Source organism: Numenius arquata, chromosome 1 (assembly GCF_964106895.1).
Source record: "Numenius arquata chromosome 1, bNumArq3.hap1.1, whole genome shotgun sequence".
Taxonomy (NCBI): Eukaryota; Metazoa; Chordata; class Aves; order Charadriiformes; family Scolopacidae; genus Numenius; species Numenius arquata.
In genome coordinates, this window is record NC_133576.1 from 25,423,150 (window position 1) to 25,493,899 (window position 70,750).

General features: G+C 46.3%; 2 protein-coding genes across 2 annotated transcripts; one reads left to right on the forward strand and one right to left on the reverse strand.

Annotated features, from left to right (window-relative positions):
* The first annotated feature begins 9,568 nt into the window (after positions 1-9,568).
* On the forward strand, positions 9,569-46,289 carry ILDR2 (immunoglobulin like domain containing receptor 2). The gene is made up of 10 exons (XM_074146746.1): positions 9,569-9,614; positions 18,831-19,163; positions 20,268-20,387; positions 29,724-29,780; positions 34,251-34,397; positions 35,148-35,324; positions 40,510-40,626; positions 42,410-42,620; positions 43,534-44,224; positions 45,052-46,289. The coding sequence occupies exons 1-10, from the start codon at positions 9,569-9,571 to the stop codon at positions 45,085-45,087; spliced, it is 1,935 nt and encodes a 644-aa protein (XP_074002847.1). The 3' UTR covers positions 45,088-46,289.
* Positions 46,290-59,719: 13,430 nt separating this feature from the next.
* LOC141462568 (uncharacterized) lies at positions 59,720-65,179 on the reverse strand. The gene is made up of 4 exons (XM_074144514.1): positions 65,138-65,179; positions 64,077-64,296; positions 61,979-62,065; positions 59,720-61,525 (listed from the first exon to the last, which is right to left on the reverse strand). The coding sequence occupies exons 3-4, from the start codon at positions 62,025-62,027 to the stop codon at positions 60,624-60,626; spliced, it is 951 nt and encodes a 316-aa protein (XP_074000615.1). The 5' UTR covers positions 62,028-62,065; positions 64,077-64,296; positions 65,138-65,179; the 3' UTR covers positions 59,720-60,623.
* Between the last annotated feature and the right edge of the window lie 5,571 nt (positions 65,180-70,750).

A 70,750-nucleotide genomic window follows, 5' to 3' on the forward strand; every position in this document is an offset into this window, starting at 1 on the left:
CTTCCTCTCCCTCTCCCCCTCCCCCTCCCCTGGAGCTGCCTGGCTCCTGCTGCTGCTCCCTGACAGCCAGATCAGGAGGAGCTGGATCTCCACAACACAAAATGTACACGATGGTGATGTGCCTACTCTGACGCTTCCAGCAGCGCTCAAAGCGCTACCAGGACCTGGTGTCCTGGGTGACAATAGGGGGTGATAGATAACAGGAGTAGGGGACCAGGAGGTGCAGGAGGGAGTGGGGGAAGAAGTGAAGACCAAATTCAGTTAAGAGGCCTGTGTTTGGTTTTGAGACACATGGTAGAAAAGTGGAGGAGGTGAGAGAGCATGCGTGTGCTTGGAAAGGCAAACTTACTCATTAAAAATAATTTGGGAGATCATGTTAAGCAAAACCAAGGCTGCTGTCCAGACTCTCATTTTGTGGTTTTGGGTTGATTTTTGTTGTTGGATTTTTTCCTTTCATCTATCTCATTGACATAATTAACACTTCCTTCACTGACAGTTTGCATGGTGAGTCACAGTTCAGATAAGATAAACGCTGGAAATAATCTAATCTGCATCATCTTGATGAGCAGCATGGGTTGCTTCCCCCCTTAAGCTTTCTATTGATCTCTCTCTCAAAACTCAAATGATCTTTGCTGGCCATAGTAATAAAAAAAAAGGAAGTTAGCAGGGCAATAACCACAACTGGCTTTAAAACAAAGTTTAATCAATTTACAGACGGGATTGTGACATCTGGTTGCCTGCAACGGAGGACCCTAGGTTTGACCTGAGACTGAGATAAGGTCACTGAAGTCGCAGTGTTGGCATGGGCCCTGGTTAAACTCTGGGCAGGTTTTGCTTGTCCCAGGCCTGTGATGTCTCCCACATTCCTCACTGTTCCCCTTGTCTTTTAGGGGATATCCTTCAGCATGCAGTGGCAGTTCCTGCAGAAGCTGCATAGTGCAGCAGAACGAGAGCTAGCACGCTGCTTCTCACACAGCTATCATCAGTGGAGTTAGCCAGACAATCTTAATAAAAACAAATGTGTATCCCTGACTTGGAAGATTCTTTCCAATCCTCTATCTCAGAGTCCTCTTGAATTTACTGTAAACCTAGACATGAGGATAAAAATGGTGATCAAACACCTCCATGCATTTCCAAATCACTGCAAAACCCTGCCTCTATAGTCCCCTCAGTCTAGCTGCTTTTTTTTCATCTTCTGATTAAGTAATTTAAGTCTGGTTAGCTCCAAAGGAAGTAGCTGTTTTTTAGTCTCAAATCTTTGGCTTAGCTGGAACTGTTGGTAGGTAAGATCACATCACATTGCTTTTGCATCTCACTGGTGCCTGGTTTATCTGAGGGTTAGAAAATGCTGGGGCAGCTTAGTCTTCTGGAAGCTATTCTCTCTTGCTCAAATCCAGTCAAACAGTTTTGTTTTCTGTTTGTGAACCACTTACTGAATTTGCTGTTAAACATACAGGAGGAGTCAATGACATTGTTAAAAAGATATAAAATAGTGATGTAGATTAAAGGAGAATAGGTGAGCATTTTTAAAGTCACTTTCACTGTTGTAGAAAATCATTTATATTCTGGTCTAGTTCCTGATACATTAATGCTAAATCTCTGAGGAGAGACTGCAAGAAATATCTTGTATCTTGTAAATACAAACTTCTGCACAGAGTCTAGTTTTTCATGCAGAAAGGCGAGTATTTACTGTTATGTTACGGTAAGAGTTGTTGCTAGGAGTGCATCTATGCACATTTGTTTTACTTGCTTCACACCATGTTCTTTTCTCTCTTGTGCAGCTTTGGGACCCACCCTTTAGCAGCCCTTCCTTTTACAGAAATTCAGATAATGTGTGCATCAACTGCTTGAAAAACACAAGGCTCCAGTAATAGCTCTCCTAGGGCTAGAGGTGTGGTTGGAAAATAAAATTCGTAAGCAGCGGAGAGAGAAAGGATTTTCCTATGTGGGGTGGGGGCCAGAGAAAAAAGCAGGGAAGGGATCATCTTCAGAGCACCATATCATCAGTATTCTTCCCCAGGGCCCTGAGGAGAGCCCAGTGCCTCTGAAAGAACTCGTCTTTTAACTCTTCAATTGTCTGCTGTTTAATGTAGCTGGCAAAGGAGTTCTCTGGACCATTTATACTGATTTGTAAATAACTTTTGTAACACTGGGGCCATTCCAGCAGATAAAAGCAAGTGTTGTGCCAGTATTTATATATGACTCTTTTTTTTTTTAAAGCACTTTATTCAATTGAATGACTTAATATGCCAACACTTAACTCCTAGGTACCTGGCCTTGGAAACCCAGATCCAGAATTAGGGGCCTGTGCTTTCCCATCAATGCATGGAGTTTGTCAGATGTCTTGAAATAGGGTCTCTGTACCCTAGTACTATGTAGAGAGAAAAACTATCTGGAACTTTTCTGCCAGTAATGTATTTTCATTTGTTCAGGATTCATGGTTATAATCTCTCCAAGGTATGTCTTACAGTTGTTCGTCGGAAAGAATGAGCCAAGTTATCCTAAAAAACACAGCAGTGACTACATCTGCTGTTACCCTCCTATCTGCTGGTCTGGGGCTAGAGCACTTTCCCACAAAGTGAAATATTTGGTCTTTACGTTAGGGGAATCAGGCCAGATCCATCAGTCCAAGAGGTGAGGCTGACGCAGCTCCACACTCCCAAATCCAACTGAAGCAAGGTTGAGCGTGTATTCCCAGTCTAACATGCCAGCTCCTCCTGTGGTTTTGCCATTAGAGATGCACCATCCACTCCCCCCCTCCCTGGCTCTAAGGGCACATCACCTTCTCACCAGCTGGTCCAGCTTGATCGTTACTGCCGCTGACACACTCACTCGCATCTTCACTCCCCCTGGCACCACTGATGTAAGGGCTTCTGACCCCTGGTCCACTCTAGTGGACAGCACTTCTTGTCACTCACTTGGGTCCCTCCAGCCGCTGGCACCGCTGGTCCCTGCAGTCCCAGCCCAGTTTCTGGCACCCAGACCCTCACTCCCTCCAGTTGCTGGCCTCATGGACATACTGGGGCCCCTACGACCTGCAGTCCCATTACAGTTGCTGGCGCTTCAGTCAAATCACTTCTATCAGTAAGCTAGAGCTGTCAGCTTTCTCTTGGTCTCACTCCTTTTGACCTAATGAATCTTGGGTTTCTTTCTAAACAGTGCCCCAACTGCAAAAGGAGTGGAGAGTGCCTTTCATCACAGCTGTATGATTAAGGATGTAACTTTGAACACCTAGGAGTCAGGAGGCCTTTTTACAACAGGTAAGTCATATCCCCCCTCCTCGTTTCTTTGCCTGCTTTTGCAGGGCTTTGGGGAGTGTTAGACTTTTTCTGAATGTCCTGGATCAGGCTTCACAGGTGATACCAGCATCTTCCAGATTTCTGGGGGAACTCAAATGAGAGCTGCTATGCTGCTTTCTGCTCTTCAGAAATATTAGTGTTTGTGGTGGGAGTTGCAGTGCAGCAGGTCATGGGGTTGTGGGGTGCATGGGACTTGCTGGGCAAGTGCCATAACCATACTGACCAGCACCTCCCAGAAACACTCAACCTGTTACAAGGTACATGGCGACCAGCTGCCCATGTGTGGTACAGCTGCATCCCCTCTATGCCATAAATTTCAAATATCTTTAATGCTGCGGCTCTAGTGAAGACACCACATTGTTCCAGTATCCTGTATAAATATCAGAAATCCTTAATACCTGATAAGACTATGTTTCCAGGTGGAAAACAGGGACCTGACTGCAACAACCCAAACGTATATAAGCCTTAGCTTGGGTGCTTGTTAGACATCTATGTGGTCAGGACTGTCTGGGCATGCAGAGAAGGATAAGTGTGTAGTCAGCTTTGACAGTACGTGTGTACTTTCAGTCTCAAGTTGCTGCTGAATGAGGGGTTCTTAGACTGCAGTTCTAAATGTCAGGTACCAGAAATTTTCCTTGTTCTGGATCAGGCCCCAGCTAGGATGACCTGGGTAATTATAGACCCGTCAGTCTGACAGGGATCCCAGGGAAAAGAATAGAATCACTGATACAGGAGTTGCCTCAATAATGAATTAAAGAAAAGTAATGTAATTAATGCCAATCATCATGGGTTTGCAGAAAATAGATTCTGTCACATTGGTTTGTAATTGCATCAAAAAGATATTAAGTGTGGTTACTAAAGGTAATGCATTTAGACACGTGAGGCATGTGACTTAACCACACAACACTAAATCAAGGAAATGCAGAGACTATCCAGTACCCAGTTAAAACATTAGCTTAGGATGTCCCAGAATGTAATTTTAACTGAGGAATTGCAATTGCACATTTTCAGCAGGATTTTTCTTAGTTCACTTCTTGGCTGCATGCTACCACATATTTGTTGGTACCTTTGAAGGAAACATAGTCATCACAGATACTTGCAACTGATACAAAGGTTGAGGAAATAGTTAATAACATAGGTGATAAAATGGGATATCCACCAAAGAGGAGTTCCCCATGTGATGCTACGTCAAAAGGACTAATGGCATGATCCCAGGAAGGATAGACAAAGAAATATTAAGCAGGAGTGATGATGCTGTAGTACTTCTGCTTTCATGCTTTTAGCAACTGTGCTTGGGATGCTCTCTCCAGATCCGGTGTTAGCTCAAGAATATAGCAAAATAACAGCCTGTTGAACTTCTAAAAGGAATGTTAAAGGGTGCTTTGACCATAATCTGTTGTTATCTCTGTTCAGAAATGCCTTAAGAAGGTACTTCCATCTAGCTTAGCAGTACTAGAAGTTGAAGTTAGATGAAATTAGGGGCAGAGTGAGGTCCCTTCGAATGCAAAGCATTCTGTGATTCTTTTTCTAGCAGATACGCTGTAGTTCAAACAGGATGTAGTGTGGCAAAGTGATGTGGACTATTTTATTAAGAAAGCCAGATTAGACAATCACAGAAGTCCAGTTTGTGAATGCCATCTCCCTGAAAGTATTTGTGCTGCCCGAAGTTTCTCTACAGCCAAAACCGCAGAGGGTTTAACACCTCATTATCTTCTTGGTTATCTGTAGATATGCAAGCAGAGTTTGTCTCATTCCTGTTCTGTGTGTTTTTGCATATAGTGACATACAAAAGATTATAAGCTGGGATGATTCATTTAGGATTGTGCACCTGTATAATAACTTCACAAAACATTATTGCTGCTACGCGCTTAGTGTTTTATTTAAATGAAAATTTCAGGTTCCCTCTGAAAGTGTAGCAAAGGTATACTATGATTTTTGGTGTCTAAAAAGAATAAGTATTAGCATGGGAAATTTATACAGAAGAGTGAATGCTGTAGAAAGATGCTGTTCTCTTTGGTTTTTTTCTGATGCTGAATTTATATACAGAACTCAAGGTTCATTGAAATGAGAAAGTCGAATGTCTGCATTAAATATTCTAAACATTTGTTGGTACAAACCTTGTGGTTAAAAACAAAAGTATTTTGTATATGCATATCACCCGCTCCTGATGTAAAAGCTCTGTGTTACTGTACTATCAAATGTAGCCAGGCAGCTCAGAAAAAACAACATACACAGAGAGTGCATATATTTCAGCAATATCTTGCTGTGAAGCTATCAATGATTATTAAGAGATTCCAGTGTAACAAAGCAAACAAGGAAAAGTTTTAGTTAGTAGCTATTCTAAAGGGACTCACTAAACACTTTGAATTGACAATGTGTCACCTAATAGCTTCTGTAATGTGCTGGTCTCAGTACTAAATCAAGAGAGCAGTGTCTAATGGCTGAATCTAGTATGACATCCCAGAAAGCTGTTGAAATCACTGTTTCTATGGAAATTTCTACAAGGGAAATCCAAGGGGCTGAATGGATGTGCAAAAGTATGCATGAAGAGAAGTATTTTCACGCAGCATGGCGGGGTTTTAGGGATGTTGCTGAGATGGGTGATTCTGAGTGAGGTGCTGGTGTAAATCATTCCAGATGCTGGTGACTTAAAAAGCTGACTCTGCTTATCAACAGAGGAAATGACCACAAAAGACTGGTACTGGAAGATGAAAGGAGGCGGGGAGGAATGAAGTAGTTGGCAAGAAAAAAAAAGAGCCAGCAGCTGCTACAGCATGAGTAAAAAGTGAGTTTGTTTGTTTCCCTATTGTTCAACTGAATCTGTTCATGATCTCATTGCTTAGAGGAGAACTGCTCCAGACAGAGTCGTGGAATGATTATATCAAATAGTGTTGTCGCATGGGTCTCTTCCGATTCAGTCTGGGGGTAAATTCTGCAGGACAGGTACAGGGAATTTGGTCATCAGGTATCAAGGTTGTCAAGTGACTGATGGAGGTGAAGGTTGAAGCCTATTGATATTGATGTTTTACAGGGGACAGAGAATCCCTGCTGGGCTGTGGCTGGAAGCATCTGGCTAATTGCATAGGAATTTACCCACTGTTTGAAGGTGAAACGGGGATAACTGCAGTCATGCAGCTTTCTGTCTCCAAGTACTGGCTAAAAGGAAAGACAACATCCGAACATTAACTATTAAGCCAGCTCAGATGTTGCAATACTCAGATCAAAGGTCTACAGAGATCTGGAACATCTATTCAGGGCTCAAGCATCCATCATACGTGCATATATACAAACGACAGCTCACATTAAGTGAAAAAGAACCATACAGTAAGTCCGAGTGTATGAACATTTCAAAGCAGCTATAAATCCAACGTTACATGCAAAACAATGGTGCTTCCTCGTATTGAAAATCTTTCCTTCCTTTGTTGTGAGTCAAAAGTTTAGCAAATCTGATGTATGCCAAATTTATTTGCAAAAGCTGGAGTAGATTAAAAAAAAAAAAGCAAGCTAGGAGTAGCTAACAATAGTGACGCATAGGGGATTGTGCTGCTCCCAATGTTAAACATATGAGATAATATCAACATCAACATTGTCGCAGGAAACTCCAGATCAGGCTCCTGGCCAATTAAGTTACAGAAAGGCAAGGCACCAGGATTGCACCTGAAAATTTGAAGGTTATCAGGAAAAATGGTTAACGGAGGGAGGGAGAAGGAAAAATAGCTTTGTGTTCACTTTGTAGGAGTCTTAATTCAGCCCATACAAACCTTCATGGATTATATCCTACAGATACGTAACAATAATGAGGCAGGCCCTCAGCCGATGCGAAGTCTTATAGCTCCATCTGAGTTTTCTGGAACTACATGTATTTCTTGAGGCTGAAGTTGTAGAGGTGTCTACTTTGCCGTCCATCTGCAAGTATGCACAAAGACAGTGGGGTGTCAGATCACCGTGTGCTGAAGCCGAACAGCACTGTGCTGTGTTGTGTATGTACATTATTTAAGCATAACAGGGTCTTAGTTCTTAATAGTGGCTTTTAGCTAGTACTGCAAAACAGTTATATTTGTAATGTATCAGGTGAGAGGAACATCAGGACACTGATTGGGGTGTGTGTGGTTTTTTTTTTTTATAAAGCAATGTTGAATAAAAATAAACTTCTATGTGAAAAGTAATATATAAGGAAGATATAAGTATCTAAAGGGTGGGTTGAAGGAGGAGGGAGCCAGACTCTTTTCAGTGGTTGCCAGGGAGAGGACGAGGGGCAACGGGCACAAGCTGGAACATAGGAGGTTCCACTCAAATATGAGAAGAAACTTCTTTACGGTGAGGGTGACAGAGCCCTGGAAGAGGCTGCCCAGGGAGGTTGTGGAGTCCCCGTCTCTGGAGATTTTCAAGACCCGCCTGGATGCAGTCCTGAGTAACATGCTCTGACATGCTCTGGGCAATCCTGCTTCGGCAGGGGAGTTGGACTATATGATCTTTATGGTCCCTTCCAACTCTAAAAATTCAGTGAAATTCAGTGAAAGTATTTTTAAATAACATTGAACAGCTCCGAATAAAACGCTTAAAAACAGATTGGCTGCCTAGGGATTGTCTCCTTGCTTAATTCCACTTTAACTATATTAAAAGAGGGACTACAACCGTTCAAAAACAACCTAAATGTTTCAACACATCTTTTATCGCAGCAAACATGCTGTTTTCCTTTTTCACCCAGAAATTATTGATCTATTTTTATTCACGCTTTTGAAAAAAAGCTTATCTTGCCTGTAGAGAAGTTTAGTCTGAAAGGCAAAATTATGAGGAATCTACGGGCAATTGGAAAACACCCACTAGAATGCAAATGGCTTGTCCAGTTTTACGGCAGGCATCCCTGCGCACCCTGCCTTTCGCAGCGGGACGCAACCTAGCACCGCTCCCTTCTGGGGCCCAACTTGGCGTTAGAAAATCTGAACCGCTTATGTTCTTTGGCAGATTCCAGAGGAGAAGAGGTTGCAGGCTACTCCCATCTCCCATGTGGATCACTAACATCTGCAGAATCTAAACTTTGCTTACGAACACCAGCCAAGCCCCTGAAAGAAAAACGCACGAAGATGAGCAACGCTCAAAGAGAAGCTGTGCTGGGCGCTGCGAATGGTGAGTGTTGTGTTGGAAGGTGCTTCTTGTTGGTGCTGAGCCACCGAAGAACGCGTGCGGCTATTTAGCCAGCCCTAGGCCCCTAAAATAATCCCACTGATTTATTGCGCTCTCACAGAAAGTTCAGAAGTTTTAAGTACAGTATGTGTGTATACATGTGGTCCGCTGTGGCCAGGACTGCTTCATTTCAGAACATCCATCTCTTAAAGAGAGATCTCTTTTAGCAGTATTTCTAGTTGGCTGTCCCTTCTCCCCCCCAAAAAAAACTTACACCCACTTCCATTATCGTGTTGGCACGAAAACTTAAAACACCCCACAATTCAGATGTCCATCGTTAACAGCCAGAACACCTCCTCCTTGTGTAAAATTTATATCCCCTCTTCATCTAAAATCACAGTAATTGGTCGCAGTGCCTATGCTGGAAGTGGAAACCCCAGGGAAATTCAGAACTGGAACAGCCTACCTTCATTTCCCAAGGCATACATTTGGTTAATTGGGGGAGGGTAGATGCTCGGGGTGGACGTTTTTAAGTGCTTTCGAGAGAAGTTGTAAGCCGGGACGGGACCAGGGCAGCTGCCGCTGGACGCCCGGCGGGGGGAGGTGGGAGCTGCGCATCGCTCCGGCCTCGGCGGCTGAAGAAGTCGCAGAGAAACGTGCCGGGGTGCCCGCGGGCCGGGAAAAGCTCCGGCAAACCCACCCTCCCTACCCCCACCTTCGGCGGCACCTGGCAACCGAAACGCGCCTTTACCCGCAGGGGGGAAGAAGCAGTTTCGGGAAGCCTCCTCTCCCCACGCCGACCCCCGGCTCGGCGGCCCCCGGCGCCGCGCTGTCCCCGCCTGCCGCCGCGCCCGGACCAGCGGCGGAGGCGGCCCTGCGAGGCTTCCCCCCCCCCCCCCCCCCAGCCCCAGCCGCCGCGGGAACCGGCAGCCGGCGGCGGGGGAGGAGCGGAGGGAAGAGGAGCCACACGGCGCGGCCCCTCGCCGCCAGCCCGGCCGGCTCTGTGGGGAGGCGGCTGCCCGAGCGGGCTGCGGGCACGCCGGGCGGGGCCGCCCCCGGGCCTCTCCCGCCGCCCCGCGGCATGGTCGCGCCCCCCGCCCCGCCACTGCCGCCCGCCCGCCCGCGCTGCCGGGGCCAGCGGGAAGATGGATGGGCACGTCCTGGGCTGGATCGTCCTCTTGTGGCTCGCAGGTAGGGCCGCCGGTTGCCGGGGAGGGGGGCACGGGCGTCCCGGCGGCCCCGACGTGCCCGCGCCGTGCCCGGCGGGCTCTACGTCTTTCTTTGGGGCAAAACCGGGAGGTTTGGGGAAATGCTCCGGCAGGTTGCGGGAGGGCAGCTGCGGAGGGAGTCAGCCTAGGGTGGTGGTGCTGGGTGTCTTTTCGGGGGCGTCCCGCGGTGCAGTTTGCGGAGACTTGGCGGAGAGGGCTTGGTGCCGCTGGGGACGAGGGGAGGGAGCCGGCGCCTCCTGCCTGCCCCGGCCCAGGCGGGGGGGGACAGGTCCGAGGGGCTCCCCGGCCCTTCTGTCCGCGGGGTGCGCTTGGGCCCCCGGGGGCCGGGGCGGGGGGAGAGGAGCGCGCTTGTGGCGAGGAGGGTGGGAACCGGCCCGGGGAGGCAGCAAGGAGCGCGGCGGGGCCGGAGTGTCCTTGGCCGCGATGCAGGGGGGGATGGCGACAACACTCTGCTCCCCCCGCCCGCCCACGCCGGGCCGGGAACAATTGCAGGAACTTCTCTTTTCCCGGTGTCGTGGCCGCACACGCCGTCTAACGGAGGTGTAAGAGGAGGGGGCTGCCCTGCCTCTGCCCCGGCTTCCAGGGGGGCAGGATCCGGCCTTCCCGGTGGTGGTGCAGCTGTGCCCGGGCCTTTGTAAGCGCAGGACGGGACTGCCTTCCCCAGCGCAGCTCGTCAACCACCTCCTGCCCGGCCGGCTCCCAAAGAGGTCGGTCGGGCAAGCCCTCCCAAAGCGAGGGGGAGGGGAGAGCGGAGAGGGCTCTGCGATGGGGAGAAGGCAGGGGGAACTAGCTGAAAAGGGGCTGGGTCTGAGAGCCGGACAGCGGGGAAAGGAGTGGGTAGGGATTTACAACGAAATGAGAGCGGCAGAGCGGGCGGGAATCGGGGAGAAAGAGGGAGCCCTGTCAGGTCAGCAGCAGGATCTGCCTCTTCTCTGAGCCGGTGCAGCAGCTAGGCACAGGCACAGGCAGGAGCAGGAGGCTTTAGGAAAAGCTGCAGCAGGCTGACTTAGCCAGGCAGGCTGGTTACAGGCTGAAAGAAGAAACAGACACTCTTAGATTAAGTGACACGTATTTCCCACCAGCACCAATGTATGCCACAAGAAAGACCTCAGGCTCTTCCCTCTTCCTATTCAGATTTAGGATTCGCAAGCAGTAAATTCGGCTTTTAGTCATAACACCTCTCTCCCACCACCCACCCACCCCTTTCCTTGCTTTTTCAGTCTGAGTCATCTTCAACACCGGTGTCTGCCTACTGCTGCCTTCCAGGGTTTCACGGCCTCATCTGGGGCTTCGGCAGCTTCCAGCTCATCCTCCCTTCTTGCCTCTCTCCCTGCCATTTGGCTGCTTCCGAATGTATCCTGCTTCACTGAGTTGGTCTGGAGTGCCAGCATACCCACAACTACCACTCCTTTCCTACTAGCCATAAGTAGTATGCTGATAAATAGCATTCAGAGACTGGTGAAGGAGTACAGGGTGTAGATAAACATGACATTACATTCCTCCCTCTTTTTAACGAGCTTCATTATCTGGAAGTGTCTGGCTAGATCAGGACTTTTCTGTCAAGCTAAAAGGCTGGGCTGTTGACACCTTTCTCCCTCCATTAAAGGTAGTTCATGATTACTGGCAGCGACTGCCGTTTGGAGCATGCAAGGTTTGTGCGGAGAGAGATGTACCGCTGCAGTAGAAGACCTTCCAGTCTCCTCTAGTCCTGGGCTTTTGAGGCAGGACTGCGCCGCTGGTGCTGTCAGGCAAAGGCTTCCGGCAGGCAACAGGTTAGCCATAGCTGTGTGCGGAGAGATGGAGGCAGCCGGTGTCAGCTTGCTCCCCTCCAGCCTCTCAGCGACAAAGCAGGCGCTGCTGTCCTTTTTCATGGCTGAGAGAAAGCAAAGAAGCAAAGGGGGGGGTGTGTGAGCGTGAGCACCGTACGTGTGTGCATAGAAAGGGGAGAGAGGCTAGCAAACATGGATTCAAAATTTTCCTCTCCCCAGTGGCTGTGCAAAGGAATGAAAGGTCTGCATCAAGGTAAGGAGCCCTAATCCAGCCAGAATGGTACACTCCACTCTGGGAAAGAGAAGTGGGGGTTGGGAGGTGGAGGGGCCAGGGTAAGAGACAGAGTGCAAGGTGGGAGGAAGCAGGGAGACAAAAGGGAACAAGAAAGAGAGGGAGGCTCTCGCCCCCTTCTCTCCCCTCCTCCTTCCTCGAGGTGGGCTGAGAAATTTCTAATCAGCGCTTGCAGTTCCTTTCCTCCAGCAATAATTCCTTTCTGTCATTTGTTTGTCTTTAATTTTTGGCTCTTGCATTTATCTTTTGTTTGGTTTTGTGTGTTGTTACTTCTTACTGCAATTTTGAAAAATCCCGCATGAGGTACAGTGGATTTGGTTTGGCTTCTCGTCCTCCTCTGCACTCCTCTCCCACATACCTACAGCTAGTGTTTTAATAACAACAGCAAAATGATGAAGAGTAGGTCATCCTTTATTCCTTCCTGTGAAGTGACATGGATTAGGACGTGTGTAGGACAGTGTTCTTCTCATTCTAGAAAAAGAAGGTACAATTTGTCAAGTATCCTTGAGCCCCTGTGTAAAGCCGGTTCTTGTAAGCTACCCAGTGCAGCTTGATTCTGGAATGAATCCTCACCTTGTGTTTTTACCATTATTCTTATTAATGCTGTAATTCCTATGCATTTAAAACTAGAGAGAAGTGTAGCACTGGAGACTGGACTCCAGTTTTACCTACTGAACAAGCAGAGCAAGTTTTTAGGCTAAGCTTGGAAAGATTATGGTTAGAAGACTGTCCGCATTAAAATGTAATCTTCTTTTCCTGTTAAGTAATTTTTCACAAATAATTTAGGACTCGGTACCTGTTTACTTGCGCTGTGTGGAAGAGCCACTGCAGTGCAATGGTATAGTACAAAGGTGGGTAGATTTACTACCTCTGCTTTCCCAGCCACAGTTTAGGAGGGCAGGCAGAGGGGGCATGCTGGAGCAAAGCAATGCTTTGCTGTTTCTTGGCCAACTGAGCACACTTCTTGGGAAGGCAAGGAAATGGATGGGCTTTTTTATCTGCCTTGATTTGTTAAAGTAGTCATCTGACTTCCATTGACTGGCTGCGCACAGTGGAAGTGTAGTGTAACTAGGAAGAGATCTCACACTTTTCTTACTTGCTATTTCTGTGGGATCACTTTGAGTGGCACTGTCACCAGTGGAAATCTCAATGCCATCCCAAGGACAGATGTTATGCCTTGGTGTTAAAAGGCTTGGAGAGACTTCCCATTTCTTTCTTCGCTCTCAGGCTTCTGGTGGTGACCGATTGCTGAGTTCTGGGAATGATTTCCGGGATGCTGAACCAAGACTGTAAGCCAGGAGCCATCTGACAATTGTAACAGCTTTGAGACAGTAATAAGACAGGGTGGATTTGATCTGATGGCTAAAGCTGAGATAATTCACCTGAAAACATCCAGGGTGGCTTTTGTGAATGTGTGAAAGGGGTAGGTCGTAAGAGTGTGATGAGAGCATGGAAACTGATGAATAGAGACCACTAGCTAGAAAAGCCCATGAAATATCCTCAGCTCTTGTGAAAGACCTTACACAGTCCTCGCCATTTCAGGGCTGTGTACTTCCCTAGAGAAGCCAGGAGCCTGGGGTGCCTGGGGAATACCATCACAGAGAATGGGAAAGAGCAAGGAATAGCCCAATGACTACAGCAGTCAGATTGCACAGTTTGGGCTGTGTCCTGCATGGATTGTTTTTGTACTGAGGTTCTGTGCTGTTAGTGCTGGGTGTGCAAAGCCATGTTTTCTCCAACTGCTTTGGTTTTGCCCCATTTCAGGTTAAGCAGTTAGGAAGCTGAAATTCTCAGTTTTGCTACAGAGCTGTAAAAAGAGGTATCATGCTTTCATCTCAGCTGCAGCTCACCTATTTAGACATTGTTTTTTTGTTGGCTAAAAAAGTTGACAGTGGCCACAGAGCTAAGAACACAAGTCTGATAGGAACCAGATCAAGACATCCAATTCATTTCCCAACACAATCTGATGGTGATGGCTTTTGCTGATTAGTTGCATGGATTGGATGTAGTCCAGCATGAGTAGGCTAGGATCTGTACAATACAATCTCAGTGATCCCACTGGCTTTCCATTTACCTGTTTATACATCTGTTTATCATCTCTGACTTTGCAGTCTCAAAGCCCAGTTCTTGCATTTCCTGATTCAGTCTTGATCCACGTTTTGAAGTGTGGATGGTGTGCCTGTATTCAGCAGTGTGGGAAAGAATGCTTTTAATTGATGCATGGTAGCCAAAGCACAAAAAAGAAAGATACAGCATCCTTTTGCCCAGCAGTTTATTTCATTTGGGGAAGTGAATAAACTACCCTAGGAGCACTGTCTCTTACCAATGAACATATGCTTTTCTGCCAAAGCCCTTAGGTATAGTCTAGGCGTAGTTTTCCTGAGGTGCCTGGTTCAGGACCCAAGGACTTGCTTTCTCCTGTGGGTACAACTGCCAGCCCTATCAATAAAGGTGCATAAAATAGGGGGATGTAATTTTTGTAGTTTCATAGCATCAGCTGTACTGCCTCAGGCAAATGGTAGTGTGTGCCAAATAATTGCAAAGAAAGAGATACGATGTATGCACAGATAGGGAGACACATGCTGACCTGAAGAATATTGTGTGCTGCCTTCTCTTGGACTCAACTCTTATCTGATGTGCTAGAAGAGTGCAGTCTGAGACCTATTACACTGAACGACAGTATTTGGCTTTGCCATTATTTACTGGGATTCCTGCATCAGCTCAACTTTATTCTAATTAGATGATCTTTAAGGTCCCTTCCAACCCAAACCATTCTATGATTCTATTCATAAAGACTTACTTAAGGCTGTCTAGTGAAGCTAAATCTTGCTGGGATTGATCTAGCCTGAGGGAAGCACAGGCTCCTCCAGAGGGCAACTGAAAAGCAAGAGCCTAAGTAAGTTATCACCTCTCAGTTGCCTTCTCTCTTACTTATGGAAAGCGCTTATGAAGATCAGGCTCACAAGGCTCAAATGCGCCCTTACAGATATCGCCCTCACTTCCTGGAATTTTCTTTAGTCGCCGCTAAAATGTATTAGTGATAGCTTGTGTGTAATGTTGATTGCATAGTTTGAATGCATAATCTGAGTATCGTTCAGGAAAAGAATTAGAGAAAGGAGGCAAATACACATTGCCAATGAGAAACAAACCAACCCCATGCAATTAATATTTCTGAAGGGTAATTATTTTTAAGCTCTTTCTCTGGGAGTGTATATATACACATGCACAGAGACACAAACCCCTGGATTCTTTTTATTTTCTGAGAGTAAGGATAACTGTGTTTTTAAAATGCACTTGATTAATATTTGCAGACCTTTTTCTGGGGATTTAGGAGAACAAGAAAGAAGGAAAGCAAAATTGTCACGTAGTCATGGGACTCCCATGAGCTAGATTTTTCTTGTGAAAGTTCAGACATTGTGAAATTCACAATGAACAGGTTGCTTCTCTGGAGTGCAGGAATTACATTTCCATGATGATTTTGAAATAAGGGCTAATCTTGCTCTGTCTGCTTTAGTCAAAACATAGCAGAGCAAAATTCAGTTTCTTTTCAGTCCTACTTGTGTTAAACCAGACAAAGAGCTACCACGGTGCTGTCACTAAGCTTGTCATCCTTTTTCACATCTTTCACTCTTTTTTGCTCTGCTGTATAAACAGCCCATAGTTCTGTCCTGTGATACATCTGAGGCTTTTCCCATCTTGGCTCATCTCTTGAAGATTTTTGAGGTCATCAGTTTCTTCTTGAAGTTGAGGAAGTACTAAGCAGACCTCTGTAATTCACGTGCATGGACATAACTTCTAGGTGTAAAGCCACCATCTTGTCTTCAGGCAGTCAAACATCCTGTTGGCCTTTTTGATGGACGCTGTTACAGCAGTGACGTATTACATGAATCAATTCCAATCATTTTTTTTTTTGGGCAGAGGAAATAACAGGTGTATAATTTCCCAGTTCAGCCATATATAATTATATATAATTTGACTTAAATAGATCTAGAGTTTTCACTGCTCCAGCCTCTCAATATGAGGCACTGTGTTGCTCTTAGATGCTATTTCTGGAAAGGATCCGAAAAGAATACTTTAAAAGTTAATAAAGAGCTTGGGATAGGATATAGAAGATGCCAGATAATTTATTGCACATCTCCCAAACGGTTTTGGGTAGAAAAAGAATTCTTGTGTTTTCCCAAAAGCTGCTTTTCTTTTCTTGATACAGATATTCACATGGGGGTGGGGAAAGTTAGTCAGATGAGAATTTGCTAAAGCTCAGCTAATCATTTATTAAAGCAGTCCCTGGCCTGCCAAACTCATTAATCTCATTAACAGGGAAGGAGGGCTATGGTGCATGGTTAGCTGAAAGCACTGTGTTTACTAAGCAGCGTACTTCGTTCACAAGGGAAAGATTTAAATATTCACTGTGTCACTGTTTTATCCCTGAAGCTGAAGTAACGTGATGAGTCACTTGACCAGCCCGTGTCACATGCTGGCTTTGGCCACAGACTACGTGGGGTCAGACACAGAGTTGTCAGATGCAGGTCTGACCTGGACCCAGTCATTTTTCAAGGTGTTCGTAATGTCTTTTGCATTCAGATGCAACCCAGGAAGCGTGGGTCTCCAGAGAGGAGAGAACAAGACGTCACCACTTGGTTCACCTTGAGAAGCAAGTGGTGATGTTCTCTTAGTGACGCATGGCCCCCACATTTCTGCCCCTCTAGTCCCTGGGAAAAGGAGGCCTGGCAGAACTGTCCCAGCTGCTACTTTTTGAGTTATCTCTCTGCCTACACCTCGGGAAAATGGAGGAGCTGCCTCATGCCCCTACTGCTCCTGTGGGAGCATCTTGTTGGGACCTCAGCTGTGTTTCGTGGTACTCTGGAGAACACCCACATTTCAGTGTTTGGATTTGGGTCCTGGCACTTCTGGCAAAATTAATCACATCTCCTGTGCAACTTCCACATGGCACAAGTACAATATGCATAATTTCGTGCTTTCATTATAGGCATAACAGAGCATTCCTGTGCAAACACCATAGCGCCCTTGTGCACTGCAAGCCTTCTCATAGTAGTTCCCAGGGTGAAGTCCTGCCTAGATCAGTAACTTTTTGTTAGTATCAGTGACTGTCTTGCCTCTCTGAAGTATGCTTTCCCCTAGGTTCTGTCCATAATGTGTTTTTATCCCCTGAAAGGTGTTTATAGACTTTGTTGTGATTTATAGTTTGGACATTGATAACTTGTTGAAATGAATACTCAGTGTTGGTCCAGCCTCTCCGCTTTCCTTTGCTTCTAGCTCCTGATGATGAGATCTTTGCTTTTGCTTTTCAGGTCTGCAGCTGTCTCCAACTTGACTGTGTCTGTTTATGCCTGCTGTTGTCATACTGTTGTCATACTGTTGATGCATTTATTGCCCTTTGTCCGCTTTAAGCTTCAGTGCTTTAGTCTATGCCTTTTTTTCCCATCCTAAAGACATCTCCTGTCATTTCACTTTCTTTTGCCAGCTTCCATCTCCTTTTCATCTCTAGTTTCTGGAGTGGGTGGTTTATTTTTGCTGACTCTATTTCCTCTTGTCTTTACATAATTTCTTAATCTCTTGCAAAGTGGCTCCAGCCCTTTGAAATTATTTTGACCTAGGCTGAGACACCACCTTCCACTTCTTCAGCTGAATGTAAGCTTCCTGCTTATCCTTCTGCTTCCAATACTTACCCTGATACTTTATCATAAGGATAAAGTATCTTGTCTTTTTTCTTCTTTCTTGGCATTTGCCTTTCTCTTCTACTTTTTCCCAACGTCGGGACACCCTTTTTTGTCCTGTCTTTCGTTTCTCCTTGAGCTTCCTCTAAGTCCATCAGTCCCTCCTGATGTTGTATAAACATTCTCTTCTGTTATATTCTCTTGAGTGTTTCCTTGTGTCTTGTTCCTTTCTTCACTGCGCGCTGCTCTGGGCCGTGGGGTGTATGGTAACTGGGGTAAGGGCTGCCATCATCAATATTTCCCATACCAAAGCTGGTTTTCTTTTCTCGTATGAACCTCAGATGTCAGGCCCCACTGCCCCTCAGCTGCAGATAGTGTCCCTGGTTACAAACATCCTCTTTCTTAGATGCTCCCTCCCCCGTCTCCTGGGCTGTTTCTATGCTTCCACAGGTTGGCACATCCCTGCTTGGGAAAGTGTCATTGTGTGTTTCCAGTGTTGTGTAAGTGCTCTCAGTCGTTGCTGCCTGCAGTGCCAGGAGGAGGGAAGCAATGAAGGGCATGCGTGGGAGGTTTTGGCCATTCTCCTGTGGGTAGATGGAGTACCTCACCCTCCCGAGGACCCTCTGCTGCCATTGCTTACTGACTCTTGGTTTCTCCCTACGCTACAAAAGGATGTGGCAGCAGTCCTATGCATCTTCTCTGAGGCCTTAATACATCAGCTCCAGGCTTCAGCTGGTAGATAAACTTTACGTGTTAAGATCCATCTCTCCCTGGGAATGTGAAAAACTTGAGTGTTTGGGCCATTTTTTCTTCTCACCTCCCACATGGAGCAATTTCTCTCAGTGCTACATGCCAGCCCTGGCAGGAGCTGTGCGATTTGGATCCACTCCTTCCTGCATCTCTAGAGTTTGGCAGAGCAAGCAGCACTAACTGGGCACCAGTCCTTAATGGGCTGGGCCAGGCACTGTGTGCTGCCTAACTTTCAAAGAGGAGGTGTGATGCCAGTGAAATTGGGAGGGGGTGTGTGACTTATTCTGCATTGGGATTGTTATGAACTCAGGATCTGGCCCCTTGGCTGACCTGCTGTAGAAGTGGAGTACAGTCATCCCTAAAATATCTCTTCCTTATCTGTGAACCTGCCACAGAAGCTGTGAATCATCACGCCACTGTATTAAGGTCTCTACAGAGTATAAGGATACTACATTTGAGCCTTCAGCCCCATCGTGCTGTATTATTCTTTGTGGCTGTGGGCTATGAAAAAAGCAAACTTACTTCTGCCAGGATCCATGCTTAAATACATGAAGGAATATTGCACCCTAGCACCTGAAACAGATGGACATTTTAATTTAATGTACCTGGGGAGAATTATGCTGTGATGAAATGCAGTAGCTCCCTCTTCAAGCAGTACCAAGGCATATGACACTCATGTTTTTGTCTTCTAGCTGAAGTGGAAGGGTTGCAGGTCACCGTGCCTGAGAAGAAGAAGGTGGCCATGTTGTTTCAGCCTGCTCTGCTCCGCTGCCATTTCTCTACTTCTTCCACCCAACCAGCTGTGGTACAGTGGAGGTTTAAATCTTACTGCCAGGACCGGATGGGAGAAGCTTTGGGTATGGCGACTTCTGGTTTACAAACGATGAGCAAGAGGAACCTGGACTGGGATCCCTACTTGGACTGTGTGGACAGCAGGAGGACAGTCCGTGTCGTGGCCTCCAAACAAGGATCTGCAGTCACTATAGGGGACTTCTATAAGGAAAGAGATGTCAGCATTGTCCACGGTAACTCTCCTACCCCAGTGATGCTTGTTGGGCATTGGAATGGACCCTTAGCAATTTGGGATACTGGAGGCTGACAGTAATTGTTCAGTTAACTCCCTTAGAAAAGGCTGCTGGAAGGGAGCTGTTGTATGTCAGACTTCTAGGATTCAACCAACCAATCCTAGGCACAAAGGTCATTAATTTCCTTTGGCACTTCCCTTTATCCGACTCCATGTAGGTCTCCAACATTCTTTTCCCTTTGGTGAAGTGGAAGGGTTTTATTCCTGGTTTCTGCATATTACTCTGTGTATAGATTCTCCTTAACCAAAGGGGTGCCAGCAAGAGAGAGATGAATTCAGTCTCTGCGGGCTAGGTTTTTCTTCCTTGCAAACTCCACTGATTTTTTTTCCAGTTCTGAAATACCAAAATTATCCTGCACCTCATGTTTGCTCAGCTCTGGACTTCACCAGCTTACTGTGTCATGAACCTAAATGCACACAGCCTTGGGCGCTGTGAAAGGAGGAGATTTCCATGGGAGGAAGTCAAGTTGGGTGAAGATAGGGGGTGGCGGGTCCTTACACATTTGGTCTGGAAAGCCGTGTGAGGAACCTTGTCCCTGAAAAGTGCAAGCCTACTTGACTCGGGAAACCACCTAGCCAGAAGTGGAGGCTCCTTGGTGTGAAGAGCCATGTGATCAGCCTCAGGAAGGGAGAGTGTTTTCCTTCCTCTCCGTGTAACCTCTTCAGCAGATGACTGAAGTGCTGTAGAGGAGACACTGTCTAAGCCCTTCTTGCATGGCATGAATACTGTTGGGACCACAGGCCTTAGGTGATAGGAAAGGCAGAGTGACAGTAGTTACCCCTTCTGCTTTCGGCACGTGCAGAGTGCACTGTCTCTGCGGTGTTACCTGTCTTCGCACTTATAGCCACAGAGTCCTGAGCCTGTTTTTTTGTTGTTTTTTTTTTTTTTTCCTGAATACTGTGATGTTCTGGATAAGATTAACCCCTCTTCTTAGTAAGGAAATTAGACGTATTTGGGACACAGAGATGGACCCAGTGTTTTCAACACTTCACTCTTCCTATAGGTATTGGAGGGAAAGCCTGACTTTTCTTTTTTGACTTGCAGATGCAGATCTTCAGATTGGGAAGTTGATGTGGGGAGACAGTGGGCTCTATTACTGCCTTATTATCACACCGGATGATGTGGAGGGCAAGAATGAAGAATCGGTGGAGCTGCTTGTGCTTGGTAAGCCCTCTTACCAGATTGCTTTTTCAGCAGATAGCTGATATATCTTTCCTTCTGCTCTCTCGCCCTCTCTACATATCTGTGCACCATATTACTATGGGTGTAAGATCTATGTAAAACAGTCCCTCCAGTACCTTCACCGTTGCCTTGCACCTTGTGCAGTCCTTCACACCTAGGCAAAGTGGGTGGCAAACGCTACAAAACCAGAATAGTAATGTTTACACCCACACTGCTCACACGTTACACAGGCGTAAATGACTACAGAAGGTACGGGGCTGTGGAAAGTCAGAACTCTTGTTTTTAAGGCATAAAACAATAAACTTGCAGCAAAGTGAACACTTGAGACAGAGCCTTTTAAAAATAGACACCCATAAGACATCAAATCTTACGCTTTTTGCAGTCTTTTAACATTCCCTTCATCCCACTCTTCTGACCTATGAGGATGTCAAGAAGCACTGTGTTTTTCTGCTTGAGTGTGTCATTTTGGGAGATTTTTCTGTTTGCCTAACTATACTTGTCCAGTTAAAGGTGCAGTTTCACAGTCACCCTAATCAGGTCTAAGCTGATACTGCCACTAAAAGGGTCTGTCCTCGCTGTGGTATCCGTGCTTGGCTCTGTTTCTGTTAAGCTCCCTTGAGCAGTGTGGTGAGCAGGATCAGTTTCTTTCCTGTTCGGAGGGTTAGCTTTCAGTGATAGCTTCCACAGTCCAGCTCGCTGTAAAAATCAAGAAAGCACCTATCCCAACTGGGGGAGAAAAATGGAGCAAAATGGGCCTTTCAGGGACATTTGTTGACACTGCCTTGAGCCCAGCTGTAGTACTTCACTCCTAGAAGGTGACCCCGTGGCTAAGGTCAGAGTTTAATTGGCATTTATATTTGGAGCTGTAATTGTCATCACAAAGTAAACCAGATTGAATGGGTGAATGACTATAGCAGTGCCGTCACCTCCCCTCACTCCTTCAGATACCAGTCAAGCAATGGACAATTGGAGAATGGGTCCCTCCAGAAAACAGTGTGATACCTCTGTCTAAATCCAGAGCATGACTGTGTATCATATGCTAGTTAATAACAGGCTGAAGACTGACCTGTCTTAGTTCAGGTGGAGTTTCCTCTGCCAGGTGGCAGCTGTAGCTGTTAAGTAGCCTCTCCAGAGGAGCTGTCTGTGGCTGCATGGTGATGGGTTGCTGAATTTTGTCCCTTCTTCACCTTCCTGTCCAGGATTTGCTGTCTTCCTCTTATGTGTGTCTACAACTGTGCTCAGACACCAGCGATAAAAAAGTGCCATGGTAACAGGAAGAATCTGTTTTTCAGTCTGTACAGAAGACTGGGGGGGGAAAACAAAGAAACCCCATTCTCTGAAGCTGGATTGATGATGTCCCTGGCCCCAGTTCGTTGTGGTTATGCTGGGAGGAAACATGTAGCTTAGGCTGCGTTGCTTTGACCACATCTGCTCTTCTGTTCACTACAGCCTGTGGGTCTGACCTTGCACTCTGTGTACCACTCTGCTAAGTTTGGCAGCAGCATGAAAGCATACTTGTCGTGGGCATACTTTGTTCTGCCTCATGCTGTTTGGCGCAGCTTGTGTGTATTTCTTTTCCTGGGTAGTGTGTACAGAGGCAACATTCCAGTTTTCGGAGTGATTCCAGGTTACCTACCCATTTTCCTTCCTTCCTTCTTTCCTTTCTTCCCACCTTATTCTTTTCCTTCTGTTTTTGCTGCTATTTTTTCTTCCTTTTCCTCTCCCCATTGATGGCTAAAGGAGAAAGCAGCCAGTGGTGAAGATGCTATTTCTTAATATTCTGGCGTCTTTTGGGAAACTTTTTATTCCATCCTGCTGCTTTGAGGGAGACAGTGAGTACAGATGTAGACCAGAGCAATTCCACAGTCCTAGAGGACATATGGTAAAAGGTTTTTGTTTGTTCCTTGCTGCTCTTTGGGTGGAACCCAGATTCCCTGTTAGAACGGTTGGAGCAGTGGAGGGATAGTGTCTGCGAATGACACTGTGATTCCCACAGCACATTGCTGTTTGCTCCCTGCTGACAGTGGTCTTTCAATTATAGTTTACATTGCTTATTTTGGGGTTGCTGTATGATTTAAGCATAAATTAGAATTTTGAGTAGAGCAGAGGTTCTACCCACTCATGTTATCACTGGGGGAAGACGGAAAAATGAGAACAGAAAAGGAAATAGGAAAATTTTTCTAGGGTTTTCATATTAATGCCAAGATGAAAGGTATGTTTAGGTTAGGGAAACCTACTGCTGGAAGGAGCAGTTTAATATCATGTAGAAACCTAAAAGGTCTGAGAGGCAAAAATGGTAGATACCTAGTAGCATCAATAAATTAATGGAAATTTTCTTAGCTACAAGTGGAGGATTCTGCTTTTTATACAGTGAATTGCACCATTAAAAATTGGTCAAAAGCTGCTTAATCACAACTTGAATCAAAATCCAAAACCTGACCAAATAAATTACAGTATTCCTTTTTTCTTACGGAAGCAATCACAGAGACTTCCAGTGAAGTCTTGAGTAGCCAGTCAGCCTGGGTCATGATGGGATTGCATGTCGAGTGTTGTCACTTGGATGTGTCATTTAGACACACAAAGGGGCTGGACAATTCTAGGTAGCTTCAGAGAATCCCATGTACTGTCTTCAGTTCAGGCCTGTTTCAGAAAAGCATATAAGCATTTATTTATATCCATTTGTGCTCAGGAAAGCTGATTTGATTTATAAAGCATACCTGATGTTAAACATGTACTTATGTGCTTTGTGAAAAGACCATTCAGTAGGTTTTGCTTCATCAGGGACTTTAACCCTCTCTAACAGAACCAGTGTAGGCAAGGGCAGAGGGATGGTGCCTCAGATACGCAGAAGGAGATTGGCTGGTAGTAAACCTCCTGTAGAGTAAGGAAAGAATTTAAATTGAAAAGTACTATTACACTTTTATTAAATATTTGTATTTTGATGGTGTTTGGAATCTCCAAAGGGGGTCTAGCATGCTGGAAACTGTGTGAAGTCTGCTTCTTCTGTGGCAGGACTAGACTAGTACACTTAGCATTTCCACTACAGGAGTCAAGTGATGCTCTCTGCACTCATGTGTTTTAATAGAAATGTGGAACTCTTTGCTGATGTTACAGCTGGGCTGGTGAATCCATTTGCAACTTTATACGTTTTTATTTTTTAGAACTAATGTGATTGAATCAAAAAGGCTGAATCCTAAATTTAAGAAAGTCTACATTTCTATCTTAGTTTCTAGCAGCTATGTGTCCTGCTTCTTGAAACACAGTCCTATTAATCAAATTGTTATTCATAGCCCCTATGCACTGCTTTTTATATGAGAATGTCAGTGGGCTTCCGTAAAGTCATTCAGTTGCAGCCTCTGTTGAAGGGAACTGCAAGTGTACAAGTGCAGTGGATGCAGGGTGCCTGGAGTAACCTTTGAATCAGAAGTACAGGGCAGTGTCAACAGATACCCCATCCTAGCTTTACGTGACCCAGCTCACATCGGTAGCAGTCTAGGCTTAATTGCATGGGATTGCATATAACCCTTTCTGAGAGAAGGGTCTTCTGAGAGCCAAAATTTACTAATAAGGTGCAGGGTCCTGTGAGAGCAGCTGTACTGCTCCCTTCCCAAGCTGTAGAGCAATGGCAACGGCTGTAGGTATAGCTAGGCGCACAGCTGGCTACCCTGAAATGGATAGGTCTGTGCAAGCTTGGCAGTGCTTGCACTACGAGACTTTACATAGCTTAGACATGCTTCATGAAATAGTGGCTTCATTCCCAAGGACATGTCAAGCTCCTGGAAGAGGCAGGAAAGTGATCCTCTAATCCCAGTTGTTGGTTTGGTGCTTTGGTTAGTGATCTGTGTGCTTCGCTAGACAGCTATTGCCTGCTTTGTTTTCCGTCCAATTTGGTGGCTAATACTAAATAAATTATATATTAGTGAAATATTATTTTATAATTAGTCTTTTAGAAGCTTCAGCCTCTACTGTTGTTATGCTTTAAATAACAACAATTAGCACTTGTTTTTGTTAATTAGGATTTTGATAATTTCTGAAGTCAGCCAGCATTTAACTTGGGTAAACTGACATCTTTGGTAGTTTGTATTACTAGCCAGTATTGATACAGACTAGACCCAAAATTTATCAAGTCTAACACCCAATAGGTCGAAAAGAATGTAGGTACATATACACAGAGCATATTGCACAGTAATTAATGTACTAATAGAGACGTGCGTTGGCTTTCAGAGAGGATAAATCTCTACTGGGACGTGTGTGTATGGCGTGCAATACTAATAAGACAGTTCTTACTCAGCAAAGTGACTCAATAGCTGATATAAATATAGCCAGGTTTGGAGTCTCTTGTGTGCCAGGAGAGACTGTATTATAAAAATTGATGTGGCTTTGGAGACAGAAAAGTTCTTGGCAAAATTTTCCCTTACAAGACGATGGTTTTAGGATTTCACTCTGTTTCGCTGAAAAGCTGCCAGTAGCATCCAAGCCAGCACTTGGTCACAGCAGTTGGCAGAGACGTCAGTGCTCTTGGCCATGTGTTGGGGATGAGAGGGCCAGATCTCAGCCAGGGTGGTGTCTGTGAGCAGCTTCACGGCGAGGGCTCTCCAACCTTGAGCTGCACCTTGGTGAACGAAGGCAGGTAGCGCCAGCAGGCAAAGGAAGTGATCGGCATGGAAGGCCTCCATTTAAAAATCCAGGAAAGGCATTAATACCAGGAAGGCCACTGGTGTCCTCCCACCCCCAAAGTGCTCCTTCTGTCCTCGCTAGGCGCTGCTGCCCTGCCCCGGACCACTGCACTGTCCCTTTGTAATCTGGGTCCAGTCCCCCTCATCCTAGCCCAGCCTACTCCTAGTTATTTCTTGCACACCGTTTAGAAGTGCTACTTGTTGCCAAGGTTTTTTACCTCTCTTTTCCTCCTTATTTGCCAGTGACAGCCACACGCTGCTCACAAAGGAGACTGGCGTGATTAAAAGACCTCTGTTACTAAGGTAGCCATGGCAACAGCCTCCTTGGAGGTCTTTGTTGCCTGCTAAAACTTTGATCTCCAAGAAGGGCTGCTGCTGTTTCTCCCTCCAATTGAAGAGCAGGATGGGAAGAAAGGATAAAGTTTACTCTGAGCAGAGGGAGCACGGAGGAACTCATTGTAGTGCCATGCTGTCCCAATAAATCTCACAGCAGCTTCCTTGGAAAAGTATCAGATTTATAAGGGCCACACTTCCTTTCCTGTCCTTTCCAGCCTCCCCTCAGGGCAGCATCCTGTGCCAGGGGCCTCTGGCCATGGCATTGCTTGGCAAATTTTTCTGCTGCTGAGGAAGAAATAGTTCCCTCTGTAGCTGCTGCCTCCTGTGGTCCCACTGCTGCAGGCAGGGCTGCAGACGCAGCCCTCGATAGGGAAACCAATTCAACAGTTATTCCCATATTTACCCAATATTTATCACATTTATACAATTGCCAGTATTTACCCAATTGCCGTGTTCCTGACTGCACCTGCGCCTACTTTATTCATGTCATCATTTCTTTTCAGCTGCACCACTTACCCTAATTATTTTTGTCTCTACTCTGCAGACTCTCTGCTAATTGTCTGCTTGACTCCACATTCTCCCCAGTCTCCTGCTATTTGCTCTCTTGCTCTGTCACCCGCCTGCCTCCTGTGTTTTATCTCCTGTCCTCGCTTGCCTCTTCCGTATCTCTGCACCTCCTGGAGCCGCTGCACCCCCTTAGTTTTTCCTCTCCCATTCCTCCTCCTGCGCTCTGCCAGTGCAGACTGGGGGCTCAGGGACTCCCTTTCCCCTTGGGGCTGGCCGGGGCCTGGGGTGAGTGGGGTGCTTGGTGAGAGGCTGCTGCAGGCGGGTAAAGCCCTGCAGCAGTGCGGTGGGAAATGGAGACAGGAGCATGGCCCAGATCCATGCCGGAATGAGGACAAACCTCCTAGCTCCAGCAGAGCTCCCCCGGGGACAGTCCTGGTAAATGGGGGCATCGTCTATTCCCTCTTTCCCCCAGGGGCGTCTTCTGGGGCTCCGTGGTGAGAGCTTGCACAGAGGACACGTAGCCCTTGCAGGGGTGCGGAGCTGTGACTCGGCAGCCATGCTTGGCTGTGCCTTGTAGTGCCTGCAGTCCTCTTTCTCAGGCAGGTGGGGCTGTGTGGCCAGATGGTCTCTTGGCAGGATGTTTTACTAAATTGTTTTCCCCCCGCCAATTACTTTGTAGTCCCGGCCCTCCAGCTTAAAGTATTGCTTAAAAAAAACCCCAAAAAACGAGAGAAGTGAGGTGAGCTTAATGCCTGTAGAAGGAGAACAGAGAGCCAGGAGGTCGCCGGCCATGATCGCCATGGCCACCTCCTGGCTGGCGTTTCCGCTGTCCATCCAAAGGGAGGCCTTGCTCACTGAAGCCCTGCCCTATGTGCCACGGCTTCGGGCACCACAGAACCCACCACGATGCTGGCCTGGGCTCCCCTTCGCCAACTACCATCTGGTTTTGGGAGGTGCCCCAGGCTTGCACGGGGCAGGCAAGCGGGGATCAGCGGTGGCCCTTGTTTTCCCCAGAGCCGCCCTGTCCCTGTACCCGTTGGCAGGCGGGCAGACTGGGTGATTTTGCTCCACTTGTTGCTGTTTTTTGCTCCACTTGTTGCTGGCGGCGGCGGCAAGAGGAAAAGTCGGCTTCAATGAAGGGCAGTGGCAGGGAGCCTCCCGTTGCCATGGCAACCGCAGGGCAGCCATGGCAGCTTGGCTTCACCCGCCAAGGGGGAAGCGTAGGGTGCAGGGAAGGGTTATCAGGGAATTAATTCATCCCAGGACAGGGAGCGGGGAGAGCTGGGGTGCATGTAAAGCTGCTGGGGGCACGGCGGTCCGGAGGCGGGCTTTGCGCATGCTGGCTGTCAGCTAGGCTGGTCAAGGCAGCAGAGCTCAGCCTGAGCTGTGGTGGGGTTTGCTGCTGCCTTGGGTCCTCCTGGGTTTTGTTCACACCCCCTCTCTATGTGTGGTGGCTCTGGGGCCCCCAAGCCTGTGCAAGCCCCGCTGGTGAGGCAGAGGGAGCAAATTCCCCAAGCGGATATGCAGCATAGCTGAGTGAGGCTGCATAAGCAGGGGAATACTTGACTGCTTGTAAGTAGCACAGAGGAACTACTTTGGTTGCCTTTTTAATGAGTTACCGAGTTCTCAGGTGCTGTTATTTCTGAGGGATGCTTCTTCCCCCTTGAACACATGGTTCTTCCTGGGATCAGGAGGCACCATAAGACCCAGCACCAGCAGGGATCTTGTCTCTTCGGGTAGGTTCAAAATAAAGCAAGTGCCTTTTTGGCCTCGTGAGATGGAGCTTCTGTTCTTTATAGGTGTCACTCCCTTACCCCTGGTACTACACATCCCAGCCCTCAGTTACCTATATATCTCCAGCTACTTGTCCATTGGTGTCTGCTCTCAGGCTAGGGCTGCATGTGAGCTTGTGTGGAAATAATATTACATGGCAGGCAAGCTGCATGCCCGTGTCTACCTGTATGTTCTGCGTGCATGCAGTTCACATGTACATTGTTCACATACACACACAGACACACAGAGGCCTATGCAAGAATTGCTTATTTTTTTTGTGCATGCTTGGAAAATAAGGAATATATTTAATATGCATGTAGAACATAATGTAAATCTAGTGTACTGTGACACAAGACATACATATGTTGCATGTATTTGGAGCTCACTTGTGGCACCCAAGACTTAAACCACACATATGTTGTATGTGTGCCTATATCTTGTGAACAGAAAGCATACATGAGCACTTTCTCATAAGAAGCTAGTTGTGAGCAGTTTGGACACTTGATCCTTCCGGAAAATGGACCGGAAAGAATGTAATGAAACTCTTTGTATATGTAGATAAAAATGTTGCAATAGACCGATGGCAAAATAGTAAATGAGGAACAGTTATCTGAAGGATCACTATTGTATCGTTTGCTAAGGCTTCAGGAGCACCTCATCATGATGGCATTACTGTGAGTACTCGGCAGCTTTGAGGAGTTACAACTGGTTGCAAGGCACTGCCTGCATTCAGAGTGTGTTTGTTATGCCTGTAGCAGGCATCCTTCTGATTTTTGGTCTCTACAGAACCTCTGCAGAAGCACTGAGAAAAAACGGACAGTGGGGATTTGATTGTAACACACTTGAAGGACAGACTAGCGGCCAAGGAACTTGGGATCCAGTTTGTCGTTGTGTCGGAGTGCTGCTTAGTGCAGGACCTGAAGGGCATGTGGGGAGGTTAAAGGTAGCTTTCTAACACTTTTGCACTGGCTTACCCTTAGCTGCTGCTGTTATGTTATATCCACAATGTATATCTCTCTTCAGAGTGCAGGTCTCCTATCTTATGCATGTTGTTAAAAATCCTGGCATGATTCTGGTGCTATACAGAAGAGTATGCAGCGCAGCTGCACATAGTGCTGTCTGCTGATGCACAGGTGTGTATAAATTACAGTTGAATACCGTGCAGGATGTTTGCTATGTGTTAGAAACATCCCAGGCATTCAGTGCCAAAACAAATAGGCACAAAGCTGCCTTTGGGCTTGGATTTTGTTTGTATTCAGTTATAAATTAGAAGTTGATTTATTACTTTTTCTTTTTTATTTTCTTTTCCTTTTGCAAAGTGATTCCACAGATTTCTATATGAATCCTTCCCTGGTTGATTTGCTTGAGAGTTGGCCTTATATCGCAAAATTTTAATAAGTTGCTTGTGCATCTTGAAATAAGTAGCACATAGTCACAGTCACGCTTCAAGACTTTCCTGGAGCTGGCTCTGCGGTTGCAGAGCCTCTCATGGAGAGCACCACCCACAGGTGTTGGATGCATGTGGCTGACTTGTCAAGGGCCTTGGGTTAAAGATTTTTCACATTCATCCAAACTACATCAGTACCTTTTTAAAGTAAGCCAAATCCTTCTGTTTGAGGGCTGCCCTGCGTTTCCAGGAGCTTTTTTGCATGTGTGGAGCATAACTCCAGAAAGATGTTACACTTTAACCATCCTAAGGGGACCTCCCTCTTCTTGTTACTTTGTGCCTAGGTTGGAGCGGCTCGGTTCCAGATTTCCCCCCCCCCCCCCCCCAACTCTGCTGGTAAAGGTAAAATTTAAGGATAAAATTTAAGGTAAAGATAAAATGCAAGGACACAGAAATGGCTGAAGTTCAGAGGCAGACACCAGGCATCGAGCAGGATGATGGCTATGGTTGATAGGAATTCACTTAACAGAGTGCAAGTGGGCTGATGAGAAAGTGGTCTGGAGGCTAAAGCAGGGGCTGGGGAGTGTGTTTTTCTTGCAGTAACCTTTCTCCTTGTTCTCCTCCTTCTGTCTTTTCTAGGCAGGACAGGGCTGCTTGCTGATCTCTTGCCCAGTTTTGCTGTGGAGATTATGCCAGGTATTCAGTCATTTCACCCTTCAATCACCCAGTCCTCTGTCATCTTGTCTGTTTATCCTTCTACAGCATCTTTATGTGGTGTACGTTTCACTCATACGTGTGTTTTATCTGGGAATAAAAAGGGAAAAGCCCATCGTTTACTGGGAAAGCGTGTTGGGTTGAGATCTAAGAGAGCTGATGCTGGGACTTGGGGGAGGAATGGCCATGCTGGGAGCCAGCATACAGAGATGGTTGATGTCATGCCAGGATCAGTGTGAGAGCAGAAACGCCAGTGCTGTTCAGGGGAGGTTTTATTTCAAGATCTCTGCTCTCCCCCTGCTAGCACAAAGGTAACACCGCTCTAGCCTGTGAGATCTCGGCAGCCTCCTGTGCCCATATGGCTTTGTACTTCATCTGCTCTTGAGCAGTAGTAGCTTATGCTCCTCAGACCCTGTCCTGCGGGCGCCGTTATAGCCATCACCACAGATGGGAGCACAGGAGGTGCTAGAAATAGAGCACTGGTAAGCAACACATCAGTGGCACAGCCCCTCTTGTGCTGCATGGCCAGGGCATTATCTAGGTAACACCAGGTGGTTGGACCAGACATGAAAGCTCTCTGCCCATGATAAATCCCTTGCTAGCCAAATTAATGAGAGCCACCAGTTCTGGCACTCCTCGCAGAGGAAGCAGAGACTGTGCAACAGATTGTCCTTGAAAGGGAAAAGCTGTGAGAACATTTAGACCTTGAGTCATCTGATCATGCCCTGACAGTGCCCAAGGGGTGTTTCTTTCACACGTTTGTGCAAAAATGCAACTCCACATAAATGTGTGAAGCTATTTTCAAATCTGTCCCAGAGATGCAAACGGAGAGAAGGCAGACACTCCCCCGCCTCCAGCATGACCCAGAGCTCTCTGGAAGTTCAGCATGGCAGGAGAGGGATTGGTCTTTTCAGCACAGACAGAAGTTGATTCTCTGTTGCCTAACACTTCCCCCCCCCCCGCTATTTACAATTTTATTGAATGGGTGTAAAATTCTTGTGTGTTGGCCAGGTAGCTTTCTGGTACCCTCACTGCATGGGTATAAACAACAAGAAAGTGTAACAGACAGCAGCAAACCACATTTCAGCTGTTAACATTGCCCCTTACCTGAATAAACAAAAGCGGATGCTCCTGCAAGCACAAACCAGTAGTTTCCAGACAGCAAGGACGCGTTCAGCTTGGTAGTCATTTGAATCTTGGGGTTACACAGTTGTATTAGGAAGCTCCGCGGCAGAAGATAACAGTTGTACTGGAAGGAAGGATTAGGGAATTGCAGGTAAAACTGGTTGAACCCCAGTTTTGTGCATAAAGGAGGAGCCAGCGGGTGCTTCTGCTGTTTTCTTAACCTCATCAGAGAAGCAAATGGTGTAACTTCCTGTGAAGTAAAATCCTTCCTCATAAGTCCCTGTGACTGGGACACTGATTTCATCCACTTTTGGTGCCGAGTGAGTATCTTGCAAACTGTGCTGAACATACTAACCTGACCTCCTCTTGTACTCCTAGAACGTTTTCAGAAAGACCACAGATACGGCTTAGAATGGACTTGCTGTTTGTTTTTTTTTTTCCTCTTTGTCCTTTATGGGAGTGGTTTTGAATTGTTCGCTAATAGCTTCACTGCATAGCTGTGGCTGGCCACTTCTGTCATGCGATACTATTAAACCTCCTTCTCTGTATCAGTGATGGTCCTAGAGAACAAGATGAGAACACGACAAAAGAAAAAGCCACTGAGCTGCTGCCTTGCTCAGATTAGCATAGATTAGGAAGTACAGGACTGGAAAGGATGGTCTGGCTCGCTATCTCTTGCTTGCTGTCCTGAGCGCCATGTAATTTCATCCTTTCCATAAGCTTAGCAAGCTTAAGAGTAGTCTGGGTTTGGCCTTTCTCTCTCCCATTGGATTGCTTTCTTTGATGTTCTTTTTCTAGCTTCAACCTACATTACTCATACCCTGTTTATGCCCATTTATGCAAGATCTTTAATACCTGTTTTTCCTCCTAGCATTCATCCTTCTAGCATATTTACTGGCAGCAGCTTCGTCTGCTCTCAGCCTTCTTTTTAACAGAGTTAACACAGTGAGCTTCAGCTCTTCTGGTGCAAGGCAGGCTATCAAGTCCCTTCATCCATTTAAATCCCTGCTTGGCATCAGCCCCAGACTGAATTCATCTTTTCTTGTACAAAGGTGACCAAAGCTGTATTACAGCAGTAACTTTAGATGAAGATACATGGAGGCCTTGTATGATGGCACTAATACTTCCTTAACACTACTGGAAATTCCTCCTCTACTGGGCGTAGGATTACATTTGCCATTTTTGTGGCACTTATTGCATAAGTGGTTACAGTTGTCTTATGATAGAATAGTATACTTTCTTTTTTTCCAGTTGTTTTCAACTAATTAAGTTCTGTTCAGAGCAGAAATTGTTCTTAATCTTTGAATGTGTGACCTTGGAAGTATAGCCGCGTACCTTGAAATGCAGTATTTTGCTGCATTTCATGTATCTTATTGTAGGCCCAAGGACAGCTAGCCCTTTCTGTAACATATCCCAGTTTTCATTGTTAATGACAGTGCTTCCCTACCTCTTACCCTCAAGGTACATTAACGCATTCTTATATTCTGTTTCAAGGTCATTCATGAAAATATTAACTAAGATGGTTCTTAGAACTGGCACTTGAGGAACTGTATCAGTAATCTCCTCTCATTCTTCTCCATTGATGAATGCTTCCCTCCAGCCATTTCCTTACTCATTAGCTGAATTTTTCCCAGCGTATAGTAACTTCACCAAAAAAAAATATTCCACAAGGACCAAAGTTAGCTGCAAATTTAAATGAAATTCATCTGTTTCAGCCAAAAAAGAAATAAAATATTCCAAAAATATAAAACATTTCACTTGACACTTCTGATATGAAATGTTTTGATTTGTAAATGCCAGATCTTTCACTGACATTTTTTAAGGGAAATTGTAAGTTCTAGATTAAAAATGGCATTAAAAAAAGGGAATTGTTTGTAAAAGAGTTAAGGAAAACTCCAACAAAGCAAAGAATTTTTCTTTTGTTCAAACAGAATGCTGTGGATGATTCAAAAATGACACTTTTATTTTTGCATGCTATTAAGAACCAGAAAAAACAGAAGTTTTGATTGTTCCAAGCTGAAGATTTTTCCTTGGCTTTTCAGCTTAGCAACACAGGTGAGAGGTGCACTATTTTTCCAATGTGATTCTGGACTCACATTGCAATCCTTGTATCGATACTTCTACATCTTAAATAATAATGTTCCAGGAGACCCCTCAGCGAATGCTGGAATTCTCTTCAGAAACAGTGGTCTGCTGCTTTTATTTTTTCTCTGGGGTGGGGGTAAACCCTACCCCACTGCAAAGCTGCCCTACCACTTCTCTCTTTCCTTTCTTCCCGTCTTTCCAAGGCAGTTGAATAACCACCTGGGTACACCTGGAGTCTTTCTCCACAGATTTTCCATCACCAGCGAATCTGACTTCTAGATGGGTTGGTGCATCTCTCTGACGTAAAACCAGCACTAGGCTTCCTATACATTCAAAGTCTTGAAATTTCTTGGTCCAGATGTGTTTACTGACCATTCTCTTAGTCCAAGGAATTGCCATGTGGCAGTAGCCGCAGGTCTGTGCACGCAGTCCCCTGGCACAGGTTGGACACCTGCTCCCATTACAGCAGCTGTTGCTACAGATTTCCCAGCAGCAAAGTTTGAGAACTTTTCTTGCTCCCCTTCCCGTTCAAACCCCATCCCTTTTGTTGTGAACCAGCTCTTCTGTGCTGTCCCTTGTGGGGTGTTGTTCAGCCTTTCCCGTCCGGGCCCTGGCAGACATCATTTGAGGCTTCAGCGGGAGGGGAAAAAAAAAAAAGTTTTTGTTAGGTTTCCTGGCTGGCTGCAGCATCTGAATAGGATGTTCGTTCGGCACATTCAAAAGAATAATTGCATGCGTAGGCCTAGTTGTGAAGGGGCAGGCCTGGCTCATTTTCTGGGCTATTTATAGCATGCTTTTCACCATCATTTGTCCCATTAAAACTAGAATGTGGGTAGGGAACAAACACACAAGCAGGCCATGAACATGGGCAAGAAGAATGGGTCTTTGATGAGATCCAAATGCTAATGGAGCACGTCCTGCGGCGTTCGTACAGGTCTGCCATGGCATGAAGGGTTTCTGTGCTGGGGAACCAGAGCTCCTGCCTCCGTGCTTCTTGCCTCTCAGCCAGCCAGAGATGTCGCAGGAAGGGACCACACTTCTGTAGCTCCATTTCTCACTGTCATGTGCCATTTCTGCTTCGACACAGAGGATGATGTAGTCCTAGACCAGCAGGGAGTCCACTTCTGTTACTCACTTACCTGTTTTTCCCCTATGCTCTCCCCTGGGACGATGTTGGTGACGTTCCCTTCCACAGCAATGTGCAATCCTGTAAGTATCTCCCTTTCTGCCCTTGTTTTCCAGAGTGGGTCTTCGTGGGCCTGGTGATCCTGGGGGCATTCCTGTTCTTCCTCCTGGTGGGGATCTGCTGGTGCCAGTGCTGCCCACACAGCTGCTGCTGTTATGTCCGCTGCCCTTGCTGTCCTGAGTCCTGCTGCTGTCCCCGGGCGTGTAAGTGACCCTCTCCAAACCTGGTGCAAAACTTGTCCTGCACTGCTTCTGCTCCCTGGGAGAACAGGAGGAGAATCTGCTAATATTTCTTGCTTTGCCCTGAGCACTTTGCTTGACTGAAGAACTAGTTCTTGGGGGGGTGAAATATCTGACCTATTGCTCAATGGTTGAGTGCTCAAAGTTAATTACAAATGTAATTCCCCGAGCCCTCCCTGCCTTGGCAGCTGTGCCTGCTTCTCCAAAGTATCATGCTCCCCTTCCAAAGCTCTTGTCATGTCAGTGAATGTTGCGGGTCAAAGCTAAGAGCATCCTGGGAGGTTTCTTCCCGGCAATGCAAAGCAGCTGCCCTCTACAACAGTGCAAAATCGTTGCAACCCAGCGAGGTTCCTGGTCAGACTCGGGCAGATCTGTCAAGTTTCATGAGCCTCATACCTGCTGCTTGAGTCATCAGTTGTTTTTAAAGCTGAACTGCTACTAAATCATGGCGGGATAATGCCAACTGTCACACCCTGAATGTCTTTCAGTTGCTGGGCATCTTGCAGTGCTCAGCTGACCTGCCATGTGCATTTTTTAAACTCTTCTCAGTGGCTTTTGAGGCTTAGAGAAATTCAGATTGGTCCTTGTCATTTCATTTGTCCAGTTGTCTCCTGATGGGTTGTCACCAGTGTTGAGGTACAGATTTCAGTCACATGCCATGTGGGTCTGTGGGGGGCTGGTGTGATGCTGACTGCTGTTCTTTTTCCTTTTCAGTGTATGTAGCAGGCAAGGCAGCAAAAGCTGGGTACCCTCCTGCAGTCTCCTCCATGCCAGGTCCGTACTACATCCCCAGCGTTCCTGTAGCTGGTGTCCCATCTCCTGCTGTGCTGATGGATAAGTCGCACCCACCTCCCTTAGCCCCAAGTGACTCCAGCGGAGGAAGCCAAAATGGTAAGTTGCAGTGCCAGGCACAGCATTCAGTCCTTTTACTGGGAGCAGGGCTGGGAAAGGAGGAATGGTTGTCACTGATAGAGCGGTATGAACAGAAAAAACAAAGAAACTGCATTTTAATCCTGGCTCTGACAATGACATTTGCATCCCTTGGGACACATGGTCCAACTTCTCCAGTGCTGTCAGCACAGTGTCTGTGCGGGTGCCTAATTAGGTCAGGAGGGAATGGGAGGTCAAGTTCATGCCCGGGATCCATCTCATTACTGCTGCAAACCTTTATTTGCGGAGAAGGATGAAGATGATTTCAGGGCAGCAGAAGCAGTGGCCATTTTCCCCGATGCCTCGCGAGCTGCTCTCACTTAGTAACTGTTCTTCCTGCCCTCTGCAGGGCACTGCTTGCCCTCTGGATGCAGTTTTTGCTGCAGCATGTTTTGCTATCCCCTTTTGGGGCATGGGGACATGCTCTCTCAGTGTTTCTAGCCAAGAGCATTTGTGGCTGGACCCCTTCACCTACCTTACGGAAGTCAGTAGGTCAGGTTTTTTGTTCAGCCTTTGCATTTGTGAAATCTGAGTGATAAAAGGCTTCTAACTAGAAAGGAGTTGTGGATCAATGTTGTACATAGACAATCAGTATGATGACTGTCTTGGTGAGGATCACTTCTCCCGCTGCAAAGGAGGCTGCCATCAAGGGAAAAGAGGGTAGCTATTTAGCCACATGCAAGCAGTTCAGGATCAGAATGGGTGTCTGAATTCAAACATGCTGCAGCAGAAGTGACTCTCACCAATGTAGAGTCACCGTACTGACACAGTAAGTTTGCCATTGATCCAGCCACATGTTTTGATTTCAAAGCATCACACTAATTATCAATTGTTAAATTTGCTCTTGACAATGTGTTGATAAGACACTTCTGAAAAGACAAAATCAAGTAGCATAATCAAATAATTAGCTTTTGGAACAACCCTACGCATCCTTCCGCTGCCCCAGTCAGTATATTAACCTTTCTGAAATTACAAGAAGTATTTTCCTGCAACAATCATACCTTTTTTTTTCCCCCGCTGAAATCAAAATGGAGCTCTGGAGTGGAGCATGTTGACATAGGAAATAAATCAATCACTGATCCAAAACAGACCGTATCCAATTCAAAAACCTTTGTCAGAAAATGATGAATGACAGCCCAGTGCTTAATCTTTTTCTCCTGTGAAAAATGTCACTGCATGTAGAGCACGGTGTTGGCCGTGGGAACTCCAGGGATTTTTTAAGAGTCAGATCACAGCCCAGTCTCATTTCTGTTGTATGTTAGTAGCAGAGCACAAATGCAGAATGATAAAAACTGTGGATGCATTTGGTAACTAAATGGAAGGGCTCTTAGCATCCCATGTTCATTGCACAGAAAGATGCATTTATTATATAATCCAAGTCAGCTGGCTGTACTTAAACCCTCAACTCAGGACTTGACAGGAAATATTGCAGGAAGTATTACTTGACAGGAAGTATTGCAGATAAAACTGTTATTACATATTTTTAATTGTTGTGGCAAGACAACAAAGGTTCTTAAGATTGGGGTTTTTTTTAATTAATTTTTTTTTTGCAATAATATAGACAAACCCTTAGACTGGATGATGCATCTGCTGTTCAAGGTGTTCCTTGAGCTGTGAAGCTAGGGAAGGGTGATACCGTGCAGCCTGTTCCTTTTCTCTTAAGGTCCTCTGTGATGCCAGAATATCCCCTAATTGCAGGCTGTAGAAGAGAACACATTACGTGGCTGTTCCAGGCTACTGATTTACTGGTTGGCCAGACAGGAAGCTAAACAAAACAGGTAGTGGTTGAGTTTATAATAAAGGCCTTTTCTCAGAAGGAGCACTAATTATGGTCTCTGTGACCTCCATGCAGCCATTGTAGGTCTGATCTGAAACTTGGTATCTTTGAGATTTCAACCTTTCTGTCAAGTTTATTTAAAAAAAAAAAAAAAACAAAAACAACAAAAAGGGATCAGAAGTGCTGGGGGACAGAGACTGGAGGATTCTGTAATCCTGGCTGCCAGGCTAAAAAGGACAGCCTTTGCCCTAGATAGTTTCTGTGCTTATGAATGACCCCTGTGAGGTGATCTAGTGAGCAAACTCAGGCACAAGGATATTTAAGTAATTTGTCTAGGGTTACATAAAAGCCATGTGACAGAGCTCCAGTGAAGCCTAGGACCTCCATCCTAAACTTAGGGCTGAACAGGGAAAAAAATAAACTTTTAGCTCTCTTACTTAGAAGAGCGTTGGCAACACATAAGATAGGATGTATGCTCTGTCTATTTTAAATGCAGTGGTTACCTGGAGACATTGCATAGATATCCTTAAACCATGCACACAGGAAAGCTTTTGATCCGAGAGCTGGACTTTAATGTGGAAAGTGTATAAGGATGAGACATCATTTACTTCCTAACTACACTTGTCTGAAAAAAATAGTACTGCTGCCCTTTCTGGGGAGGAAAACAGCTTACAGTTTTGGCTAACCTGGTTCCACCCATAGAAGAATAAAAAAGGTGTCCACAGTTAAACACAAATTAAACATTAGAAATTTATGAACTGGTCAGGAGAAGAAAATATGGTCTAACAGGAAAGAATGTTCCATTCCCCTTGACTTCAGTGAATGGTTCTGGACAAGTGGTTAACATCTCTGCACCTTCATTGCCTTATAATTTAGATGGGTCTAAAAATATTCAGACCTTATTAAAGGGTTATGGCAATTTACAGATGAAGAAGAGTGTGAGGAGGAAGCAATAACATATTTGGTTCTCACACGAAGGAATAATAAAGAGATTTAATAAGTTGAACATTCAATATCATTGTGAGAAGTATTTAATAAATAAACGCAGAGACAAAAAATGCTTTATCTATAATGGAAAATACTTTTTATGAGCTCTTCATGCTCATCTTTGCAGATTTAATTCCAAAGTTAATTTCTAGATGCTTACAGAATTAACCAAGAAAGTAATTTTCCTTTTGATACACAGCTGCAATAGTAAGTCAAGCATGAAGCTAGCATGAAGCCTAGCTAATTCTCCATCAGTTCGAGGAGCTATAGGTGTTGCCCAAATAGATATTTGGCATAGCTTCAGTGTGAGTAGTGGCTCTGGGGACACAGAGTCTGGAAGCTGCCTGTTCAGGTTCCCCAAAGGTTATTAGCAGGTCATATTTCCAGCTGATGATTGTTTGCTGGCCTGTGTATAAATGAGGTGGCAGCTTAGCTGAGCTCCTACTAGAGAGGCCTCTTTCTTGGCAAGGTACCTGACAGAGGTCAGCTATTGATGGTGAGGTGGAGAACTTGCCTTGCTGTTGCTTGCACAGTGCAGCAGCAGTCATCACTTCTGACACCAGTCAGTCCAGCCCCCCTTTATAGCAGCAACCTCACTTCAAGAGACGTGATGGTCTTTCATGTTGGAAGGCAGAAGCAGGGTTCCTTGTGTTCTGTAAATCACTCTGTGCATTTGCAGTCATTGAACGCACATTCATGGGGATAATAAAACACAGCAAAACTCCAGACTGCTGTCAGCTGAGCTATCTGGAGATGCATTTAAAGCAGGACCCTGATAGAGCCATACTATGTTTTAACATCTAATACCTTTCCCAAGTATAGATACAGAAGGTAATACTTCAACATGTAGTTACTTACCTTGCATGCGCACAGTCAAAACCCACAGTAAAGCACTTTCCTCCTGAAGCAATTTGCGGGATTATTACAGGAATCATTCTACCCATTTCTATGGCGCAGCCGTTTCTGAGGCAGAGGATGGTTATTTAATAGTGCACAGACACATGCACAGCAGCTTAGGACAGAAGGTGCCTAAGAATACCTCTGCCAAGTCCTTCTTCAGCCCACACAGTGCATACTATACAACGTACTACCAAACCCATATGTTAGTAGCTTGATATATTAGGGTGTGGGATAAAACAGAACAGGTTGGCTCAAAACCCACCGTCCAAGTATTGAAATCGTGCCACAAGAGGAGTGCTTAGGCAGCACTGCAGTATTCACACAAGGGAACACATTAACCCCATGCAAGGCAGACAGGTTCCGTTTTGTAGCGCTAAGTGAATTGTCCTCATGACAGTTCTCTAATGAGGCTGAATTTGAGGGTTGTAGTCCTGTTTTGTACTTACACCTGTGTTTCTCTCCATCTTGAAATAGCCCCAGGCTGAGACCTTTCTCAAATTATGAGCTATAAAAACCTTATTTTCTTCAAAGTCCTGATAGGTGGAGTTCTGTGCTTGCTGACTGTAGACCTGCCTTGAGGTAGTCAGGCTGTTCGTAGGGTAAGCAGGTAAAGTGTGCAGGGAGCCAGCCTGCCAGAGTTAGAGCTACTGTGGCTCCAGATGTGTAGGGGCTTCTTTTCTACACACAGGAATGTGGAAGAGCTAAAAAAGCTGTCCAGACTTCCTCTGCAAATGGAGTAATCCCAGGAGTCAAGCACTTAATGTATGTGTGAGACCTACCTTTTCTGTAAAATACATACAGCATGTAAAGAGTGCCAGAGCGGGCAGTTTCACAGTTACCCAGTGACCTGATTGGCCCCATCATTGCATTCAGCGTAAATCTCAAAGCATTGTGAGGCACTTTGTGGGACTTTGTGTTTCCTTCTGTATTCTCTGGAGCTTCTCCTACCACATGGTCTTCAACCTGTGTGAGCAGAATTCATAGGGATGGGAGGGTGGAGTGGTCCTGCAGAGTGACAGCTCCCAAATGCTCAGCCACCTGCTTCCCTTGCAGGCTGGAAGCTTACGGCCCCTGCTGCATAGAGGAAGCCTGATCTTCTGGGACAGCTTCTCCCATACTATGACGAATCCTTTCTGAAGTGCTGAGGAAGGGGAAATGAGTGCTACTTTTCTCTCTGCCATCCTCTGTGGGAGGTGGAATCACTCTGTGGCAATGACACCACTTGATGCATTTGGTTGTACAGATTGGGCATTTCCAAGCCATTTTTGCTGTTATTGCAAACTTTATAAATGATGCAGCTGCTCACAACTTCACATCCCACGTTATAGACAAATTTCTTCTGAAGCGAGGACTGACTCACTCTGTTTTGGAAGACGCAGCCTACCTGCCTGCAGACGTGAGCTCAACTATAGAAGCAATATTGTTGGAAGGTCTCCTTGGACTTAAATGCATTTTCCTCTAATGCTTTTCTTTTCTCCCTAGCAGTGCGCAAGGGGTACAGGATCCAGACTGACAAGGAAAGGGACTCCATGAAGGTGCTGTACTATGTTGAGAAAGAACTGGCTCAGTTTGACCCAGCTAGGAGGATGCGAGAACGATGTGAGGAGCAAGCATGGTTTGATTTTTTTTTTTTTTTTTTCCCGCTGACCTTAAAAAAGATCCTGCAAATTCATAGTTAAAAGTTCACTAGCTTTGTCCTAGAACCAGCCTCTAGGTTATTGTGTCCAGGATGTGGTACTTGGGGCAGATGAAGTCTGGATTTTAGGCATCTACAGGTATGTTCTGATTTTAAAGATCTGCTGCTTACCTTATCATCCTTAATTAGAGCAAACAAGGTGTGGGAGACTCAAACGCTCATGAAAATTGTCCTCTTGTATAGTTTTTTGTTAACATCTGAAAAGCCAAGTCTATACTCATGCCTTTTACAGCCTGTGGTGTGATAATAGCTGGGATATTGTCCTCACAACTCTGTATGTCGTATGGTATGGTGCCTGTAAATTGCCAGCATGGCAAAATAGGAGAGGGATGATTTTATTGAAAGTGTATTTCGTCAGCTGTAGTGGCTACAGTGTGGTTTGAAGGATGCAGAAAGTTTGGAGTGGCTGTTGGCCTGCAGAAGCAGCAGGGACTACAAGAAAGATTCAAGAAACCAGGGGATTGTCAGGTATTGTCTTACTGGTCAACATAAGATCAGAGGTGGTACTCGCGTCAGTACTGACAGCTTGGCTGTCACACAACTGTAGGTGAAGATGGTGGAGAATAGAGACAGGATGCAAACTCAGAATTCATCTTCTGTGTGGAACTTCTCACTGTCTTCCAATAGCCTCTTGCAAGCTTTATTTCCCGAAATAAAGGCTGAGGCTTCACTTAAAGGGTGTCAGAATACAAAGCCAAGTGAGGATCTTAAAATTAGGAGGCAGAGGTGCAGTGGTGGGACTGAGTGTGTGCATGAAGAGGACTTGCAGTGCTGCTCTTTGTCCTCTAGCTGTTCTGTGTGGAGGACGGGCAGCAGGCTGGGGGTTCAGTTCCTCTGGGCAGCATCTGAATCATACAGAGCTAACCCACATTAGGCACTGGTAGAGGCTCATTTAAAACAGATGTGCGAGATCCTGCAAATCAATGAAGGTAAGGGCTTTAGGGAATGACACTACATCAAAGCTCTGTACAGATTAGGCATAACTAACAAATTATATGTACTTCTAAAACAGTCATTGCTGAGCACACTGTCTTCTCCACCCACAAGATTTACTATAAAAAGACCTCTCCAGATTGGTATGTCAGGCCTCCAGATGTCAATGTGCTTGACGGGGTAGAGACTGACAGTGATTCAGACAGTCTCTTACTTTTTTCTTAATCTTTTTTTGAGGGGGTTGGTTTTGTTTTAGCTGGGCAAGTCAGGCCAAATCCATAGTCAGCCTGTCTCACACCAGGAAAGGGGGAGGTGGCACAACTGCTGTGATGGTGTTCCACCAAGTGCAGTGCCCACCTTGCGAGGGTGGAGAGCTCATGTGCTACTGAAGCAGGGCTGAAGGGGGATTTCTGCATGAAGGCTGAACTCAGTTTTCTGGGACACAGGCATCTGATGCCATTTGTGATAGCCTTAGAATATCCCACCTGGCTGCCAGCTACCGGTTCAGAAGACCTATAGGTCTAACAGCAGCAATATGTCCAAACTGAGCCTCAGGAGTCTTGGGCAGGATTGCTGAGCGGTTTGGAGAAGGGCTTGGATTCCACTTGGATTTTTTTCTAATGGAGGGCAGCTCAGCTTCTTTCTGAAGAAGCTGAAGCTGGGCCCACCACAGCCTTCCTGTCTTCTCCTCCCCTCTCACACGTGCTATCAGGTGATGCCTGTCTCATTTCTTTTCTGCAACCTTCCCTGCAGATAACAACACCATCTCTGAACTCAGCTCTTTGCATGAGGATGACTTGAACTTCCGTCAGCCCTACCGCCAGGCGCGAAGGAAACCTCTGCCTCCTGCGGGGGACCTGGATGGTGATGCTGAGTACTGGGCAGGAGTGATAGGTGGGGGCAGCACGTCAAGATCACAGGCTGTCTCCGATTACAGAGATGAGCGGGACAGTTTCCGGCACAGGTGAGGAGTGCTGTGTTGGGAGGCATCTATATCTGGCAAAGCAGTAAAAAAAAGGAGAAGGAACAGATGGACTGGTAGCTCTTCTCCATTTCCTGCTGCTGTGGTTCTGCTAGCAGGACAGAGGGGTTAGAGAGAAATAGGAAATCTAGGGATGTCATTAGATGAGGTTAGAATGAATCTGATTCCCATAACCCTGCTGAAGCCTACCCAGCTGGGCAAAGCCAGGTGGGATGTAAAAGTGAGGTCAATAGGAAACCAAGGCACCCTTCCCCAAGTGCTCTCTTGAGATTTGTACCTGATCCCTCCAGCGCTTCCCAGTGCTAGTACGCTTTATTAGGAGTCACACCCTGGTGCTTTTTTGCAGGAAGACCTGTACTCTAGGCCTAAATGACTGGCACTCTGGTGCCTAGAAGGGAGATATCACATCCCTCCCGCACATACCAGCAGCCCAGAAAGCAGCCCAAAAGCAATGGCAGGGATTTCCTTCCCTCAGTACTAGGCTATTGTGCCAGCTCACTCTCTTTAAACGTGCTCCAAAATTGCCCTGCTGTGAGCTTCTGTAGCCAGGTTCTTGGGTGTTCCCAGCAGGACATACACTTACAAGCTTTGGGGCCAAGGAGAAGCAAGTCCAGCCCCACATACTGGAGGACAAGGGAGGTGCACTCTGGGGTTAATCTTGGGTAATAGTAGACATGTAGAGTCCGAGTTATCCACACTAAGCTGCCTTTACAGTCAACAGAGAGAAGTAGGGATTTCAAGGATGTGATACATCTCTTCCTACAGAAGATGATGAAAACAGGTCAGATGATTGATGCCCCGGGAGTGCCTGTTTCCCTCCATTGTCTGTGAAGGCAGCTGAGGGAATGAGCGCAGCTGAATTTTGCCCTCTAACACTACCTCTTCCCTCCTCCAGCCAGCAGAGATCTAAGTCCGAGATGTTGTCCCGTAAGAGTTTCTCTGTGGGAGTGCCGGCCGTCTCTATGGACGAGCTGGCAGCCTTTGCGGAGTCCTACAGCCAGCGGACCCGGCGGGCAGACAGCCAGGAAACTCGGCGTTTTGAGCGGTCAGAGTCGCACGGCGGCCGCATCGGAGGGCTGCCCCACCAGGATAGCTCCATGGAGGAGTACTACACCAAGCGTAGCAGAGGGAACCGAGAACCGCTGACGGACTCGGATCGGGGCTGGTCATACAGCCCACCCCGGAGACGGGCCCATGAGGAGAAACACCTGCCCAGGCTGGTGAGCCGGACACCTGGAGGGAGCCAGAAATACGATCACTCCTACCTCAGCAGCGTCTTGGAGAGGAAATCCCGGAGCTACGATGAGAATGGTGACCACAGTGAAACCCCCTCAAAGCTGAGCTCGCAGACCAGCCAGAGAGGAGGGGGAACATACTATGCCTGGTCACCACCCTCTACCTACAAAGCCGAGAAGTCGCAGCAGCAGTCGCAGCAGCCGCCACCGCCGCCTCAGCAGGAGGAAGGGGAGGACACCCTGCCCCCATACAGCGAGAGGGAGCTGAGCCGAGGCCCTTCATACAGGGCCAGGGAGCAGGCCTACCTCAACGCCTCTGACAAGAAGAGGAAAAAGGACCCCAAGAAAACAGTGAGGCCATGTCTGGTGTTCCTGATCCAAATAGGCTGGGTTGGGAGCCACCAGGCAAGGGTTACTAACCAGAGTTTAGGGGCAGGGGGACTCTCCAGGAGGGTAGGGCCTGGAGTCTGAGTGTGGGGAACCCCAGATAAGGGGAATCATTGTGGAGGAGGGCAGTAACTGTGTGTCTAGGAGGCTGGAAGGGGAAATAACTTCACAGGACTCCATGATGGAGGGGAGAGACAGATGTGCCTGTGACTGGGGAGGTAAGGGATGTTTTTGGCATCTGTGGCCTGGAAATCCAAGGAAATGGGAGTTTATCTAGGGCTTAGGAGGACTGTGGTAGGGAAGGGAACTTACCCAGGGCTTACAGAAATTACAGGGCATTGCTTTGGCCTCGATCCTCGTTAAAGAAGGGTTGAGAGATTCTGTTCTGGACGGGGACAGGGCTAGTAGCAAGGCATGGTGTAAAAGACCCTCAGGTCTTCTTGAAAGGGGCAAGATGACGGACTCCTGTGGGTGCATGCCCATGGGCATGCATAGGGCCCATGCATGCCAAAGGCATTCCTCATACCAGCAAGTGCAGAACATCCTGCCACAGTCTAGTGAAGACTGATGAGCGTATGGTTGTTGGGGAAGGAGAGCTGGCTGACGCCTCTTCCATGGGGGAGACTTTGTTGCTAGAGCAGCTCGGCTGTTAGGCCTGAGCTTAAGTGGCACGTGTGAGAGGGGAAAGGCGTGTGAGTGGACAAGGCCATTGCTGTTCGGTTGCGTCTCTGTTTGTTGTCCATTCCATGGGTGCTTTCCTGTTGACATTTGTCTTCTCTCTTTCCTCTCAGAACGATTTCCCAACAAGGATGTCCCTCGTGGTTTGAAGTTGTTGTGGACATGTCATGTTGATGGGCTGGATACTGTGAAGTGACTGCGGTGGAAAAGATGCAGAGCAACAAGCAAGACAGGCCTCCATGAACCTTCGCAGCTACCAGCCATGGACTCTTTGTTTCAATTGTTTGTTTCATCGGGGAAGCAGAGGCTTTTGTAAGAGACAGACTCCCATGAGCAGCACTCGATCTCAGAGGCTCTGGGAGTCTGCCAGGAAAATGAGGCCAGGGCTCTCTTTGGCACCCTGCTTTCCAGTGCCCTCCATTCTGCGCTGGAAGGCAGCCACGTCCCTACTGTCCCTGCAGCCCAGAACTACAAGTGAGGTTGCCTTTGTGCCTCTTGTCCTGTCTGATGTGCAAAGAGAGGCCCATGTGCGTACCTCTTGCTCTCTCTGTCTCCTCAGTTCTCTGTTTGGATTAAATATTGTCTCCTTACTTAGACTTACTTAGAGCCTTGTCTGTATCATCCCCATGCTGGGAGGAGGCCTTGTTCTTACAGCTGCAGACCACCTCCAGCTGATCGGGCCCTAAATCCTGAAAGAAAATCTACATCCTTTCAGACACTATAGAAAAGGACTGACAAGGTGTTACCTTGGCAAGGGCTGAGTAGAGAGAGAGGGACAGTTATGGGCTGGTTTGTTCAATATACTATGATTTAGTTTTGTTCAATGTGTGATGAGAGTTGCAGGTGAGACTGATGTATTGTTTTGAAAGTGGATCAAAGTAGCTTTTATTGTGATGAGAGCATGATGTGTTTTTTCCCCCAGCCCCAACTGTGATTTGTTTTGATACAGTTGCATTTTCTTGCAGCTGAGCTGTGACCTTGTAGAGCTTTGAGCTAGAACATCTACTCCACCATATCATAAGCAGTGCTCTAGCCTTGCTGGCGCTCTGCTTCCAGCACCACCAGACATCTCTGCCTAGTGAGCAGCCTTTCTGTTTTAAAGAAGCAAAAAGGGGAAAGTCTGAGAGGGCAGCTGCAGATCTTCATTCTGTGCTACTGGTAATACTCCTTTCTGGTCATTGTTTCCAGACGTGAAGAGAGCAGTCACAGCAATGGAAAGAGTTAACACTGTGGATGAACACAAGCTTTGGAAGTCAGGTTTTTCACTTACAACCATTTCATTCACTTCAATTGTGACATGGTTTTAGTGGCTGTTTTCTCAGGAACAACTGAATTTAGAAGTAAGTACTTCACACTATCTGGAAGCCTGACGTTTTGGTTTTCATAGGGCATAATGCAGTCATTTCTTTAATTTTTAACTGCTGAAATAATAATGTGAAGGAAGATGATGGGAACATTTGATCTCTGTTATGCCTAGAAACGACTTAGTGCTCTACTGTGTTATGCCCTACTATTGTCAGCTTCTGAAATGCCATCACTGTTGTTACTCTGGAAATTTGGGGAGCTGTCTGCCCTCAGGTGCTCACTCTGGCAATACTGTTTTGAAAATGAGATTTATTAGCATCGCTGCAGTTCTCCATAAAAATGGAGATAAAAATTTCTCCATAAAAATTCATTTCTGTATTACTCCTTTGCCGTATTAGTTCACCAGGAATGGTCAGAGGAGAGGAAGGATAATCTCCATAGATTTGATGACAGTGCAGTTTTCATGCTAGAAGGTGGACTGATGAAAGGATGGTTTTCTTCTCCTCCCACGCTCCTCTAGCGATGAATGTAGGTTCGGAAATTCCAGTCCTGGGTCTTCTTGACCAGAGAAGGATTAGCCTGCAGGGCACAGAATGGTTTGGGCAGGAAGGGAGCTTTAAAGGTCATTTAGTTCCAACCCCCTGCCATGCGCAAGGACATCTTCTATTAGATCAGGTTGCTCAAAGCCCTATCCAACCTGCCTTGAACACTTCCAATGATGGGACATCCACAACTTCTCAGGGCAACCTCTTCCAGTGTCTCACCACCCTCATCGTAAATAATTTCTTCCTTATATCTAAATTAAATCTACCCTCTTTTAGTTTAAAACTGATGCCCCTGGTAAAAAGTCTCATTCTGTCTTTCTTCCAAGCACCCTTTAAGTACTGGAAGGCGCTATAAGGTCTCCCTGGAACCTTCTCTTCTGCAGGCTGAACAACCCCAACTCTGTCAGCCTGTCCTCATAGGAGAGGTGTTCCAGCTATCTGACCGTTTTCATGCCCTCCTCTGGACCGGCTCTAACAGGTCCATGTCTTTCCTGTACTAAGGGTGTCAGAGCTAGATGCAGTACTCATGGGGTCTCACCAGAGCAGGGTAGAGGGGCAGAGTCACCTCCCTTGACCTGCTGGCCACACTTCTGTTGCAGCCGAGGATATGACTGGCTTTCCAGGCTACAAGCGCATATTGTCGGCTCATGTCCAGTTTTCATCTACCACTATCCCCCAGTCCTTTGCAGGGTTGCTCTGAATCCATTCATCTCCCAGTCTGTACTGATACAGGGGATTGTCCTGACCCGGGTGTAGGACCTTGCACTTGGCTTTGTTGAATTTAATGAGGTTCAATGGGCTTACTCCTCAAGCTTGTCAAGGTCCCTCTGGATGGCATCCCTTCCCTCTAGCGAATCAGCTGCACTGCTCAACTTTGTGTCATCTCCAAACTTGCTCAGGGTGTACTCAGTCCCACTGTCTGTTGCATTAATAAAGATTGAACAATATCAGTCCCACTACGGATCCCTGAGGGACACCACTTGTTACTGATCTTCATCTGGACATTGAGCCATTGAATGCAACTCTTTGGATGTGGCCACCCAGCCATTTCCTTATCCATCGAATAGTCCATCCATCAAACCCATATCTCTCCAATTTAGAGACAAGGATGTTGTGTGGGACCATGTCAAAGGCCTTACAGAAGTCAAGGTAGATGACGTCAGTTGCTCTTCCCCTTATCCACCAATGCAGACACTCCGTCATAGAACGCCTCCAGACAGGCACAATTTGCCCTTTGTGAAGCCATGCTGGCTGTCTCTAATCACCACCCTGCTATCCATATGCCTTGACATACCTTCCACGAGGATCTGTTCCGTGATCTTACTGGGCATAGAGGTAAAGGCTGACTGGTAGTTCCCAGGGTCCTCTTTTTTATCTTTTTTTTTAAAAATGGGTGTGATGTTTCCCTTTTTCCCATCACTGGGGACTTTGCCTGACTGCCATGACTTTTCAGATAAGGAGACACTTGCCAACATTTGCCAGCTACTTGCCAACTATATCTATTTGTATTATGGTTGGAGAGACTAATTCTTAAGAATTTGCATATTTTCTCATCTTTAATATATGTTCCTAGGAAAATTACAGCACAGTTACCAAGAGGTAGGTAGGCGGTTGCCATCTGAGGTCTCCATGGCCTTGAGAAGTCTACAGAGCTACACTAGATGTTATTTTAAATTAAACGTTTCATCCCTGACATACAATGATACTAGCAGCAAGAAATGTTAATGTTTTGTTAGTCTGAAAACCTTGGGAATCCCTATGTCATGAATTCCAAGGGTCTTTAACCTCTCTTTTCCATCAGTCATCCAGCAAACCCATGAAACATTTCACTTCATAGACATTTGAAAGTGCATCTGCAACAATGGCTATGTCAGAAAGGGGCCAAAGCAGTGATTTAACAGTCTCTGAATACCTATATTTTTTAAATCATTCTGAAATCCAGGGCATCACAATCTCCTCCTCATTTCAGTTATGTCTGTCCCTTATCTCTACAGTCACTGTAGTTAATTTGATCAAGCCCTCAGGAATGAGTTGTGTCTATTAAAAACACAAGCCTTCCTCTCATTTATTTGAATCTTTTTTGTTTGCTCAATGCTGGTACTTTAGGCCATTTGTACACTACGTGTAGGAAGTTGCCATTTATGTATCTAGCTTATAAATAAGTAGTTGCAAGTTAATTCTCTTAAGAAAACTATTTTAATTGTAGAAACAGCTGTTCATAAGGACTGTCTAACATTTCTTTTGTATACAAGTACCTGGAAAAGTATTGAAGATTTTATGACTAGTGATTCTAAAAGTTTTACCAGATGATAAAAATTTCAGCTTCAAAAAAAAAAGGCGGTCTTAATTCCCTGAAGTCAGATCTGGGCAGAACCCATCAGTTGGCCCTGCCTTTACTCTCAGATTTTAAATTTCTTATCTCCCTATACAGATCTGAAGGAATTTTCAGTTATTGATAGTGTCTTTCCTCGGGCCATCTTTATTTTTCCCGTTAGAAACGTGTCTGCAGCAGCACTGAGTGGACCAAATAAAAAAGGGAGGGGTGACCTAGAGTGGGGCTTCCGTCTCTATAGCTACACAACCCTCATCACCCGTGACACTTGCAGTAGAGAGGAGCAGAGGGACAGAGGCTGAGAGGAGACTCCTGTTTCCGAAAAGAAATTATGGTTTGTGTCTGCGCCATCTTTCAGAACACCTGCAGAATGCTGGCACTGGAAAATAACGAGCCTGATCGTTATGGGGTCTCAAATTATAAATTTTCCAGTGATCAATTTTTATTGCTGGCATAAAATTAAAATCCTTTCCATACAGGACATGGATGTCTGGGTCATGTCACGGGCATGAGTGGTTTTGTGGCCTTAAAATGAAGCATCACAACAGTGACTTGCTAAGAAGAAAACTGAGATGAGTGAAACCTGTAAAAAAAAATTTTAAAAAAGCACCCTTCGAACAACAGCAGGACAAGCATCAGTGGTAAATTCAGCTGTGCTGTCAAAAATATGATCTAGGCTACTGAAAAAAGTTTTGACATAATGGAATGAGAAAATAAATACCACTGGTAATGACTTCTCAACAATCCCATTATTCCTTTAAATTACGCTGTAAAAATTCCAGGGCGTGGCTTCAGTGTGAATATCCTCAGACCACTCCATTTCCACTGAATTGGAAAATTAACAAAAGTAGCACTTTGAATACTTACAAACTATGAGAAACTCCAACATCTGTCACCTGGGAAAGGCAGCCAGAATTATTCAGGTCTTTGCTGGCATATAGTATAGGGGACAGGAACTGTAAGCATCCCAGCCTTTGTTGCTGTTACTAGGTCAGAGATGGCCATCAGCAGTGTGCCCCAGGCCCACCTCATCTTCCCTGCAGCCAGCATTGGCAGCTGCACGTGCTGAGTTTCCCCGAGAGGTCCCAGCTTCTGCTCTAATGTCTGGGTCCCTCCGTAGGTCACTGAATTGTGGTTTTCATTCTGGCTTGTGACTCTGGGTACCCGCTGCCTGTGGATCAGCAGTTACACTGCTTCCCTGACCTTTTCCAACAAGCTCCCTCCAGGTGGGCAAGACCAGTTCACCTGTAACAGAAATAAAACAAATGGTTTTGCAATCACCAAAGACACTTTTTTACATGCCAGTCTTCTCCAGGAACTACCTAAAAGTAGGAAGAGAAATTTGAAGGAGAGAATAGCAAAGAGTATAAGGCATTGTAAGATGGAACTGGCCTTTTGCAGGGAGGAGAATAGGAGCATTCTCAGAGCATGTTTTTCAGGGAGTTTCAGGGGAGTTACCCACACATGGATGCCATTACTGGGGTGTGATCAGCTTCCTCTGGTAACAGTGATCTGACATTGTGCAGAAGAGCTTTGCTTGGTGAAGCTGCCCAGCCCACTTCTACAGTTCCAGGTTGTCTTGAGCAAAGTAAGTGCTAACTCTCCATATCCTCAAAGAGGACTATGTCTCTTGACTCAAGGTCCCTCCCAAAGCTCCTCTGAAGAGATGCAGGACAGCCCCGGGGGTGTAGAAATACAGATCCCTGAGAAGGAGCAATCACAGAATGTTTCAGAAGTCAAACCTAAGCACAGACTGTTACAGGTACATAAACACAACGCCACAGTTGTTTATTATGCCTGGGCTATTCTGAAAATAAATTTAATGTCGAGATTGTTTTGCTGAGAAACCACTTGGAGCTATCTTCCTTTTTCTCCAGGGAAAAGCTATCTCCTTTTTCTCTCTCTTCCCCCTTTCACACAGGGTTGTGGGTGAGGATCTGTTCTGTGCCCTAAGTACAGGGTTTGGGACGTGGAAACAAGCTAAAGGGGCTTTAGCTCATTCTTTCACTGGGTCCAGGAGCAAAAAGCCCTTTGGCATAAGCCAGATGCTGCAAATCTGACTCTATGACTCCGGAAATCTCTGTGGTACAGCATCTCCATCAGGCCATACGTGCTTTCTACAACAGCTGTGATGTTGAAACCACCAATTGTCACTTGGGGCTCCTAAAGCCCCTTTCCCATTGCCTGGGAGATCATAAAATAGATACGTTATGTAATGTGACAGGGCAGCTATCATTTTTATATGATCTTAAAAATGCCAGCTGGATTACCAGCATTAGAAACAGAAATATCTTAAGAATAAAGTTAGCTAATACTAAAAGAAGGAATCTGCCATGATTCCCGTATGAATTCTCTTGCCACCTGCATAATTGCTTTCTGTCATTCACCCCTGCCTGCACGGGGCCTTTGCCAAGACAGACCTTCACCTCCTCTCCCTTTTTGCCTGTCATTTTTTGTTATGCTTGTAATCCCTCTCTGACCCCTCTGCTTTCCTTGGCTATTTCCAGTTAACCTTCAGTGTTGCGCCTGGAGGTTCTGGTCAATTTAGATGTAGAGTGAGTGGCATTTTGTAAAAAGACATTTTTACCCCCTATAAAAGCAAAAACTACAGAACACACAAACCAAAACCTCAGGGCCTCCAGATACTCTCTCAAGCCCAAGCGGGGATGTTACGGGAAACATTTTAAAAATTAAAGCTGAACATAATTTCAAAGCGAGTAACTATTGTTTTCAACCCCAGGGCAGCTGTAGTCAGAGCTCTGAAGTGCAAACAACAGAAGCAAATGTATTCAGCTTTCATTGTCTCTGGTGAGAGCAGTGGCAGAGAGAAGGAGCATTTCATGAGTCATAGAAAGCAAATGGGATTCCAAGATGCTATTAGTTATATTTGAGTTTAAAAGTATGAATTAAAAGTTGACAAGCTCATTTTAAAAGCAAAATTCAGTTCAAGGAAATGGCAAGCTTTTAATCTCTGATGCCTGGTGGTAGCTCTCCACTGCACCTGCTCACTTTATATAGAAAGATACATTTTTTTCTGCAAAGCCTCTACTAGCACTCCAAGAACAAGTGCTCTGTGCCCCAAGCACCAAAATGAACTCACAGGTGAAAGGAGCCTCTTGTGCATCCCTGTCCCAGGCAGCCAGTCCGCAGAGCACCAACGCTGTCCCCATCATGTGTCACAACAGGCTCATCCCTAGTTCTGTTTGTACAAGCTACAGTCCGGGGACTCTGGGGTGGGAGTTAGGTGCCCGCTGTTGCTGACTTTTCGTAGACCCTGTTGAAAGCCCCAGCCCAGGGGTATAATCCTCATTCTATTTATCAATAAGCTGTTGTCGGAGGATTTGTTTGTGGGTTGTTGTTTGGTTTGTTTTTTTTTTCTGCTGCTGTTGCTTGCCTGCAACAGCTATTTTCTCCCCCATCATGCAGTGAGTGAGTGGCTTGCTTTGCTGTACTTGGCTATTGTTATTTTACTTAAATTGCCCTTCTCTCCTGTAATGAACTTTTTTTTCAAAATGGGGGGGGAGAAGGACATAATAATACTCTGTATGATGAAAATACAACACTTTTATAGCTTTTGGGGACACATCCTCATCCACAATTACCAAGCATTATACATTTGCCATGCTTGCAGTTTCAAAGTTGTTGTTTTTGAGTTGTCACCATGGAGAATAAAAGCAGGAAAAGCTACTGCCAATCTGCCTTTTTATTACCCTGCAGGCAAACAATTTGCCCACATTTTGCTAAGAAATGAGCAGTTTACAGGAGCAGTTTTCAGCTCTTTTTTGATTAATGGTTAACAAACCAAACATTTTCCAGTGAAGCAGCAGACCCCTCCATAAATTTCATACCTTGCTCACAGGATAACATATAAGAGCACATTCTGCCCAGCCTCCTTTCATGCAAGAAATTCCTAAAAGTACCCCATGGAGCCACACTACTTCACAGGAAGGAGAAACTCTCCCCTGGTTTTGCAGACCTAAAAGCTTTCTCCCTATGGATTTTATTGGGAAACTTTATCTTTTTTCTACAGACACGTTCTTTCCTTTTGGCAGTTTGACCCCTTTGGGCTTATGTCTGCAGTACTCTGGATTGATGTTTTTCCGTTCTCATAAACAAGTAACTTCATTCAGATCTTGTCTCCATGTTATAAATAATGGATGCAGACTCTCACACTGCGTGCAGATGTAATCTGAACAACATTTACATGTTTAGATCCATATCTGCTAGGCGTTATCAGCAGTCTGGTGCAGGAGAAGTGCACGCAGCTCCCCGCTCTGGACTCTATTTCCTTGCGCAAGGCACGTCATCCCTTGGCTCTTCGGTTTGCTCCCTGTGGAAAAGGAAACAATCCAGGGCCACCTGTTTCCTAGTGCAATGCTGGTCAAGCCCCAGCAAGCTCAGCCCTGCTCCGGACACCTCTCCCAAATGCCAGGCTGCATCACAACTCCACTTGAATTTTCCGGCTGCGCACTGAACTAACGCCCCAGCTTTATAGCCTTGGCAAACACAGATCCAGACACAAGCGTTACAATGCAGGCTTGATCCTCACATTCATACCTTACTAAGTCCCCTGCCCTGAAGTACTTGGGGGTACTGGTGGATGAAAAGCTGGACATAAGCCGACAATGTGTTCCCACAGCCCTCCAGAAGGTCAGCCACATCCTGGAGTGCACCAAAAAAAGTGTGGCCAGCAGGTCGAGGGAGGTGATTCTGCCCCTTCACTCTGCTCTTGTGAGATCCCACCTTGAGTACTGCATCCAGCTTTGGGGCACCCAACATAAGAAGGACATGGACCTGTTGGAGCGAGTCCAGAGGAGGGCCACAAAGATGATCAGAGGACTGGAACACCTCTCGTATGCAGACAGGCTGAGAGAGTTGGGGTGGTTCAGCCTGGAGAAGGCTCCAGGGAGACCTTACAGCGACCTTCCAGTACCTAAAGGGGGCCCACAAGAGAGATGGGGAGAAATTTTTTACCAGGACCTGTTGCGATAGGACAAGAGGTAATGGTTTAAACTGAAAGAGGGTAGATTCAGACTAGATTTAAGGAATAATTTTTTTACAAAGAGGGTGGTGAAACACTGGCACAGGTTCTCCAGAGAGGTGGTAGATGCCCCATCCCTGGAAACATTCAAGGCCAGGTTGGACAGGGCTCTGAGCAGCCTGATCTAGTTGAAGATGTCCTAGCTCATTGCAAGGGAGGTTGGACTAGATGACCTTTAAAGGTCCTTCCAACCCACAGTATTCTATGATTCTAAGTGGACAGCTGTGGCTCCTGGGCCAAAAATACCACTTAAGCAAGCTGTTTCCTCGGAGACCCACCAGGCCCCTCAGGTCAGAGCACAGCACTGAGGGGAAGCGCCCCTCAGTAACCCGAAACAAGACCCCCCGACCCCTACTGTGCTGGGGACAGGGTCGGTGGGGGAGTCGACTCACCTCCTCCTGCTTCGCCCAAAGGAGCCCACTTGTCCGGCCAGGCCCGCCCCGCTTGGTTTCAGTCCCCCCCTGAGAGGCCGGCGGGTGGGGGGCGTCCCGGGCAGCACGGCTCCGCCTTGCGCCGCCTGTGGAGGCGCGCCCCCTGGCGGCCAGCCCTGCCGCCGGCCGTTACGGCCGGTAACGGCTAGTAACGGCTGGTGAGGGCCGCCGCGCGGCAGGAGTCGGAGGTCTGCTGAAAAGCCGCTCGAATGGAGTGTGTAGCCTTAAAGATCTTTAAGCTTAACACTCAAAATCGTCATTAATCCTTTTCTTTTCCCCCACGTGTGAAGGTCCTCAGTGTTTTCTTTGGGCCTCTTGATTCCTCCTCTTTCCATCAACCCACCCTCCCCCCACACCGTTCCCAATGAAGAAGTCTCCAAACTCACACGAAGAAGGTAAGGTGCTCATTCCTTGAAGACAAATAGAGGCGAGGAAGACGTGACAACAGAAATAGTCAGCTTGGTAGGAAGTCGCTTCTGGCTGGGGAAATGTTTATGCTGGCAGGGCTGAGAGAGCTGGGGTTGTTCAGCCTGGAGAAGAGAAGGCTCTGGGGAGACCTCATAGCAGCCTTCCAATATCTGAAGGGAGCCTACAGGAGAGCCGGAGAGGGACTCTTTGTCAGGAGATGTAGTGACAGGACAAGGGGTAATGGTTTTAAATTGGAAGAGGGGAGATTTAGATTAGATATTATTAGGAGGAAATTCTTTCCTGTGAGGGTGGTGAGGCACTGGAACAGGTTGCCCAGGGAAGTTGTGGATGCCCCATCCCTGGAAGTGTTTAAGGCCAGGCTGGATGGGGCTTTGAGCAACCTGCTCTAGTGGAGGTGTCCCTGCCCATGGCAGGGGGGTTGGAACTCGATGATCTTTAAGGTCCCTTCCAACTCTAACCATTCTATGATTCTATGATAAGGTAGAAGGCAGAGGTACCCCTACTGCTCCCGCAGTAACTTGTGGTGACCCCTCATACAGGTAAGGCTCTTCTCTGTCCAGACCAGATTGGTCCAGAGGTCTTGGCTGTAGATACAGGTTTGTGATTCAGGGCCATTTCTGAAGTAGAGACATGAGCCTGAAAAAATTATCCTAAAGTGGCACAGGACCACTTATTGCAGGAGGTGTAGTATTTTCAGTTAGTCCACACCAGGGGTTAGAAATCCTATCTGGTTATATCTCAAGTTTGTTTCCATCAGCCCCTCTAGAGCAGGTGCTGGGGACTTTTCATGTCCCAGTTATCACATCTCTTTGAGCAACAGATTAGTCAGCACACTTGCCTCTGAATAGGTACTCCAGGGTAGCGAGAGTTTGAGCTCCAACTGGATGCATTTTACACTCAAGAGCCTGCTAAATGATTAGTTTATTTAGTTCTGAAAGTTCCCTGCTTCCTGGCAAAGCTGGAATGTGTATTTCTACAGGCCTCAGTCCTGCTCACCTTGGAACTGCAAGTTTTGACAAGGACGTTAACATCCAGTTAGATGGAGATCAGGTAAAATTGTAGCATAAAAAGCTGAAAGATTTACGTCTTAGAGATACGCTGTCATGTCCTACCTAAGGACCACTGCATCTGTTTGTCATCACTAAATCCATGTACAATCACTGGAAAGGCACTTGTAGTCCATGCAAATGGACCTCTGACTGGAGGATGGAGGAATAAGTATGGGTTAAAGCAAGTCAGCCAAACGAGAACTGCCCAACGGCCGCTGGCACTGTGGAACTATGCCCTGTTGGGGACAGGGCATAGCCCAGCCTGGCTTGCTGCTGCCAGCTGTAGGGTCCCCTTAGGGAGCAGCCCTGCTGCTGACAGCAGCCCCCTATCAGCATCCCTGACATGGGGAAATGGAACCCCTCTCTCATCTTCAGATCAGTAAGATTCTGCAAGAAGGGTGAGGTTACTAAAACAAAGGCTACCTTAGCTATATAAGCTCTTTCTGCATTTCTCTTCCAAATTTTTGGCAATATCTTAGACTTTGAAGGATAGGCATGCACAGTTAAAGTTTGAGGAATACCTACCTAAAATGCAGATCCTAGAAATCTTTATGCAGTTGCTTGGCTACTATTACTAAGTGTGTGCAGAAAGGATGTGTGGGCCTGTACCCGGGATGTTTTTCTTTAGAACTCAGAGCCCCAGAACCTTGAGCTGAAACTATCAGCACAGTCAAGTGCTCAGGATTTCTGAGAAAGTAAAACTAATCAAATTAGCAAAACCACAGTCCACAGCATCCCAGTGCCCCTGATTTGCAGAGACTGCACTGTGCACCCCCAGCAGCCAGAACCAACTGATCAACTACTCAGAACCTGCATCTTTGCTGGACTGAGCTGGCAAGACCAAGAGAAGAGTACTTGGTCCCATGCACAGATAGGCCTTCACCTGACAACCAGAGTGACAGAACTTGTGTGGGTAGCAGAGCCTAAGGTATTTTTCTAAGCAGTAGAAAAATAGGGGAGCGAAATCTGGTTTGTTTGTTGTTTTTGGTTTGTTTTTTTTTTAATAGACATATATTTATATATAGTAATTTCCATCTTCACTTCTGAGAAGAGAGATCTGAGGCTGCCTTCTGTTCAGGTCAGTATGGTGCCTGAGTGGAAAATTTCACTCCTCGGTTTCAGTAAGATGCAAGTTAGTCTGGTTCTTGTGAGTAGTGGTAAAAGGAAAGTTACTGCAGCAGGGCACTGTAATCAAGAGGTCTCCATGAGCAACCTGTCATCCTGATGAGAGACACTTCTTAATTATGCAAAGATGCCACATTGTAGCTGAAAGAATTCCCAAGTATCCCAGCTTCCCTCATCATATCAATGAGTCTGGAGTTACAGATCTCCAAACAACATGAGGCTTTAGAGGATTTCAAACAAATTAGAAGTCTAAAAGTTCAATATTTGAGCATGTGCAGCATGCAGAGAACACATTTCAAACTGTATTTGAAGAGCATGAACACAATTTTGTACTGCTGCAAAGATCTTTGAAAGGAAGAGTGTGGGTAGCATCCCAAGTATTGCTGGGGAGACCTGAGATCTATGCACTTCTGTGAAAAGCTCAACTTTACTTGCAGGCAAATCAGTTAAGAAGCAGCCCTTGCAGCTAAGCTTGACTGAGCTCCTGTTTGAGCATCTCAATTACACTGATTTAATGATTAAACTTGTTTTGATTAATGGGAAAAACAGAAAGAACTCATGGTCAAGATATTGGACAAACTGTTTAAGCTAATGAGGGAGGATACTGGTGTTTGTGAAGCAGCTGGTAATGAGAGCCTGGAGGAGAAAAGGAAAACAGCTGCCTGCAGATAAGCTTTAAATTCAAGCACAGAAGCAAAACGAAGGGGAACATGCTGGTGTGCTTCAACACATCAAGTGGCAACACGGGCAACTGAGAAATGCCGCATGAATATTGATCACCTTATTTAGCTGATTAGTACCCCTAGGTTATATCTACAGAAATGTGTAATATAGCCCCCCCGGGAGTGAAGCTGTGTGCTCAGTCCCTGATCATCTGCTCTGTATAACGTACTGGTGTACTTCTATACTATATTCTGGCATAAAATTGTTTGCAGTAGTCCACACTCAATGAGTCTAATTGCTCCTGAAGGACCAATTAGAACAAGGTTGAATAAGGCTGTCCTCTAGGGCACCCCACAAGAGCTACATGTCTAGGACACTAGGGCACAGGCCCACCAAAAGCAACATGTAGCCTGGACCATGTCTAGCTAGATGGCAACCTGGCATTTTTGGAAGGAGCTCACCTGGGGTAATACCACTTGGCTTCTGTCCCCTGGTGCCTTTTACTGTGTAGATGTAACCATTCTGTTCATTGCATTGCTTTGCTCCTTCCACAAATAAACACAATAGGCTGATAGTCCAACTTTAAGGCAAGAGACATGTTTTCAGCCAGTTTATGGGGGAGAACTGCCATTCAGATAAATACATATTTTGGTAACAGTATGTGTGGCATAGGCACCATAGAAATTAATTGTAGTTTCCATCATACTGTGGCAATGGGGGTATGTGTCTTCCTGATGGGGCTGGGAGAATGCAGAGACAATAAAGGCAACGTGTCAGGCTTTTCCAGCTCTAGTCCTCCCTAGAAACATTAAAAGAAAAAAAGAAAAAGAAGGAAAGCAATAAACATCTTAAATGATGTGTTTCTCGGGAACTAACAGCAATACCAGTCATGTTATTTATTTCCTTTTTGGCCTGTCTGTTCCCCTCTGACACCAAGCCTCTCAGTGGTGTGTACCCTACTGCTTGTGAGGCCATGGTCTAGACTGGACTAACGGAGTTTAAAATGCACTCTCCAAAGCCTGTCATTCAAAAAACGTGCATCATCTTATGGATCTGACTTAGGGCACAGCCATGTGAACAGTTAGTCAGCACAGCTGCATTAATTCAGGCTCTAGGGAGGAAGGTGGGAGTAGAGTGAGACCAAATGACTTAAACCAGGTCTGCCGCCAATGAAGCATGAAGCTGTGCCCTCTGCGATAGCAGCTGGTGGCTAAGGGCAGTATAGATGTATCCGCATTACTCAGCCAGTAATTCCGGTCAGATGGCTACTGTTCACAGCTTGCTTGTTTCCTCAGGATCCTGTGCTCTCCAAGCTGGGCATTCTCTTTGCCCTTAGTGATATCCCCCATTTGGGAGCTCATCTCCATGTGAAAGCTCATTATTAGCATTAGGCCTATATGCAGTGCTGAAAATAAAAATTCTACAGCACAACAGATTTGATCACTTCATTTTTTTGCCTAAAGCACACTGTGATTTCTTCTCCTGTTTGGCTTCGTGGGTGGAACAGGCATTTCAGTATACACTGCCACATTGATTACAGGGAGTTCTTCTGCGCTAGAGATATTAACATCTTTGTTATTACTGCCAGTTCTCTCCTCCCCCGTACCAAGCGGTCGCCTGAGCAAGAATTCCTTTTAAGGACAGACTCCCAGTAGTAGTATTCTCCTCCTCAAAGTGAAGAAGATGTCTTCAGAGGTCAGTTCCTTCTGCTTTCTCAGAATCCTGCCTTCTCCATATTTCTTAGAAGGTCATTATTAAAGATGTCAAAACCATTTGCAAAAATATCACAGAAAATCTAGAAATCGGTTTCTAAATTACCTCTTCATAATCATTAACAACCCAAAATCATTGCATTTAAGTTAAAATTTTTATGCGAGAAAAAATGTTTCACGTTTAATATAAAATCAGTTTGACATAGCTTATTTTTCAAACATCATCCTCTTTCTGTTCATCAACGGACAATTAGAAGATCACAATTAAAAAAGTCATCCTAAATACTTTTTAAAGTCTTATAAAAACATTCATAAAGTGCCACACACAAAAGCACCGACACAAGAATCTGAGAACCTATTATAATGTTAATTTACTTAATTGCTGCTGTCAACAGCAGTGTAATTTGTCGAATTGCCAATTTAACAACTATAAAACCCAGCAAAAATATCGTTCCGTAGACGTGGCCCCAACAGAGCATCAGCTGGGCCCACAACAAGTACGCAGAGGCACCCAGCGCAGCGTTGTGGGGTTTTAAAATAAATAGATGCTAATTAACACCACCTAAATCCAAGAATACCGGCAAGCGGGAGACGTGGATTCTAAGGGGAGCGATCATCCCAGGCTATGGCCTTACTGTGAGGGCAAAACTCAGGCAGCTTGTAAAGAAAACAGGTACCAATTTTAGCTGGTTTTTACTGGGATAAAAACCATTCCCCACTAGAAATAACAGAAAAAGGCACTGATCCTTTGAACATTTCTATGTTCTCCTCTCTGGCCTGGAACGTACCATACTGTAAGCACCTTTCTTTTCCCCATTACCAAAAGAGGGGCTCAGTGAACTGCACCACAGTTCGTTCTGCAGTGGCCTCCCTCTTTGCTCAAGTGTCTGGGCAGTGCTCACAACCAGACTGACCCAGAAGAAAAGGGCACAGGCTCTGAGGGCTCCCTCCCCCAAAATTCATGCCCTGTGTGAGGTGTCCAGGGAGCAGCTGTGTGTCTTCCCAATGCCAGGTAGCTGCCTATGGTCCACACGACCTTCTCCTCTCCACTGTCTACTCTGTATGGTGCTTCTGGTGGCGCACCAGCTGGGGTTGGAACCGAAAGCTTTCCCCACACTGGGTGCAGCGGTAAGGCTGCTCCCCAGTGTGGATGCGGGTATGCTTGATGAGGTTGGAGTTGCCACTGAAGCCCCGGCCGCACTGGCTGCATTTGTAAGGCTTCTCACCAGTGTGGGTACGAGCGTGGTTAATGAGGTCAGAGCTCTGCCCAAAACATTTGCCACACTGCCCACAGGCGTAAGGCCGGATGCCGTCATGGGCTCGCTGATGCTGAAGGAGGTGGGAGTGTTGGCTGAAGCTTTTCCCACAGGCTGGGCACTTGTAGGGCCGCTCGCCTGTGTGCATACGCTGATGTTTGATGCAGGTGGAGCTGTCGCTGAAGATCTTCCCACACTCGCTGCACACGTAGGGTTTGAGCCCAGTGTGGATGCGCTGGTGCTTGAGGAGGTTGGAGCTCTGGCTGAAGCTCTTCCCACACTCAGCACAGGTGTAGGGTTTCTGGCCTGTGTGGACCCGCCGGTGCTGGATGAGATGGGAGCTCTGGCTGAAGCCCTTGCCACACTCCCCGCACAGGAATGGGCGCTCTCCAGTGTGCATTCGCTGGTGCTGGATGAGGTGGATGCTCCGACTGAAGCCCTTGCCACACTCAGAGCAGATCGTGGGCTGCTCTACACGAGGGGCTCGCCTTCTCTCCTGTCTTCTCACCAGGCTGATATCAGAGCAAGGCAGCTTAGCCTCCTCTTCCTCCTCACAGTCACCTTGCTGCGCCTCTGGGCAACTGCTCTGACTTCCATGGCTGTCTCCCAACTGTTCCTCTCCTCCCCTGGACCCTGCTGCCAACATGTCCTGCTGATCTGCATTTGCAAGGTGATCTGAAAGGGGATGAAGCTCACCATCTGGAAAAAAAGCACAACTCTAACTGTAATTCTTGCTGGGAAGAGGCACAGCAGAGAACTGGAAAGCTGTTCTCCTAGGGACCAACTCTGCACCATGTAGGAGAAGCAGTAAAGGGAAGACTGGGAACAAATGGAAGCCTAGCTGCGAGACAGGCTGTACAGTGTCATCATGCGACCCAGAGCAGATGTGCCATAAACAGCAGAAGCCAAGGGCAATGCTATAGGTGTCTCCTTGCCCCCAGGAAATCTTTACATTTTGTCTTCTTATTGTTTTGTCTTCTCATACATACTCTTAACAGCAGGCTGACAAAGGCAGGCTGTCTGCTTGCCCTGAGGGGGAAAGAGTGGGCCTCAATATAAGCTGCACAGAATAAAGTGGCTTAAGTAACACTGAGGCAGCTCAAAAATCATTTTGTTTGCTGTGTTTATAAACTTATCTAACTTATTACTCACCCATGTGCGTGTCCTCCAAGGCCTCATGGTCTTGTTCTTCTTGGTACATCTGGGCAGTTAGGTCAGGTTCAGCAATCAGGAATCCTTCTTACAAAAGCAAACAAAAGTAATCTTAGTTGAATATTCGGCAAAAGCTTGTCATGTGTCTTAAAATCTACTGCCGGTGCTGAATAGGGAGAACAAGCAGAGCACTACTGAGGTATCTGGTTTCAGATACTTTCTCTTTCATTAAAGGAGATTCAAGGTTGCCCCTTTTCTAATAAGCAATATATATTAGGACATACACCAGATGTGCTGGACTCAGAATTGGTTGACAGCAATCATAGATACAGGTGTAAGCAAACAACAAAACCCAGTCATATTTACATTTCTTTAATAATGACAGCCACGAGACTAATTATTCTCCTAATATTATTTTAAATGGAAAATGACTGGTGACCAGAACCTGATTTTCTTACCTGCTACCTCATCTCTTCTTTCTCTTCCAAGACTCTCAGCTTGAGGCAGCAAAACCCAACAAAACAGGCAATTTGATGTCTTGTCTGCTCTAGCTGGATTCTGCTAGTTCCCTGCCTGGCGTCCCTACTGAGCTCCAACAACCACCATGAATGCAGCTGTTGGGCAGGGTGCTCTTACAAATGCCACCAGCAACAAAGACAAGAAATTTTCCTTCAGTATTTACTATTTTAAGGCCAAAACCAGACAAACAGTAAGCAAGAGCAGTTAGCATCAAGAGGGCAGGTATCAGCAGCTGCTGCAGAAAAAATGCAGAAAAGAGAAAATACAATAGTAAGAAAATGCCACTTTATTTTAAAAACTAAGAGTCAAAGATGGCAGGGAAAGGATACCATGGGGATGAATCTAGGACCTGAAACTGATGTGCATCCCAGCTAAAGCTGAGATGACGTATGGGAATATGACTCTATGATTTTATGAAGGGAACAGCTTTGGACTTTGTTTTCCACTGATTATAAAACCACTAGTCTTGTAGCCTTTGCTCCTGGGTGGCAAAGCTGGACAGAAAAAAAGGTAGCAAGCAAAAGGGGAAAGACTGTAATCTTGAGCTGCAGAGCCATGAAGAAAAAAATAATGATACAAGCAAAAAAGAAGCCTTACAAAAAAAAAAGGCAAAAAAAGCCTTAAAAGTTAATAATTAGTCCCTACTTTAAATATTTGCTGAATGCTGAAGTGTACCACCCCTGCAGATGGATCGTTTCCAGCAGTTCCAAGCTGATATATAAAGGGAGGTTGGGAGGTTGCTTTCTGCAGCCCTAAAGCTCTCAGGACTTTGCCACTACTGAGAAATTTCTGCTGCAACAGTTTGGCAGTAGCAGCCACCCAAGGTATTTACATGCTGCAATATGTACCAGATGGCCCACCCCCGCTCTAGAGCAGAAGGAGTCAAAACCCTGTCCACAGACAGACCTTTCCCCCGGGCAGCTAACCACAAACAGCAGGGATGCTCTCTGGAAGCTGTCAACAAGCAGGAACTTTGGAGGAACAAATCCCTCAGAGTTTCAGAGCTGGTACCAGCATCCGACAAATGTCCAATAACAACCACCCGGGGAAACATCTAAGAAAGCAGACAAGGTAGAAGGAAGAGCTTCCTTCTGACCCTGCAAAAATGTCATAGCTCAGGTTGCCATTGACACACTACTCCTATGCTCAGATTTGCTATGGCAGCTCAGCAGAAAGCAGATAACCTTTATACAATTAACAGGCTAGTCTGGAGTAAGGGTTTCTTCCTTTCCCATGATCACAGTCATGTCTCTGTGAAAGTAGGGGACAAACCTCATCAACAGAGGGGACATTGCTTCAGGGACTTCATCAGTTACTGGAAGAAGCATATCCTTGGGCATACTGGATTATTGCTTGAATGGGGAAACCAAAACGGGAAGAACGCCTGTGTATGTGGGCGTGTGGGGTTACTGTGTGCAACATCCACAGCTTTACTAAAACAAGATATGAAGGGTATCTAACTTTGGATCCCCAGCAGGGGCTTTGCAAACACACCATACTGTTCCTGGGGCCTTGACTTTAGTCTTGTGACAGCATATATATGACTTTTTAGCTGGGTCCTACAACTTATGTTCTTTACCTTAGCTATTTGCAAATAGCTACTTATTTTCTCCTCCAGCCACTCAGCTCTGTGTTTCTCCCGTGGCTGTACCAAGCTGTGGAGGTTATGGGACTCATCCTGGTGCAGAGCACCATACTTTCAGCTTCTCGTGCTCCTTGGGATCCTGCAGTCTGCTCCTGAAGTGCTGTCAGTGGCTAAGCACGCTCTGCACGGCCATGCCAGGCACAACAGCACAAACCTGCAATTCAGAAGAAGACGTTCAAATCTTCCTTTCCCCAGCTATTGACTTGGATAGATAAGGCTTGCAGTAAAATCAAAAGGTGAAGACACTTTTATGCCAGAAAACAGTTAATTATGCAGCTGTACACATTTCTTTTGGGTATGATGAGAGCCTCCTTTCTCTGTACTCTCAGAGTTGTTCAGAAACTGCAGCACTTGTCAGTGGCTGCCTTCCTGCCCAGCTCCGCATCCAGCTTGGGATGCTGGGGGGGCACTGGGAGACAGACACAGGAGGCAGAACGGGAGGGCTGCTGCAGAGGGCACTGTCAGAGCACCCAAGGGCAGGGGGATGTGCAGAAAGGGGCAAGGACTAAGTAGATTTTGGGAACAAAGATTCTCCACAGAGCAGGGGTGCAAAGCTGCCTGTCTGCAACAGCGATCAGAGGCACTGGGTGGAAACCGGGAAAAGATAATAATTTACCCTGAGGCAGGTGAAAGGGACGGACCGGGGGGGAAACTGCAGTACAGGTATGGGATGTAAGCAGCCAGGATGACAACCACAGCAGAGCGGGGTCTATAAAAGGGGCATCTTGGCCCTCCCCTTCTCCGAGCTGCATTTTTCTTCTCCTCCGGGCAGCTCCTTCCTCCGCAGTTGCCCACAGACAAAGGCTCAGACAGGGGTTTAAAGCCCGGCTCTCAGCGCCGCTGGCCTCCCTGGAGAGCCGGCACCGACCCCCGCGGGCTCCCCCGGCCCTGCCCCTCACTGTCGCCCTATCCCCCAGCCGAGCGGCTGCGGGAGGGCCGGCCCCGTCGTTCCGCTCCCTGCCGTCCCGACCCGTCCCGTCCCGTCCCGTCCCTACCTGCAGGGCGCCCGCTCCCGCCCGGCGCCCGCCCCGCTGTGCGCCGGCAGCAGCTTCCTGCTCCGCGGGCAAAGGGCGCTTCCTGGGCGGAGCGGGAGGCGCCGGGATGGGAGCCGGGGTTGGAAGCCGGAGCCTGGCGGGGAGTCCCCCGCGGCACCCCGCAGCGCAGCGCCGCGCCAGCCGGACCCGCTCCCCAGGCTCCTTGCGGGGGGAAGCTGCACCGCCCTGGGCCTCTCGGCTGGGTACCCCGCAGCTGCCTGCCCGCGGGAGCGCGCTCGGGGGGGTCTGGCGGAGGAGGGATGGATTACTGCGTTTATAGCTGCTCCGGAGCCTTAAATCCAGTACCGCTCTGAGGGCTGTTGCTCAGAGGCAGCTTCGGGCGCAGCCCAGGGTTTTGAAACAGCACTGTCGTTTTATGGCCCGTAGGCAGAGAGTTGTATTTGCTGAAGTGCTTTCCGTTAGGGCAGTCAGGTGCTTTGGCATCCAGCTGTCCGGCTGAACTTGAGGGCAGAAGGGAAGCAGGTGAAGTGGGGAGCGTAGCGCTTGTCTGTGGTAGACAACAGGACACGCAGCAGCATACAGCAGCTCCTCGTGAGGACAGCATGCCGTGCAAGGTGGGAGAGGAGGTGGGAAGACACTTTGTTCTGGAATTATTGTCTCGTTTGGAGTTTCCCCAGAGGAAAGAAATGTACACGTGGTTTTACAACGTGGTGCTTGCTCTCCTTAATTTCTCCATGAAACTTGTACCTGGAGGGAAGAAGGTAGATGACTACACATGCTTTTGTGAAATGAAACCTGAGAACTCAGGTGAACAAACGAGTTCTTCCCTCACTTATGAGAGGAAGTTCTGTCTACACAGTAGGTGACATAGGAAAAGGTTAACTTAGGCCTCTGCAGTTCTGAACTCATGCCTGGAGACCCCCTTCAGGGCACTGGAACACAACTGCCTGGTCTGAGAGCTGGTGGGCTGGGGTGTACCAGCCGGCCCTCTCCCCAGGCAATTCCCATCACGGCTCTGCACTTAGACCTGCTCACCAGTATAAACCAGGCCATTCCACTTCGATACACCCACTGCGGCACAGGCCACCAGCACTATCCCAGCTGGCCATGTTCTTTTGCAGCGTGGGAGCATTGGTTCCCTCGGCCTCCCACGGTCGGAGGTCCAATTCCAGGGGACTGCAACTCAGGCCTGACAGGGATGAGCCATCTGTGAGATCACGGCTTTTCTTGCGGCGGTGACCTGGATGTTTGCTGTTTTCTCACCATGGTGACATTCGGGTTTCCCTACCACCTTTACCAGGGGACCAGGAATGGGTTTGAACACAGAGGAGGCCACCTTGTGGCCACAGGCATGGGCAGGAGATGGCAGATGCGCTTCGCTCCACGAAGTCATAAAAAACAAGCAGCTTTTCACCTTGCCCCCTGTATCCCAACTGGTGAATACACTGCCTTTTTGGGTGGTGGGCTTTTCAAGCCACCGCTTGCTCCAAGGTGATAATATAGAAAATTACCCAACTTTTCTAGGAGATAAAACAGCCAAATAGGTAGTAGGAGCTTGGCAGTGGTACAAAATAGGCTGGCTATGAGATAAGGACTCAGATGAGGGCACAGACAGGAGTGGTTTTCCAGAAATCTGGAAATCTTTCCTACTAGCAAAGTGAAAAATACTTTCAAAGCCTGCTGATTCCCTTTCCACTTCAAGCAAGCCACAAGTGATTTGATTTAGTTGGAAACCTTAGCGACCTTGTGCCTTAAACTGTACAGAATTGCAATGAGATAAATGAAAAGGGATCAGTTTTGCCATGTTGAGGCTTTGTTTGTTAAGGTTTAAGCATCAATTTGCATTAAAGACTTTCTGTTGGAGAAGTGATGACTGATATGGGCTCATTAGATTCACAGTCTGCAACTTCACTGGCTGTGGACAGATGGAGAAATGGTCGTCAACAAAACAAGATGGGAATACTGAAATAGAATAAAAGGGAAAACATAGCCCTATCAATTTACAAAACAGTACAAGTGACAGGCCCGTTCCTGTATCCTTGTCATGCTTGTAGCATATAGCACAGTTGCTTAGAAGTATGTGGGGTTGAAGATCAATATGTTCACCATCAAAGTACGAATGTATGCAAAAGAATGAAAGAGGAAGTTAATCCTGCTTGCTGGATCTCCGTCCTTGAAGGTTTTTGAGATGTGACCGGACAAAGCTGTGGCTGACCAGATCTGGTGCTGCTGATAGTTCTGCTTTGAGCAGGAGGTGGGGCTCCAGAGATCTCTTCCGATCAACATTTCAGTGATTCTGTGACCAAGATGCAGGCAATTATGGGTTAATGTACATGTAGCATCCTGCAGACAATTCAGTAATTAAAAATTGGTAATTTGGGAGAAATCTTCAGAAAAGGGTTTGGCTGTCTTAAAAATGCATAAAGCTTAAAAAGTGCACAAATTGGGTAATGTGACCATTTTTCAAGGAAAAGAGAAAGAAGCAAAGGTTGACATAAATGGTAACCCAGCATTTTCTAGATCACTATTAAAATACAACTGCCTGAATCTAGACAGATGCTGTAGAGAAAGTTCTTGCATTTCAAAATACCTGTATTAGTTCAGGAACACCACCATGTCAAGCATTGGCTCCATTTTTTACTACTTCAGAGCAATTTCAGTGTTTGATGAATTTGAACTTCATCTGGCTAGTGATTTAGAAGTCCCCGTTCTGTTTTTTGTTTTGACAAAGCTGATGTAGCCAATGTAGTTTTAAAAGCTTCTATGCTTTTAGTGTTAACAGTATTTTGTCTTTAAAAAGCCCACAATATTTAAACAGCTGAAATGACCTAACCCCCATGTCTATTGAAGAGATTGTTGGAGAAAAGCGATGAAAAAGCCCTGGTGAGAATGACAGTAGATAAGGAGAAGTACTACATGTGGGAATAACTATTTTCCATTTTGCAGTAAGCTATAGGTAACCTTCAGCTTTACCCTTCTCTTGGTATTGTAGTGCCAAAAGGAGTGCCATACCTCCCCAAAAGCCTTTGCAGCAATTCATTTACACTCAACAAAACTGCCACCTGAATAGAAGGAAGGAAGATTATTAAAGACTCGTGACTGCCCACTTAAGATTGTTTCTTAAACTTGCGTCTTGACCAACCATTTTCACCTACACTTAAAGAGCTTTTGGTGTGGAGTGATACTTAATCACTCATACATAGAGCACTGACACTGCACAGCTGCTAAAAGAGAAATAAACGAGAACAGTTTGCTGTCTTACTCGTCTTCAAACCCATTTGACAGGTTGGAAACACTGTTCCAATTATTTCAGCTCCATCAATGCACACAGTTTTCCATAGCCTACGTAAGATTACTTGTTAACACTGCAAAAAGTTAAGTGCAGTGCTTGCCAAGAAGATAATGACATCCCTTGGTTTGGATTTGAAGTATTAAAGCTCCCTCCACCTCACTGATAGTTTCTGGTATGGGAATTGCAGAATCACTGAGTGGCTGAGATTGGAAGGCACCCCTGGAGATCGTCTAGTCTAACCCCCTGCTCAAGCAGGGTCAGCCAGAGCAGGCTGCCCAGGACCAGGTCTAGTCAGGTTCTGAGTATCTCCACATCTCCATTGTATTTCAGGAAAAAAAATGACAGGAAGCAAAATATCCCTAGAATGATTAAAAAAATGGAAAGCAAGCAGATGCTGTATCACTGCTAAAATGCAGCTGCCCCAATCTAGGCATGTGGTCATGGAAAAAGCAAGCAAACAAGCAAAGTGCCAAACACCTTAGCAGCATCACTGTGTCATGTTCCATTTTCAGTAGATCAGGGGAACTTCATTGTATTTCAGGGATATACATTCTCCAGACTAAAATACACGCCAGTACTCCGGGAGGATTCCAGCTTAAGGTATTCATATTGTGTCTTGGTAGTAACTGCTGCTTTATGCTTCTTGCATTGAATCAAATCTGCTAGCAGCCTTAAAAATGGATGCAGAAAAAAGAGCTTTCTGCCAGGAGACTCAAGGACACCTATGACTGACTGGGACTAAAACGGCCATCAAAGCTGTTACATACACATAATCAGGGCAGCCCAGGAATAGCAACCCTTTGTTGCCACGAACTTCTTGCTACATTTGATTCACGCTTACCCAGACTGGATATATTACATTTTCCAAATAGAAATAATAAAAAAATAAGGGGTGCACATCCATGGATCTGCTATTTTTAATGTGTTATTTTGCTTACAAATGACGATACACACTCCCTTTTTGAAGAAATCAACCTCAATGTGTTTGGCCGATTACATACGAGGTGCAACATCAAAGTTATGTTTGTGCACCCGATTCACCACTTACTTTGGCAAGTAACATGTAGTGGAAGAGATTTATTTAATAGAGTAAACTCCCCTGTAAAACACAGTAACCATTGGGGGTTTGCCTAGGTATGCTCTTGAAGATGAGCAGTCTGTAGCTGACATGCATGAAGGTTAGTGTAAGGAACGTGTGACAGACCCTCCCCTCACCCAAAACAGAGCGTATCTGTCATTGTGGCTGCCATTGTGTGATTTTTAAGACTCCCTAAGTAAAACAGAGAGAGATAAGGAAAAAAAACCCTGTAGAGATAAAGGAATGTAACAGTGGGGGGAGAAGGATCAACCAGTGAGTAAGCAGAGGCATTCCCAGCATGGAGAAACTGGGAAAAAATTTATGAGAGGACTAGAAGAACAAGCAAACACACCTGCATGAATCTCTGCATGAATTCATTGGAGACAGCCCTCCAGCTCCTGGGGTGCTTGAGGCAGCTGGCCAATGGACTGGTGCAAGCTTGTTAACAGAGGTTATGTTTTATGTACTTACGTACATACCCAATAAAACTTGTCAGTTAAAGGAGTGACTGCCTTTATCTCAGTTGCTGACTGCTTAATTACCCGTTACCTAGATTTATTGCTTTGGCTACGCTCTTACAAAGCCAAGTATGGGCTAAGAACTGGAGAAACCCCAAAGCAACCAGGAAACTGCATTGAAGAGTCTTTCAACAGATGCTGAATTTTATCACAACTTCAGAAGACAGGTACTATTTAAACAGTTTGCTCGTTAGTCTAGATCTTTTTACTTCCCTATGCAGTCTGTTTCTTCACACCACGGGAAAAGGAGACTGCCTTTCATGAGATGGTGGCAGGTGATGCTTCTCTGTGCTAGCAGAGGGCTGCCCAAGGACTTGCTTAACACTTTGAGCTGTAGAATCGTCTAGGTTGGAAGGGACCTTTAAGATCATTAAGTCCAACCATCAACCTAACACTGCCATGCCCGGACTAGATGATCTTAAAAGGTCCCTTCCAACCTAGGTGATTCTGTGATTCTGTGATCACTAAACCACGTTCCTAAGCACCACGTCTATCCATCTTTTAAATACCTCCAGGGATGGTGACTCAACCACTTCCCTGGGCAGCCTGTTCTAATGTTTGATAACCCTTTCGGTGAAGAATTTTTTCCTAATATCCATCCTAAACCTCCCCTGGTGCAACCTGAGGCCTTTTCCTTTTGTCCTATCGCCTGTTACGTGGGAGAAGAGACCAAGCCCCCCCTTGCTACAACCTCCTTTCAGGTAGTTGTAGAGAGCGGTAAGATC

Excerpts from the sequence above, each read along its gene's own strand:
- ILDR2 (XM_074146746.1), top strand. The coding sequence starts at position 9,569 with ATGGATGGGCACGTCCTGGGCTGGATCGTCCTCTTGTGGCTCGCAG. Across the intron at positions 9,615-18,830 it reads CGTCCTCTTGTGGCTCGCAG|CTGAAGTGGAAGGGTTGCAG; the intron begins GTAGGGCCGCCG and ends TTTGTCTTCTAG. Across the intron at positions 20,388-29,723 it reads GGTGGAGCTGCTTGTGCTTG|GCAGGACAGGGCTGCTTGCT; the intron begins GTAAGCCCTCTT and ends TGTCTTTTCTAG.
- LOC141462568 (XM_074144514.1), bottom strand. The coding sequence starts at position 62,027 with ATGTACCAAGAAGAACAAGACCATGAGGCCTTGGAGGACACGCACATG. Across the intron at positions 61,526-61,978 it reads CTTGGAGGACACGCACATGG|ATGGTGAGCTTCATCCCCTT; the intron begins GTGAGTAATAAG and ends CTTTTTTTCCAG.